This window comes from Haplochromis burtoni, unplaced genomic scaffold (assembly GCF_018398535.1).
Source record: "Haplochromis burtoni strain Fernald_Lab_line unplaced genomic scaffold, NCSU_Asbu1 Contig_509, whole genome shotgun sequence".
NCBI classification, from domain to species: Eukaryota; Metazoa; Chordata; class Actinopteri; order Cichliformes; family Cichlidae; genus Haplochromis; species Haplochromis burtoni.
In genome coordinates this window covers 101,083-173,171 of record NW_024582870.1, presented here as the reverse complement: position 1 = coordinate 173,171, position 72,089 = coordinate 101,083, and the positions used below count along the sequence as shown (strand labels likewise).

The following is a 72,089-nucleotide window of genomic DNA, read 5'->3' as shown; positions in this document are numbered from 1 at the left end:
CGTTCTTTCACGGTAACAAGGAATCAGAGCAGTGAAAACAAGGTCACTGCACACAACAACAACAAGTATGTGATTTTTTTATAATAACAAAACTCATCCTATTATTACACCCTTCAAACTTCAGTCACAAATTATATAATAAATAATTAAAATCAGTGACAGTAACTCCCCTGTGTGAAGAATCAGCTCTGCATAGATGTCACCATCTGTGCGTCACATGCTCCACCGTTCTGACCCCAAAATTCAAATTAATGACTTTTTTTTTCAGCCAAAATTACAAAACAAGTTTGAGGCCTGTGACTGTTGGGTTAAACGTTTGTTTGTAATCTGACCAACACCACTTGTGTCAATAAAATAATCTGCCATCAGTTTGTTTGCACGCGCTTCAACCGTGATCAAAATAAGAGCGTTTTTTTTTTTTAAGAAAATAAAATGTTCACAGCGAGTGCCGACTGCTGTTACCTTTCTGGGATTCGTGCCTCTCTGTTTTGCCTTGATACTCGAAGCCCACGGCACTCTTGTCCACCTTGTCCATCTCAACGCCAAACTTGCCTCCAAAGCCCTTGGCATAATCTGCCAAAGGCCCAGGGGAGAGGAGAAAACAAAGTTCAAACAGAAAAACTAATTTTGCTTATGCATCAAGTACGTTTAGTTTATTCAACATATGATGTTGTCTTCTGTGTCAAGTGGAAATGTGCTTATTGAGAATGTAGACAAAAAACAAAACCCCCCTACAGATGCTGACTACCTGATGGATGTTAAGGTGTTAAACAAAAACAGCAGTCCAAATTGAAACAGCCTCCCAGCCCCAAAAAATAAAAAAAATAAACTGGAGCCATGGAATGAAAACATCGTATGTACAAAACACCATGTAAGATAACTTATAGTCTTTAATTAGAATGCATTTTGATCCAGGGCAAAAAAACAAAAACAAACATGCAGCTCAAAGCAGTTAAGTTATTGTTGTGCAATCTCAAATAAGCAGGCTGAGGAATGATGGAATGAAGAAAAGCAAAAACAAACATGATCTGCCAGGACCTGCAGGCTGCTGCGCAATTACAGCTCTAGTGTCTGTCTGTCTTCACTTTTGCCATCTTTCTGCAGATTAATGAGAATGCCATACGGCAGGAAACCTCGACAAACCTTTCTGGGACTCGTGTTTCTCGGTTTTGCCTTGGTAATCGAAGCCCACGGCACTCTGGTCGACTCGATCAGCCTGCACTCCGTATCGCCCCCCAAACCCTGTGGTGTAGTCTACACAGCAGAGCAAGGAGGAGGGAAGGGGCAAGGTTCAGAGATCAGGGTGAAGCAGTATGGGAGCAGTGATCGTGGAGCAGCCCAATTCCAAACTCCCTATTGACACTTCCGGGTGCTAGCCTCTGGGTCATTCCATCCAAAAAATAAAAACTTTATAAAACTTAAAATTTGGAAAAGTTTCCACTTGATCTCTGCAGAATCAGCTGAGATATTGACTTTAACAATAACTTGAGTCTATTTAATGAAACAGTCATATTACAGACTTCAAGTACATGGGAAGGTGGGCTGAAATTTGGCACCTTTGAATTTGAATATAAAAAAATAAAATATTAGAAACAAAAACAAGATTTTGGCTTCAGAGAGAGAGTTGGTGTAGAATTGATTTAGTTGCTTTTTAAAAAAATAAATAAATTTAAGCAGAGCTTGAATATGCTCTGCTCATTAGTGCTGAACCCTTCGCGTAGATCGCTCCTGCATGCTGAAATGCATTGAATGCCTTCATTCAATCTACTCAAGTTATTTTGCAAAAATCAGACCAATTCTGACAAGCTCAGGTGGCTACACACTGACATTTCATGGGATGATTCAACAGCTAAGACAGAATCACAACAGCAATGACAAACTAACAAGATTATCACACAATCATATCATGCTTTTTTAATTACTCATTGAGGGCCATGTACATCTTATGTACACCTACTGTAGCAACAAGGGACAGCAATAAGGAAGCATTGGAATTGGGCAGATATTCAGGACTGTGGTTCAAAGCACTGTTGAGGGAATGAGAGCAACAAAGGTTGACAGCCTGGGTAAGCAGCCTCAGCACTGAGGGCCACGAAGCCTTCCTGAGTACCAGGATCACTGCAGTCTGTAACTGTAGTTTGTTTTGACTCTATCCCAGCACACTGGGTCTAACAAAAACGCCATTATTATGTCTCAAATTCTAGCTTTAACCTGATTTTTTCTTTTTTTATCCATCTAATCTATTACTAATGTGTCCACTGAGTAAAGCCTTAGTTCCATGTCCAGAACACTTTTGCATATCTAAAGAAGTCAAAACCAGCAGTTTTGCAAAGACATAACAAATAAGGACATCACCTTTCTGTGACGCGTGCTTCTCCGTCTTTCCAGCATACTCAAACCCAACAGCTGACTGGAAGGAGACAGGAAGAAGCAAAGCAGTTATTCTACTGATTAGACGCATTTAAAAGGTTTGCATTCGTAGCGTGCAATGTTGTCGAAGTTGTGTAAATGACATGCAAATAAGGCTGCCATGGCTGATTAAACTCAAATCTTAGTTTTTGTCATTTATGGAGAAGGTTTTGTGACACAGCATGCTTCCTTCTGAAACCTTAGGTCTGTAGTTTTACTTCCAGCCTAATGTGCATGAACACTGCTGTGCAGTAGAGCAATTACTCTTGATGTGGAGGAGATACGTTCTTTAGCAAACTTAAAAACAAAACATGACACATACAATACAATGCATCATTTCATTTTTGTAAAAAGAAGGTGTTGGGGGGGCGGGGCTTCATTTTACACAGCAGGAACATTACTAATAAAAAGTGTCTAAGAAAGTGTTGTGCTACTGTTCGAATGAGGTCAGCAACAGGAAATACCTGGTCAACACGGTCAGCCTGCACTCCAAACTTCCCCCCAAAGCCCTTAGAGGTGTCAACCTGGGAGCAGTGCTTGGACAGTTTGCTCTGGTAGTCGTGTCCAACAGCAGACTGTCAAGGCACAAAGACGCAAACGTAAATGCATGTAGATATTTAAAATGCTGCATAAAGCAGAAGACTGACAACGCTAATGAAAGATGGCAGAAAACATGAAAATAGAAGGAAAACTAGGCACAGCCAGCAGGAGGTGTATCGACTGTGGAACACCAACTACTGACTTAGCGCGCACACACGCACGCAGACACACACCTGCAAAAGCACGTAGCAAGCTGGCTGGTTTCAGCTACATGAAAAACCACAACTACAGGAACTACTAGTTTCAACCCTCCAAACAAAGAAACAAAATAAAACATTAACACTGCAGTACAGCTGTGCACACAAACAATGTGTTACACTTATTTTAACAAATCAGTCAGACTACTAGGAAATTGTTTCCATATTTTCATTGAATGTAACTACACGTGGTTTTCATCTTTTCATCAAATTCTACAATTTTGTCAAGTTGGAGTTGTAAAGTGAAGAAGCTCTGCAGCCTCAGACTACAGCACACTCCCTCACCTTGCCAGACGTGTAATTAGAATTGGTCTGTGCGACATCAACCCTTACTAGGGCTGCTCGATTATGGCAAAAATGATAATCACGATTATTTTCACTGAAATTGAGATCACGATTATTTGACGATATTTATTTAACCCTTTAAGACCTACTATAGAACCAAGTCCACCAGAGCTTATATTATTTTTTTACATGTTGTAGTGCCATTTGTGGGAGCATTTCAAGTTGCTATACATCAATACAACTGTTATAGCCCATATTTTAATAATATGTATGCATTAAGTCCATAGTAATTACATAAATTGCAAAAAAGTGCAATAAACTACAAAAAAAATTGAAAATCGCTTTTGTTTTGTTTACATATATTTCTACTTGGAGAAATTTAAGAGGTTTATCCCTCAAAACTTTAAATACAATAAAGTTGCAAAAAATAGTTTCCACACAGGAAATTTATTTTGAGTGTCTTCATAGTTTTATTTTGGAGATACAGCAATTTTTATATACTGCAGGAAAAACAAAAAACAATCCTATGATGCAAATTTGCAAAGAAAACAGCAGGTGCATCATTTCACTGTGGGAAGTGTTACGAACAGCTGATGGACGGCAAAGCGTGTTTCTGGAATATTATGTTTTTGTTCCTGCAAGCGCTTTTTATGCAATTTTTGCAAAGCTATATGTGGAACGAAACCGTGACCGAGGACAAGCTGATGGCATACAGATGTAAGTACAACTCCTCCGGTTTCATATGCAAAACAAATTATTGCGCTAGCTTACACGGTTCAGGTTCTACAGGGATTTAAAAATAGTTACGCAAAACGGAGCGTGCTGCTCTGACCGGCTTTAAAGGGTTAACAATGACTTTAAAAAATAATATAAAATAGTGTGCAACACCACTGAAGTTTTTTTTTTTTAAACCTCTTTTCAACCAACGGCAGTCACTCTCCAAATAACTTCTGCTTAGCTTTCCGAGCTTCCCTCGGGTCCTCTTAATCAGCGGTCTCCAACCTTTTTTGCGCCACGGACCGGTTTATGCCCGACAATATTTTCACGGACCGGCCTTTAAGGTGTCGCGGATAAATGAGGGAGGGGCTAATAATCGGCTCAGTCATTTTTAATGATCGTTGAAAGCCCAGATCGTAATCGTGATTAAAATTCGATTAATTGAGCAGCCCTACCTTAAACCCTTAACAACAACAATAATCTTTGGATGTCATGTGAAAGCAGACAGACCTGTTATGCAACAGGTAGGGTCATTCCCTGCAGTAGAATTTGCCATCTTTGTTTTCCATTTATGCACAATTTTAAGCAAGACCTATTAGAATTTGCAGTTGGGGAACACTGATCCCTACTCTTTACAATGAAAAGCAATTTCAAATGTCTTCAATGATTCACAGACAGACAAGTTCCTACAATACAAACTGTAAAGGACAGTTCATGTAATTCTTACCAATCTATAAGAAGAAAAACAAAACGACAACAAACAGAATTTGTGTGTCTTTGATCGACTGCACAGGTCTTACTGCCTCCCTCACCTTGTCCATTCGATCTTGCTGCACTCCAAATTTTCCTCCATAGCCATGCGAGGCTTTGGGCATGTTCTCCAACTCCTTCTGCTTCAGGTTGGTATGCTCTGTAGAAACAGTCTCACGCAGACGGTGTATACTACACCAAAGACAACACGGTTAGGACACACAATTTGTAGATTTCCCACAGTGCATTTATTCCCAAAAGAAGGAAAAAAAACCTAAAACATTCGCATCCTTACTCTATGTGCTCCTGATGGCCTGAGCCAGCCACCGTCTTGGCTCCCCAGCGCTGCTCCTTCTCAGACACATCATTCTAGTTTTTTTAAAAACAGAGTAATAATGTCAAAGCCAAGAACACTAGTGAGCAAAATAAGATTTTATTTAAGTGAACCAAGAGGAACTAGAAACAGGAGAAAATACAGGTACCTCAAAGTCGGGGTCAGTCTCCCAGTCGTCGCCTCCATCGTCTACAGACACATTGACTGACTGTCCAGCTGCTGCCTTCCACATGTTTGTGAACCGTATGCCACACACACTGAAATAAATTAAAGACAAATATTTTACACAAGTTGAAGAGGTAGAGGCGTCTGAGGACAGGCTCAAATTTGAAGCGACCTGATGGCTAAAGTTCAGGAAACAACGAAACTTAAAAATATACAGATCAACATTTCAGTCGCATCTGAGCCCACTGACATTCTGAGGCACAACTAGAGTATTATTTCAGTATCACCATTTTATTATTGTTTCCCCCACTTTTCTTCCAGAGAACATTAGTTCTATTAAGGAGCGCAAAACCTATTCCACAAAAGCTCAGTCCCAGCATACACCACCTTATTATCAGATATGCAGATATCAGTCTGCAGGGCATCACTGATGCACATTTATCTCTGCATGCTCTGCAGAAAGTAAATTTATAACTTGCAAGTATTTTCTAACACCTTTCTGCAGTAAAAGGTTTAGGATTTAAGCTTTTTTTACTTCTACATTGAAAATACGCTAACGTCAAAAGAGCTTGATGTGGCGAATCCAGAAATCTGGATCCTCACATGAGCTTAAGTTGGACTTGTGAATAAATGTTAGTAATAAATTAGGACTGTGGCCTTTACCATACATGTTGTCATTTTACTTGACAATTACTTTTCATCTGATTCAATCAAATTCTTTTATCACTTAGCTGTAAATTCAGGTAAATGCCCTTTCCATAATTCCATAAGGATATTTAATTTAAGTGGGTGGATGTGCCAAATTTTCTTGTCGGAGTAACTGAAACAAACCACCAAGCAACAACTGAAAAGCAGTAAAACAAACAAAACAAAAAAATTCTTATAAACTTGCTTTTCTTTGGAACTTGAACAGTATGTTTGCTCTGCAATTCAATTTTTCTGTGTTTACCCAAAAAGACATAACAGCGGAATTTATGTTGTTTTTATCCAATGATGACAAAAAAAGGATTTGTATTTAAATCAAACTAAAGAAAAGCCCAAGTATGCAATCAATGCTGTTTTTTGGAGGTTTTGTGTAAGTTCTGAGTTAATAAATGATCAAATCGATCGACTAGTCTGACAAAAGCTGCATTGATTACTTATAACTACGTAAAAGTAGCTGCACATAAGATCCATGTTAAGCTTAAATGCATTTCTCTATTTCAGCATTGACTGAATACAAATTAATGACTGCTGGTACAACGAAGCAAGACACCCGACTACACCAAGTCCTCTACGCTTATATAAAGTGGACGATTAACTATCTGTAAATTCGCTTATGACATGCGGCCTGTGATCGCGCATCTGTTAGGAACAAACGCTTTCTGTGGCAGTCCCCACTCCTGACTCAGCACCATGTGGGCAATCAGCATCTGTGTTCAATCAGAGGCTGCGGGAGACGTGGCTCCATTCATCTCAGTACAGAGAACAGAGGGAAGGCATCGGGACCAGGAAACTGTAACCTGGCAAGTCCCTACACCAAATGTGTGATTTGTGTCCCACAACACAACCACACCCATCTGCTGCTCACACCGAGCTGCTACTCTCCTTGACCAGGCCTGAGACACGAAAGTCCACTTAGGTGTGACTGTGGTGCAAATAAAATGCAGATAACAGGGAGCAGTTGGCACAGTTGACTATTCCAGTCCACGTAGGAAATTTCCCTGAAGCTCTCTGTGACATTGACCTTAATGGTTTTCCTTGCCTCAGTAAAGTAGGCCAGACTTCATTTGCCAGGACTCAAACATGAACCCGTTTTTGCCATAAAAACGAGTAATGAAATTATGTGGCGTGTTTCTGCTGATGGTCTCAACGGGAACACTGACACAACTGTCAGTGATTCAGGCTTTAATTACGGTTTGAACCGGGACACAGGCTATGGAATAAGATGTACACCTCATCAATGCTTACTGACACACGACGAATCAAAGTTAGATGTCCAAGAGCGGTAAGAAAACTATAAATTACTTAAATAACTGGAAATTGTGTCAGTCTAGCTGTGGTATTTCCTGTTCCAGTTTCCAGCTAGCTGGCTGGCTAAAGCTAACATGCCTTCTGGAATGATGAAGCGCTTCGGCTCGCGCGGACACGTTAACGTGCTCCACCGAAATAATAGTTCATGCTCACCGTTTGCTACAAAGCTAGCTCCGAACAATTGAGTGTTAAAACTCCTCCGGTAGGATACGGTCCTGTCGCAGCTGTAGCTTCGACGGAGAAGCGTTTGTGGATCAGCTCGCGCTCCCTCTTATCTATCCGCGCGACTCTTCCGGCTCTCCCAGTATCCCGTCCTGTTCGCCACAGCGTCGACGTCACAAGAGGGCGTTGCGCGACCTGTTCGTGGTTTTCTAAATGGAGTTTAGTGGAAAAACAGATTTCTTCTAATGCTGCAGCTTAATAAAGCCGCAGGGAACTGGTGTTTTCATTTTGTTAACATGGGAACGTATCCAATAAAATCAGTGCTAGGATACGAAATTACGAAGAGCCTGCCTGGATTTGCCTCACATTTATACAGCACTTTAGACTTAAAGTCACATTTTAACTATACCTTCATCATTTGTGCCTACAGTCACCCCAAAGACGCATTTTAAGTCAGGAAAATCACTGTAAGCCTGCTTTGAGTCCCGCTGTTTGTCCAAAATTAATAAAACGACTGTGCTTTGATAACAAACAAACTTATAGCAACCGAGTAATTATTGCTGGTTCATTGCTCTCTTTGTCATGGATTTTCTCACACACATCTATAATATTCTGTAGTAGATGCTGTGTTTGTGCAGAAAATGTCTTCCCACGTTACTTTTCACGGTTTACTGATTTTTCTGATGGACATCGAGCACAGAGATGGGTTCAGGAGCCTCAGGTTGAACACCCTTGGACTAGAGGGAACCCAACCACAAACCTTTGGTCGTGGTTTACGTTTTTGAAACGAAAGTTAGCCCTTCTTCAGTAACTACGTTGATTTTCTACTGTTTGGTTATCACAACTTTCTCAACAATTTACTGAAATTATTTGTGCAAATTATTCGTTTTTATTCTTGTCACATCTATAAATAGATCTTATTTAGAGAGAAAAAATCCTTCCAAACAATTTTGAATTTGATTATGTCCTTTGATTTTTCTTTTTCTTTTTTCTTTTTTTTTGAATTTCTCTGAGCACTGCATGTTCTGACTTTGGAGTGCATTTGCTGGGATGTTCACTCCTGATGCATGAATGTTTTCCACTTTCTCATTTTAGAATGTTGGTTTTCAAGTTTTTTGGAAAACTTGAAAACCCCAGAGAATCCCCGGGGCGGCGGGGATTCTCTGGCTGGCTGGAGCAGCGTCTAATAACCAACTCGCAAAATGAAACAAAATAAAAACTTATAATTTGCACCGATGTTTTTTCGAAATTCTATACATGAAAAGTGAGCGCGAGAGCTCTCTGTGCGCCTGCTCGCTGCTGAAGTCAAAGTAAAACTTTATTGTCACCAGTAAAGCTCAATAACAATTTAAAATGTATAATTTACAGTTTGATGATTTAAAGTCTCTCACACAACCAGGCTGCTTCCAAATAGAGCACATTTCATTCATAATGATGTAAATCCAAGCCCATTATGTATTCATGATTTGAATCCTGGGTTGTGCGAAATCCAAGAAATGCACCCTAGACAAAGCGAGTCTGTGAACTAAGGTGTAAGTCTGTTAGGTTATGTTGTGGTGATCCTCGATATGGGGGATTTGTGTTCATACTGGAGTGCAAAATTAAAACCAATGGAAGATGAACAAGAAAAGTTCAAAGCCATCAGGTGCTCAGTTTAGAAAAAATAGAAAAGAAGAGGAGGAGAAATGAGCAAAAGATGCAGGTAAGCAGATGTGTCATTGGATAATGGCAGGTCATCCTGAAACAATCAGAATCAGAATACTTTATTTAATACTTTATACTTTATTATCCCTAAGGAAATAATGTGGGTTACAGTTGCTCCAAAAAGAAATGGTAAAAATAGTGACAGTAACAGACTAAACTCCAGAGGGAGTGTTCGCCCAGGGCGCCAAACAGGCTAGGACCGCCACTGCTCCACATGAACAGCATTCGACATCTACTAGTAGCTCTTGTGACCCCAGTTGTTCATTCATCTGAGGAGGATCTTATTCCATTCCTTGAAATGGATGAGGACTTTCTTTTGTGTTCATGTTGAAAGTGTTTTAGTGCAATGGAGATGAGTGGAAGCTGTTGACTGACTGCTCAAACAAAAGCCTAAAATGTGTCCTATGGTGTAATAGCAATTGGCATCTGGGACAACTGGTCATTCTGTCCAGTTAAAAGAAACCGGTGAAAATATGCTAACTGTGCTGGAGAAGCTGAAATACACTGAGCATAAATTCACCATATCTGAAAACCCCCCACCAATTTGCATTTTTTGATAAAACTGAATAAACTTTGAACTCACTGTCAACCTTTCCTCTAAGCTGCGCGCGTGCGCAATTGCGCACTGCTGGCACGGTCTCTGCGCACAGAAAATCTGCGTTGCGCACAAAAAAAAAATCGAACCTGAATTGAAATTAAAATGAAAACTTAACAATCCTGTTTTGCTGAGTCAGTAAGTGACTGGCTGCTCCCGTATGGGATCAGAACGATGCCACCTTATCCCATAGTCCAGCCAATGATGCGATTCACATTCGCATATACGCAGCTAATCAGCTTCATTGTCAGGCTATGACAGCGTCCTTATGTGCCGACACCGGTGTTTAGCGAGCAAAGCAGCGTGGCTGATGTGGAGTGAAGCCAAGTTAATGACAAGGTGGACAACGTGGACAACCATTGGAGATGTGAGCAGGACCGACGGAACAATTGACATAAAAAGTGTGGACTTTATACCAGTTTTTAAATTGTGTTGATCGGCCACGTAAAACCAGAGTTATGATAAAAATATCTGTAATGTTTGTTTTTCTTCCTGAATACTGTCGTTGTTTATATTTACTGCAGGAAGAAACGGTAAAAACGGCGTTTTACAAGGAAAACCTCCAAAGCCTGTGAGCAAAAACAAAAACAAAAAAACTCCACCCTTTCCTATTGGTCGAAAAATGTACCATGTGGACCAATCAAAAAATGATATGGCAACATGGCATTTAGTCATTTAGGAAGGGGGAAGTTTTAGGAGTGACGGCGTGTTTTGAGATGTGAGAGACTTGCCACGTTTAGCGCAAATCTTGTGTAGTTAGTGTGTAGTCAGTGTGTAGTTAGTGTGTAGTGTAGTCAATAGTGTTGTTGTGTGTCAGAACAATGAGGCGACTGCTGAGTGTTACAGGTGTTACAGCAGTGATACATCTGCTGCTGTCAGGCCTGCAGGTATCAGGCTGGTGTTCTCCTTCATCTCATAGTTGACAGAAATTATTTTTTGGAGCGGCACAAATAATTTGTGTGGCATCAGATTTGATGCAGAACAGCTGATTGTTCTGTAAATAGTTTGAAATGTTTATTTAAAAAAATGCCTTGGCTGCATTTTTAGGTAAACAGCTGCAAAAAACTTTGTTGTTTGCAAAACTCAGTAACTTTTTTGAAGAAGTAACTATATAATTAATTGCCCAACGTTGGTCATTATTTACTGTATTTTGCAGACAGAGTTACAGACTCTCTCCCAGACCACAGACTCATAATACAGTCAGAGCTTTATGAAAACAAAACAAAAGAAACTTGAACTCCAATTTTGAAAACACAAGTTATTTTTACTTCCAATAGTGTTAACATACTACACAGGTCATGAACAAGTTTTTTTTGTTTGTTTTTTTTTTTTAAATTTTCATTGTAAGTGGGCTAAAATAGTTAATTAAAAGTAGTCTAACATAAATGTAAATGCTGTAATTTGATTATTTTAATAAACATGTAACTTGCATGGATTGGATGCTGGCGTCACCACAGTGCACACGTCTGCTGTTGCTCACAGTGGTCCAAGGGACGCTCAGGGAGTTTGTGCGTTTGCTCAGACACATGAAAAATTAGAGGGAACATTGCTCACCGTTGAATTAGGTAATAACTATTTTCTGGAAAACAGCAGAACCTTTATTTTTTGATGTAGGGTGGTGTAATATACGATGCAGCAACTACTTCCATTGTAGTTAGGTGAAATTATTTTGGTAAACCTCCATTTTTATTAGAATTTGTGTTTTGGGCAGAAAGGTCTTGGTGTTGGTAGCCAGGGATTAGTCCACCAGGGCTTCCACTCTTAGCCCCCACCTGGCACACAATGCACCCGACCTCTACAGTGCCTAATGCGGGTGGTGGGCCTCCAGGAGGATGGACCCATGTCCCTTTTTTGGGCTGTGTCCAGCCAGGGCCCATGGACTAAGGCCCAGCCACCAGACCAGAGGAGGGTCGGGGGCAGATCCAGGACATACTGGAGAGATTGTATCTCTCAGCTGGCCTGGAAACACCTTGGTGTTCACCCGGACAAGCTGGAAGTGGTGGCCGGGGAGAAAGTGTTATGGGCTGTTAAGGCTGCTGCTCTCGCAGCCTGGCCCCAGAAATGTGGAAGAAGATGGATGGCAGAAAGGTTTTGGAAATGTATCAATCTAATAATAATAATAAAAAAGACATTACTAAGTCTCGTGGATACTTAAATATCCAGGAAAACTCGCACTGCTTTTTGTTAAAGGACACCGTCTGTCCACCGCAGGAGGAGCAGAAAAGACAACTCGTCAGTCTTTTATTTGCAGTGGAAAATAGGTTTCAGTATTTTATTGAAAGTAAGCAATAAATAATACTGTGATAAAAATAGTTTATAAGTACTCAGACTGTACATCATTGTTACAAGATCAGAAGATTCATCAGGAAGAGCAGGAATAAAAACAGCAACATGATTTGCATTGTGCATAAATGGCTAAATCACAAACAAAAAACATTTCTAATGTCAGCTTCAACTACATGTAGAGTGAAAAGAAAAGTCTCCGGTTCCGACTCATTTGCCACAAAGGCTTATGCTGGAACCCGTGTTGTGAGTGTAGACGGAAAAACATAAGTAGCACTGCAACATTCAGACGTAGCTCTGGAAGCATTACTGACGCCACAAAACACGAATGAGTAATAATAAATAAGAAGAGACGACAGAGAGGAGTTAAACAGTAAGGCTTGATATAAAATCTTTGTACAGAGTGTTTTTAAAAAAGGGTTGCTGGTGGACTGCACCACCATCAGGGGCTTCTGGTGACAGTGGGGATCGACTGAGGCCTCAGTGAAGTTGGTCCGTTGAAGGAGTTTCCACACTTTGGAGTCATCCACACATTTGTTTAAAGTTCTTCTGCACGAGTGAGCATTTCTCCAGAGGTGAGGAAGATTTTGTTAAAGGGATAAATTGGGTGGCAAGCGTGCATATAAGCGGAGTGGATTCTGCATGCAAGGTAAACTGCAGAGAACCTGGAAATCTGTTGTTTTTTACTTGCATCCAAATGTAGCCCTCTGTAGTTTTTATCCTTGCTACAATTATATGGCTTTAATTCTTTAAGAGTTTCATTTTGGTATCACAGGTATGGAAAATAAACAGACAAGAGAGAAATATATTGCGTTTCACATGATATGTGTTGTCACCATCGCCTGGGCTTGCCAGCAGTTATTTTAATACCGATGGAGGACTCACAGTGTTGAGCAGTTTGTGAAACGGTTTGACGACTCCAGCAATTTCTCTGATATTCACACATCCACTGACCTAAGAGCTGCATTTACACTAAATCACAAGTAATAAGCTACTAATATTACAACAGTTAAAAAGGGCAAAGATATGAATTAAGTTATATCACGTATCCAAGTCACTTGAGAATTAATTCATTGATTAGAATTCAAATCAAATATGAGAGACAAAAACATACATCTGTTCAACTGAATCAGAATTATAAAAAAAGATTAGATGAAATGTCTGTTGGTAGAAATATACAAACTCCAGATTGTTGAAATATTCAGTTACATACATCTGAGAGTTGAGCTTAATGCGGGCACAGTGGAGAAATGTTGCTTTTATTAAAATAAAATTAAAAAAAGGTGTGGGGGGGTGATTAAGAGCAGAGAGGCAAAAAGGGGTTACATAGAAATTCTAAAATCAACAATCCCATTGGTTTACATAAATATATAATAACAAATGTAGGTAAATCTAGAAAAGCTCTTCTAGGGATACTGAAATTAGTGAGTAAAGTCTTTCTCTGTGATGTCAGCAAGAAGCAAAATATCTTTGTAGGGTCCTTGCAAGTTATTTCAGTTCATCATCCTGGTCTTGAATGCAGGGAATTCCCCTTCATCGTCTGACCAGCGGTTACCTATAGAAATAATGAGGATAAACTGAGAAGGGAATGCGAGAGATCACCGGACGTGAGAGGGAAGCAGGACAGAAGCCGAGAGGTGGGTGGATGGGTTGAGATGAGGGAGAAACAGGAAAGAGATGCGTAAAACGTGCGTTAGAGCAGAGACCTCCAGTACGAGAAAGCTACTTCTGCTTGCATAGAGGAGCAGTTCAGCAGTGAAGAAATAGCCATACACGTCTCTGATTTGAGGATTTCATCATTTTTGACATGTGCGGTCTTACCGTTGTGTGTTAACAAGAGTAGGTCCTGACTGTGGCAGTGTCCAGCCTCTGTATAGACTGACTTCCTGTATTTCCACGTAGGCAGAAATCACATGCAAAGACATGCCGTTAGTCACAGCATCATCACAAAGCCAACCAAAAAGAAGCGACTGCACGTGAGGAGATGTTAAGCATCGACAGAGCGTCTCACACACACCATGCGCACACTGACACCGCTCTCTCTGCTTACCATCCATCGGGCTCCTCTTTGGCTGAGTCGAGGGAGATGCCGCACTACTGCTGGTAACTCGGAAGTTGGCAGGCAGGGTATCTGATGCACCCAAGGACATCCCCCTCATGTCTTTGGGCCTGAACTTCTTTCTCCATGAGGGAGCACGGCGGAAGTTCTTATCATCATCCTAGAATATGATGAGGTAAAGAAAAAAGGGGGGAAAGACAGGAGACGTTTTTAGTCCACAGATATTCTTATTGTTACTTAGCGGCGTCAACAAGTCAGCAAATGTCTGTGTTTGTCACCTCTTCCATTCTCCTGTCTGTGCCCATCGCCAGCAGACTGCTGTATTCACGCTCAAGAGTCGCCCGGGCCTATAGAGGAAGGAAAAGAAGAAGAATGAGATTAACAGAAGACCTTGGCGCTGACCTGCACTGTCCTCATCCTCCTGTCTGCTGAGCAGCTGATCTGAAATGAACTTCGGTCCTCACTAAATCTCTCGTTTCTGTCATCAAAACCCATTTCGTGCAGTTCCCGTTCTCATGCAACTTCCTATATAATTATGCGCTTTCAGATGTAAACCTCAGGTCACTCATGTCAGGCTGACACCAGCACTGCAGTTACACATGGAGCACAGTGCCACTTATCTCAATGGCTTGACAAAAAAACCCCAAAAAAACAAAAACCCCATCTTGCAAGTAAAATTTAAATGTATATAAATGTACATCAATTTCCTTTGTATGTCCCGGGCACTGCACCAAACTCAAAGCTTAAGGTCTTTGGGAGGAGCCCATTGGCCCAAGCAAGCAATGAGTAACTAACAGGTATCTTTAAGCACCTGATGGATCTCAGTTATTTTATAGGAGGTGGTTGCAGAAATTCTATTTTTATATGGATCGGGACTTTTATTTAAACTGGTCTGTACAATTGCACATCTGGAAACATTTAGACAAGAACAAACGTGTGTGATGCAGTCTAATTACACTTTTTAACATGCCAGCTGTGAAAATAGACCACACAGGCAACCGAATAAACAGTAGTGAGAATGCACTTGCAGTTCTAACAAAGGATTTTTTGGACAGAGTTGGGACTAACTGATTCTCATGTGAGAAAAGTGACCATGTTTGGGCCTTCAAATATGAGAAGCAACAGCTGGATGGTGAAACATCATAAACATTTGGTTTTGTGCACCTGTGTGTTCTGAGTGGGGATCTGCAGCAGCAGGGCCAGGGCGTTGTGATCAAAGGTATCATCCAAGGCGAGCAGTGCACCATGGACGCCACTCTCACAAAGGTTGCTGCTGTACTCTTTGAGACCAATGGCCTGAACCCAACTGATGACACGCTCATTACTCCACACCAGCACATCTGAAAGCACAAAACAGAGATGAGTGACGCACGATAACACCAAGTTGTTTTAATGAGGAAAGAAAAAAGCATGTATTACCTTTAAACTCCAGCATGGACTCCTCCCTCCTCCTCTCCAGCTCCTTTCTGTCATAGTTGAGCCTCCGCAGACACATCACACCGCACTGAAAGCTGTTCCTGTAGCACAAACACACACACTCATTCACTGTGGAGCCTCTTAGTTGTTAATCTGCCACGATGTGCTCGTCTTTTTCCCCAAAGTAAGCTGTTTTATTTCTTTTTGACTAGTGGCAGAAAGGACAAAGTTGCATGTATGCGTGGCATGATTGTAGTAGGCTGTGGTTTCTTCAAGATATTCACTGCTGCTAATAAAAATGAATCTATGTCTCACCTGTGGAAGCTGTCCACCATCTTGAGCTGTCCCCTAAGATCCTTCTTGGTTAGATGGTCAAGCATGCGGGCATCCACCAGCGACTCCATGAAGTAGGAGCGGTACTGTGGCAAACCCAGGCTGGGCAGCCACTCGTTACCGATCCACTCGTGGTTCATGTCTCCGTACGCCAAAGTCTACAGTCAGAGAAGAGGAGACTTAGCTGGTGTTTGAGAGAGAGGGCTAAAAAGATGGAGGCGTGGTAGAGGCTAATTACAGCAGGTGTATATTAACCGTTTTAACAGCAAACTGATTAAAAATGTATATATTAAAAAAAAGAAAATATTCGAATGATAATCAACAATGTTTCCACCTGTTTAATGACTAGTTTATAGAAAATATCGAAGAAAGTCTAAGAACGTAAAAGGTGGGAGACAAATCTCTGCAACTCAGCAACTAGATGAACCCAGTGAGTCGCCCGGCAACAGTGAATAAGTCCAGGAAGGGATGTTTTACATTTTTTTCTTTATTGTGTAGAGACAAAGGAAGACAAAACCAAAGTGTGTGTATGCACTGAGGATGTAAATAATCAGGTCGACTAATCCTGATTCACAAAGCAAAATGAAGCAAGTTATCTGTGAAAAGACTCCACACATCAGTGGCAGTGCACCGGTTTCTATCAGGAAAGCTGACATAGTGTGAAGGAAGCGAACACATACACCCACAGCTTTTCTTCGTATTAATTTTTGACTTGGCTGCAAACTGTGGTCAACTGAAAAGCTCCAACATTGCTTTGACTGTTGGCTCTTTCGTCACGTGTCACATTGGTTGGTAAACTTTAAGTGGACTTCATTTTTTTGACTTGACCCGTCTCCTCTCAGACACGTTTAAAAACCTAAACAAAAACCAATCTTGCCCCTTGTCATTACTTATTTTACTAACAAACCGCTCATTCCATCTCAAATCGACTGTCCTGCTCAGCTGTCCAGCTGAATGAACATTTAATGAAGAAACATGAAATTCATATTTAATTTACAATTAATGAAATGCTTTGTTCTTTCACCTTTCATGAGGCAACTGCTGAACATGAATATTTCAAAAACTATAACATAAAACCCTGAAAGTTTCGTTTCTTACCACTAAAATGAATTAGGATCTGTCTAAGTTTTGGTTTATACTAAATATTAATTAAGCATATTCTTGGATGATTTATTTGCATTGAACATGAGGAAAGTAACGATTAAGTCGTGCCTGATGTTGAAGTACAGCTTATTAGTTTAACGCATCAGATCTGATTTGGCAGATAATCAAAGCCATTTATTCATGTTTATAGATTTATCTTTGAAAGTTGTTTAAAATAATTAAATAGATATATTTTTACTTTAATTTGATGAACTCACTACAGATTTAAAAGAGGCTCTTTAGTATGCATGAAATCATTGTGTAAGGTTACTCTGTTTCATTTTACTGTTCTTTTCCTTTGAACTACAGCACCGCCTCTCAGCAGCTGTTGTGCAGATAGTGTACTGTTTCATTATTATATTATCATGTATTTGCTCATCTAAACTGGATACGTAAAAATTCAGCTGGAGTTTTTTGGAGCAGTTTGCTTTCGCTCTAAGAGCAAACCTCTGTAGTAGCAACTGTATGCAGACAAGCTCCAAATTAAACTGTGCTAGAATGTGCTTGTTGTGAATAAAGGAGTACAAGGCAATCATAACAGAATTAAAAAAACAAAACAAACAAACAAACAAACAACCACAGGTGAGAATAGGTGGGTTTTGGAGAACGTATGCAAACCTGGGCCCAGCTACCCTCGTCATCCTCCTGGTGTTAGCATGGTTAGAGTGAGCATGGTGAGAAGAACAGAAAGGTGAGGGGTTAGTGTGCAGTGCTGGGGTTAGAGAAGCTTCAAGTGGAAAGTATAAAGCAATAAACAAAATAACAAGTCAGTAAAAATAGCAGGAAAATAACAGACAAACAAATGGTAAGGCATCAAACAGGAAATACAAATGCTGGGTGATCCGAGGTATATATAAATATGAAAATAAATAAATGAATAAAACATTAACCTATAAACCTTTTGAGGACATATTAAATTGTCCTCAAAAGGTTTAACCCAACCACATCTATTAAAGAGAAGCTATTACAGTTTCTTCAGAAGCATTTGGCTATACATCACCCACTAATGAGTGGCAATGTTTCATAAACAGCCCAATCTAACTTTGGTAGTGGGAGGTAGTTCTTCATGTGTATTCCATCTATGTCCATGTAAGGTGAAAGCTATATAAAAGGTGAAACATACATATACTGTACAAAGACTAAAGAAGAGCATGAGCCCAATCCAAGAACAACAAAGAAGTCGCCCACTAGGGGAACGAAAAAGGCTTTGTTTCAAGACACTCAGTGATCGTGCACGCAGCCAAATTCATACTGGACGTATCCAATGTAATAAGTGAAGTCTGGCAATACTGAAGACAACTTGAAACAAAGCTCAACCACAACCATAGATGTGAGAAGCCACCAGTGCCCAGCCAATCAGGGTAGACTAACCGTGGGAGGCGTGGCTGCCAAACTTTCCATTTCTTCATGTGTGACCCAAACGTTTCCTGTGGTCTGATCATTTGACACCAACCAATCAGAAATGCGCCAAGCGGGAAGAGTGGTGAAGGCCAGAAAGAGAGCCAAATGGAGAAAAAACTATGAAGCATTTGTTTCATTCATTGTTAGCAACTGAACTCAGATGAAACCAGTAGAAATTGGATTCAAGCATTAGTACATGTTAAGTATGTAGGCAGTCAAAAGTGTCATGCTAATGAGATGATATGAATGTGACAGTGCTTAAAAGTATCATCAAGACTTTGAAAGTGTAAGCAATGTGATCAGTGTTAAATATGCACAGTGGTCCAGCTGCAGGTATGAATGCACTGACGGGTACCGTTCTGGAGGTCGGTGGGGCTGAAGGGCTGGTGAGAGACATGATTTCCTGGATGGCCAAACGAAGCTTCAGACGATGCAGTGGGTTGCTGATTCCAATCTCCCGCTGGATCTCTGTGTCTGATAGTGCTGACATGATGGCTCCACTCTTCACATTGGCACGGCATGCAGCCACGTACCAGGCTGGCATGCCCACCCACAGCTGGCCAGAAGGGGACAGATTAGCAACAGTTAAACAGGATTAATGATTTAGACATGCTACTGAGTTTACTGCTTTTAAAATGAATTGTGTTGGTCTTGTACCTCCAGCCAAACCACAACAGTTGGTCCGTCCCACTGGGCAAACGGGAGGCCTTGTCTGCGAGCCTCTTCTAGTAATTCATGCCTGGAAGACGCAATACATGTGAAAGCCAACTTGGTGGTTCACTTGCTCAAGGACCAAAATATTCACAGCCACAGATCCAAATGTTCGTCACAAAATCCCAATATGCACACACAAACCCCAAGACATTAGCTGACATGCATACTGAGTGAAAGAGAGAGAAAGGGGAAAGAGGGAGGGGACAAACACAGGACCTGAACCCAAGAAAGACTCAGTGCTCCACTAGATGTAGCTGTGTGCCACACCATCAACAAGCTCACCATCTGTTAAGCAGATCCATTTTAAAGAGTTGGCAGAAATGTCCAAAAGCACGTTATTAAGTAACAATTCAGTTTTACGTAAATAAAGGAGTGTAGGAACAAAAAAAATTTAACTATGCTAATGTTTATTTTATGGACAAGAACACACACAAAGAGCCAACTTCCATTTTTCCTATGGCTGTAGTGCATAACGTCATGCTCCAAAAGGAAAACTGCGATAGGAAAATCCTGCACTCACTACAATCAGCGCACACACATTCCTGTTAGTTATGCTCCACTATGGAAAGCAGGATAAAAAGCAGCATGGAAAATCTATCAGACATTCAAAGAGATACTTGGTCGGGGTCTGCAGGGTTACTGGTGAGGTCAATGTGAAGCCAAATGCGAGAAGATCGGGCAAGGCAAAAAGCAACATGAGCCAACTTACCCAGTCTTTGGACTACAGATGGAATGAGAGAGAGTGGGGGTGGTACAAAATGTGAAAAAGGAGGAAAAAAAATAAAGAGAAAGAATGAACTGATGATTATTGAAGGGCCATGTGACAGCAAAACATTTATGGTGTTTGCAATTTGCTTGAACAAAACTAAGAATGAAAGTGTCAAAAATCCCCAAAACAAAACAGGAGATGTGAGAGATGATTGCGATGGAAATGCCGCGGGGTGGAATGAAAGGCTGTGCACGTGAGCCAGAAAGAGCTTGTGAGGCAGCCCTGGACTGCAGCACGACAACACAGACTGATATCTGCACAATTACAAGAGCCTTTTATCCTCTATATTCGCTTTCTTACTCTGCATAAACATTGGAAGGGATGGGACTGTCATACAGACACTTACTTCTTCTGTAGCTTCCTGTTTTTCTCTGCAGGACCACCAAGAGTGCCCACACCCAAGCCATCCTTCGGAGAGCTCTCTGCCTCGGGAGTGCCAGCTAGAACATAACATTGAGCTCAGAGATCTAACACAGATCATAAACTCATCACTATTAGTAGCATACATGTCCAGAACATCGGCTCAGCACTGCTGCTAGTGTCTGACCTTGGCTGGCAGGATCCTTGCCAGGAATGCTGGGCCGACCTTTCTCCTTCTTCCCAAACAGGCGTCCAATGGATGACTTGATACTTTTCTTCTTGGCTGCTTTGTTGAGAGAGTCTTGGCTGCTGTTGCTACTGCTTGGGTTACTGCCCTGTCCATCCTGCAGGCTGCTCAGCCTACGCAAACAAGGGTTAAGTTATTAGATAGAGAAAGAAGAAACAAATGTTTAAATCCCAGAAACACTAAAACAATTTTTCCTGGATAAAAATGCACGTCTTACCCTCGGATGTCTCGGATGTCCTCGTGACTAGCGGCGTGGCCCACCTCCCTATTCAGTCGGATGGAACGTGGAGTAGTGGGGGGTGATGTCTCACAATGAATAGTAGCCTTATCATCTTGAGCAGACTGCATGACACAGACAGAGAAACATTAATGGAACAAAAAAACAACAATGAAAAAACCCTACTGTACATAATACACACCAAGAGGCTACACTGTATGTGGACTATGAACAATCCATACAGACTGGATATTGGTAACAGATACAGTACTGTGAACAATCAATTATTTAGTGGGAATACTGTGTGTAGTGTAATTTCACAAAGGCAAAAAGGAGAATGAAACTCAGTCTCCCAAAAGAGAACGAACTTCGAAGTGATGAACACTGCAAAACAAACAAAAAAGAAACCAAAGTTGCTACGAGTGTTTTTAACGTGGAGGGAAAATGAAGAATGATTGACAGATCCTGGCTTCTAATTACGGTATTAACCAGTCACTGATGTAACATATAGGAGGGATCCGTGGGAAAAGTCCTGCCTCAAAATTAAACCTGGAACCTGCTATTAGCACTTCTTAAACAGTTCACCAGGTAAGTAAATATTTCTTTAGTGTATTTTGTACAATGTAAACTAAAAGCTAACCAAGACCTCCTGTTATATGTCTGAAGTTCCTTCAGATTTGATGGTCTTGACCTGGAGCCAAATATTTTTGTTGTATTGGAAGACACTGGAAGACAGAGCCACAACCCAGACTACTTGAGGGTTTTGTTCAAAATCGTCACATCTTTCCGTAATGATTTCTCCCACTTTGACGAGATTCCCAGTTCTAGACACACTCAAGCATCCTCACAGCATAATATTCCCATTATCGTGTTTCACTACTGGGGTGGTGTTCTTTGGGTCACACGCCTCGCCCTTCTTTCTCAAATCATAAGCAAAGAGCTCATCTGACCAAAAGAGGCCCTTCCAGCATACATAATCGTTCTCCAGGTTGTTTTCAGCATCCTTCAATTTGGCTCAAAGGTATCTCTTCTGTAGAAAATCAAGTTTTCCTTAGTCTTCAACCTCTGTCCATTCCCATGCGGCGTTCTAGTCATCATTTGATTTGAGACTACAATTTCCTACTTGGCTAAGTCACTCACTAATGTCTTGGTAGTTGTTCTAGGTCTCTGATTGTTGATGATACTTCTCACACCAGTTCTTGAAACTTGAAAATACTGTAATAATTTTGTATTTTCATCCTCTGTAAGCATCAACAATTCTTTTTCTCAAATTAACGGATTTATTTTGTTTTTTGTCATGATCCTTTCTCAAGTGACAGCTCAAACCCTTGTAGAAGTTTTTATATTGTGTGTAAGTTAGAGGGTAACACTAATTTACACACATTAGAGACTACTTGCTGGAAAATTATCCCTTCACCGTTTTTCACACAGACAGTAAAAGTCAAAGGAGAACAAGTTAAAACTCTAGCTGTTTTGATGCAAACAAACTTGCTTTGTACACCACCATCTTTTTGTAAACTTTGCTGCAGGTTGGCAGGAGCCTCCATCCTTGTCTGTTGCTGTGATGGCTGCAATATGCAGGGGTGATTTTATTTTAAAGTCAGAGATAGAATGCGTCTAGTGGAATAAATGCTAAAGAATGAGTCCCTTACATACTAATAAATTATGATTGATTATTACAGGCACCACAGCAGTGTTAAAATAAGTAAAAGAAATGACACTAAAGTGCAATAAAAGTCTGAGGTGCTGGCCTGGAGGCCCAGTAATGCAACAATGTTATGCTGGAGATTGCCTGCAACAGACGTGTGTTTGATTTGATAATAGAAAATACATTACTTAAAACTCACTATGAAGAAAGGAAACGTATTATTTGCAGCACTGTTACACCCCCCCCCAAAAAAACAATCGAGGCATTCAAAAACAGGACTGCATATTTCCAACGGATGGAGGATTTAAGGATGGGATGGGGAAACTGAAAGTAAACATTAGGGATTAAACTTGGGGGTGGGAGATGTTACATAGCAAACAGGTCCCTCACAAAGCTCGGGAAAGCAGGTCTCTAGTTTACCTTCCTGCGGTGCTTGCGCAGGTCACTAGGCTGAAGTGTGGCAAAAAGGGAGAGAGGAGAGAAGCAGTTAGTAATACACAACAGATCAGCGGTGGAATCAAGCCATGCACAAAGAGACAAGAGCAGAAAATCACATGAAGATACACAGAACAGTTATCCGTGTGCGCACACACAGGCAGAGACACACACGCAGACTCAGAGAAGCTGTTGTTTTTATTGTGCAATTAAGAAAGGTAGTTCTTGGGAAATTAAAGTCTGCAGGAGTACCACCACACCCAAGGGAGGAGACACTGCAAAAACCAAGCTCAAGGTTGGGTCAAGGTAGGCTGGGTGCAGTCTAGCTCACAATTACACCACCACCAATATTTGAGTGGGATAAAAGCTTTTATAACATTTGTTTGCATTGATAAATCAATTAAGATGCCAAGCAGCTACTCATGCTAAACAGCATTTGAAATCACAGGTGATACTATTGTGTGTGTGTGTGTGTGTGTGTGTGTGTGTGTGTGTGTGTGTGTGTGTGTGTGCGTGCGTGCGTGAGAGAGACAATAACTGTACGGCACCTGAATTTATGAGCACAGCTGTTCTCGTCATATTTTCCACTCTGCACCAATAGTGGTGGAGGACAGATCCCCCCCACCCCACCCCTCTGCATTCCACATAGACCTGGCATTAGCAGAGCAAATAAACCATCACTGTGCCACATTTCTGCAGGAATTTTCCTGCCCCAGGAAGAAAGTATCTAATCACTCATTTCCTTTGCTCAGCTGACACTGTAGGGGCCAAAGCAGGGAAGAGCGTATGCTATAAAAGGAAAACGGGAAGAGGAAATTGATGGGTGAGCAGAAAATTAATTTAATTACCCAAATTGTTTTCTTTCCTCTTGGAGTGTCTATTTATGTGTCTACTTATGCATGAATGATAATTTTGTGATTTTTTTAACCCAAGTAAGACTTCTAAATGTAAAACTGACGACATGATCTGCCAGACTCAAAGACAAAGACTCCCTTCATGTCTAATGTATTACAGCATTACTTCAATAAACTGCTTGAATTGTTTAAATGCCTGATTTTAAGCAGGGCAGATGTAAATTGCTGCTCTGCAATCAAGCAACTTCATTAGTATAAGTAACTTCAACACACACTGAACAAACAAACAAACGTTAAAGGGACACTCAGCTCAAACATCTGGAACAACCAAACAAATGCAAGTACTGCTAGAGTAACTCCAGCTGCAGGGTTAACAGGGTAACCAGTGGTTTTACAGTTCCACAGAACCAATACAAAACTGAATGCAGGGAGAGAAGCCAAAAACAAACAGATGTGCACCTCTTGTCATATCAGCTGGCACACAGAGTCAGTTGTCTGTGTCTTTAATGTAATCAGGATCTTGAATTTGGGATGCCCTTGTTTCTTAAGTTAAAAAATAACCAAAGAGATATTAAGTGGCAGCCTAAACAGACGCTTTGCCAAAAATAAAGCAAACTTTGAAAAAGAGTACTAGCTGGTTCCTGGTGATGTTTTAAATATGTGGAATTCAGCTTAGCATTTCAGGTGTGCTTGTTATGATTTTCCTATTGAGGAATACTGAATACTGACAGGAGACCTGGACAAGCCTGAACATCCACACTCACAGCTTTGTGTCTTTTGTTACTCTGCGTTTACACAAGTCAATGAATCAGATGTGTAAGTGAGAATAAAAGAAAAAAATAAGCCTGGCTTCAAGTCCGACCTGCCCCCGCCCCTTACTGCTCTAGTGTCAAATAAAGACTAAAATGCCCAAATAATAATCTAAAAAGAGGCTAACTGAGGTTTTGACGCAACATAATAACCTAATCCTTGGCTTTCACAAAATATTACAAGCATGTCTACATTTGATGACTTTTATAAGCAGTCAAAAAAAACAAACCCCAGAGCCACGATTTGGATTTAACACAGAGAAAAAGTTTCCTGTTTGCACTGAAGTTGGCAAAAGGATCAGAAGAGACAGGAAGTGGCAGACTGCACCCACCCAAGAAGGGAATGAAGGAGCTGTGGGGAGATGGGCAGGTACCTGGAAGTATGGTGCAAAGTTATTGGCTTGAAGTGGGGCACTGAAGCCAGTTGTACCATAAGGCAGATAAGTTACTGTCTGATGGGAGAGGGAGCTCTGGGTGACGTAGGGGTCATAGCAATACTGCTACAGGCAGGGCGCAGTTATATATGTAAACTGTTACAAAGTCATGCATACAAATAGAAGCAGACGATCACACTGATAAAACATAAAAGCAACATTGAAGGCCGGTCTTGTTTTAATTATATAATAATCCTAAAAAACAAAGACAGCAAATTAAGACAACAGCTTTAAAATATCAGGAATTGTAATCAGAGAAATTAATATTAGTCTTACAGTGATGTATATCTCAAAGGGGCTTTTTAAAAAAAATGTATGTTTAGGAAATTGTGATACTCATTACAGGAAGGTAAAAGAAAAGTTACCAAGGTCATGACACCCATTCGATCCAGTTCTCTGTTGGGGCTGCGGGGAATGCGCCTCGGAGTGGAGTGGCCAGAGCCGGGTGGAGAACCGCCCAATGACGAGCCAGCATATAGCGACGGAGGGATGGAGCTCATGGAGCGGAAATGTCCTCCAAGGCTATCACCACTGCCTACCCGGCACTCTATCTCCTCTGCCCGGATAGCGGTGCTCTCCTTCTCCTCTTGGATCATTCTGCAAGTGAAAGAAAGGTGAAAATATGGCAACATTTACATGGAAATGGGGTTACATGAGACAAGTGTGTGCTTGTTATAGTGGTACCTGATTTCATTGTTGATAGCATCCAGCTGCTCCTGCAACATCAGGGCAAGGGTCTGTGCATCAGCCTGGCCAGCGGGGGACAGCAGGTCCACCGAGCTGAAAACTGTCTCTCGATCCTCCTCCAGGTCTGAGGCGTCCATGTCGCTCTCAAAGGCCTGTGCCACATTTGCCAGCACATTAGCCTGTTGCATGCGCTCCCACTCCTGCTCATTTAAAGTCTGCACCTACATTTATACACATAGGTATAAAACAGGGAATGAGAATGGAGAGAAGGAAAGAAAGATACCAGGAAAGAAGACAGTATGGAGAAAATAATCAAAGGGTTGGAGAAAGCAGGCAGCAGGCATGTGAGAGGATGTCAGGCAACAGAGCAATACATAGTTAGATCCTAGGATGTTTGTCATTGATGCAGCACACAGACACCGTCACTGTTATCTCAGGCACACTGACTTACATGTCGCTGATTGTCCGTAATAGTAGCAAACAAAGAAGCGGGGGAGAAGAAGAAAAGCATCAGAGAACTCAAACATTAGACTGAAACAGGAAAGAAAGAAAAAGCCGTACAAGGCAAACAGCTAAGAGATGTTCTCAAATAGTGGATTAATTAAACATGAATAACCAGATCTGTCGTTTAACTGCTTTATGTCTGCAGGTGTGAGCTTACTTTGGAAGGTTCATCCCGTAGCGCTGCCACGCGTCCCTTCTGAGGCCGTCTCAGGACGAGAGCGCTGCCATAATGGTCCGAGTTACTGTCCATCATCGAAGAGGCCGACACTGGATATCTGAAATCTGGGGTGCTGCCCAGCTGAGACCGCCTTGAAAAACACAGTCACACCAATGAAAGTCATTCATGAATCAATAGAAAACTAAGAGGTTACATCAGGTGTATATTTTCAGTCAATGACTGAATGATTTCAGTCACATCTGTAGGCCATCTGACATTTTGACAAATTGGACGGGAAAACAACAGTTCCTGCAGCGTCTGTGGTCGGTCTGTTAATATCAACACTGTACTGTATTGATTTTGGAGAACATTAGGTTGCAGTCGTGCAGCTGCAACTTGGTGCAGAACGAAATGGCCATTACGTGAAATGCCTATGGTTGTTATATTAGCCTCGATAGAAATTACCTGCTTTATGCGACGTTCAGTTCAAGAGGCTACACCATCGTCATAAGCAAAGCATGTATTTTATGCTACATAAAAAATAAACATTTAAGTAAATAAAATTAAGCTTTATGGTAGAAATACAATTACTGGCCACTTTGTTAGTTACACATGTCTAGAACCAGGTTGGAGCACATTTTACCTCCAGAACTTTTTACAACAGCATGCTGGAAACTGTCCCCTGATACTTTATTGACATAACAGCATTACACACTGCTGGATTGAGCTCTGGTGACCGTTAACGCCACTGGAGGCCAGTGACGTTTTTGAGCTTTGTGACATGATGTGTTTTGTGCTGAAGTTGGCTACACTGTGGTTATAAAGGGGATATGGTCACCAACAATACTCAGGTAGGCTGTGTTGTTTACACAATGTTCAACTGGTACTAAGAAGTCCAAACTATGCCCAAAAAATACTCCCAACATCATTAGGCCACCATCAGTCTGAACAGGATAGCTCTAAGGCCGGATGGATCCATGCTTTCATGTTTTTTAAGCTACTTTGTGACCCTACTATCTGAATGCAGCAGAAATCTGCAGCAGCCTGGCGGGGCGAAGGACACCGTCTCAGCTGAACTATGGACACGAACACACACACACTGATATGCACACACTCATCCCCCCTCCCTTTCCAAACGCCTTCGATGCTTGTGCCCTACCGGGGAAGATGGCAGTCGACTGGACCAGCGCAGACATGCTGCAGGACCGGATGCGCTGTCTACACCGGCTCTCTCTTACCCTTTACCCGCCCCTGTTGCTTGTCTTGTGTTTCTATGGTGTATTGATAGTCATGTGCTTTTTGTGCTGAGGTGTTTTTTCTGTTATCAAACTGTTCTCCCACTAGGAGCTCAGTCTGAGTGGAGTTTTTTTCCTCCTCCTCTTACCTCATGTAGTGTATTTTCGTTGTTTTTTTCCCTATCAGCCTACCTCTCTGACATGTCTGCCCAATGTGATGTTTGTGTAAAGTTGGTCAGAAGGTTCCTTTGTAAGTGCGCATGCGCCATTAGCGTGCTGCCTGCTGTAACCCTAATTTCCTTCAGGATTAATAAAGTATTCTGATTCTGTGTGTTCTTGATGTTCTTCTCTGTAACTTGGTTGTGTTACTCTTTTCTTTCTATCATTTTAAAGCAAACTGTTCTTTCTCCTCTGACCTCAATGAGGCATTTTCAAACAGCATGTCTTTAGATCGGATACTCTGGTTTTCTCACACAAAGACAACCCAAACAGGTGGATTTGAACCCAAGACCTTGCTGTGAAAACAGTGCTAACCACCGTGTCACTGTGCCGTCTTCTGGAGAAAGGTTTTATAGTCGCATGTAGGGCTGAGCTATATCATACCATTCACGGTAATACTGGTATAATGTTGGGCAACGATAAGAAAAGGAAATATAGCGATAGAATATGGGTGAAACGCGCATGCGCAGTGCCTGTGTTTACATACGCACATGGCGGCGATGCAGAAAGAGAAGAGCGAAAGCGAATCGTTGAATGAAACGGATGAACCAGAACTGGTTTGTAAAAATGCTGCAGCTTCACTGGTGTGGAACTGGTTTAGCTTTCGTCCGTCAGATACACAACAAAGCACAATTTTTGGTAGCGCATGCTAGCGGGCCGTCGTTATTACCGTGTTGTTTGGAAAATACGGCACACTTAAAATCAATCCTTTGATTTTTCTGAAAGTCGACAGAGCCCCTTATAACCCCGTTTTGCACTAATAAAGTTGTGGAGTTGTAAAGTATTTTGTCTAGTCAATTATATCGTCAGTTATATCGTTATCGCAAATTTTCAATTGTATATCGTGATAAATATTTTTGGTCTTTTCGCCCTGCTCTAGTCAGATGAGAAAGATTGATATTTGTGCACAATAACATGAAAAACATGTGGAGAATTAAAGGCACCAACTCTCAAGCATGGTGGCGATAGCATTGTGCTTCAAAGCTGGTTTACTGTCAGTGGTACTGGCACATTGAACAAACTAAATGGAATAGTGAAGACGACACAGTACCTCTAAATTCTTCTACTTTAAATCAACAGCTGGACAATTGAAATTTGGACACAGTTAGGATGACTATGTGTTTGGGACAGTGATACCAAAACACATACTCAAACTTGTTTTGGATGGATAAGGCAGGCAAACAATAAGCTTCTGGAATAGATTTCCCAAACACCCGACCTTAACCCTGCGGAAAATTTATGGACTCTGCTTAAAAGGTCTGTGGTAGGAAACCAAACAATTAAAATCAACTCTAGTGGTTAAATATGAATCCACAGTTATGCTACAAGTCTGTTGATGGATGCCAAAGGTGTCTGGCTGGGGTGAAACCTCATCACGTTATCCAGAATAAGTGTATGTACATTTCTGACCTTAACACTAGATATCGCCCAATAAAGTGGCCATTAAATGTATAGCATACTGCCATCACCAATGACATGTGAAACTTTTTTGGGTCAGTATCTTGACCACGGACGTTTTGACATAACACTGGACAAAGTGTTAAGCAACCACCTGAGTTCCTCATAGTTTCCCAGCGAGATATAAAAGTCAAATCATTTCACTAGCTTACCCATGCAGTAGCGAGTTGCTCCTGCTCCTTCCCTGCTCATTCTCTGCCCTCATAGTCTCAATTTGGATTAAGAGCTGCTCCTATGAGAGAGAGCATGTTACAGATATTCTTGTTACCTACTGTAGCCATGAAGAGAAAAAACCACCACTGCTATAGAACAATTTAGAAAAAACAACCCAAAATATAAAAACACACAAACAGGAGAAATTCTTTATTTTCATTTCCTTACTTTCTCATGGTGGGACTCCTCAATTAATTTTTTGGTGTGCTCGAGTTCTCGAATCAGGGCATTCTGAGAAACAGGAATGATAAGAAATGCTTAACATGACACATGACTAGCCATGCGACACAGATTTAACAGGAACAACAAATATTTATTTAGTTAGTTAGCTATGAATACTGTGTTCTCAGGTTGCCGATGTCTTTGTTCATCAGCCTAAGTTTAGAATTTGGCACTAGAGAAGTGCTCTACCTTATCCTCCAAGGCAGACATCCTCTCTTTGAGGTGAAGCTGAAGTCTTTCATTGGACTCTGAGAGGAGCTTATCCACCGTCTCGGACAGACGCTTGTTGTGCTCCTCATTCATCTTCTCCCGTTGCCGTGCCTACGAAAATAGCAACATTTTTATACAACGCACAGCTGTAGCAATGCAATGAGAATCAAGCTTCCAGTAAGAACATTTCCCCTCGTTCTCACCCTGAGCAGCTCCTGGTTTTTTTCCTCGAGCTGGGCCTCCAGCTGCCTCAGTCTCTCTTCAACATTGCCATGGCGTTCCTCTGCCTGAAAACAAAGGTTAATGAGAAAAAACTACAAATCTGTACAAATATGTTTCTCTGATTTCATGTATTTAATCCACGCAGGGCTGAAAATCTCTAAAGCCAGACCTTACTATCCCAAACCCTCTACCATCCATCCTGGAGAAGGACCTTGCTAAAAGTCTTTTTATTGTACTGCTTCAAGGTTCAACATACTTTTTTTTCCTGTGTTTGACATGATGAGAACAGGTCCTTCGAAAGGATGAAGTCACCAACATTTACATATTTTAAAAGGAGCAAAAAGCCAAAAACATGCATTGTAACACAACCCAAAAATAATAAAGCAGCTCATGCGTCCCATAATGCAGATCTACCGTATGGCAGCCTTATCAAAGTTTCACCACTGACTACACACCTGGGTTATGAGGGTTACCGGTTCCTAAAACATTTAGATTTATGCAAAAGCCAACAGGCAACACAGCCTGATCTAGTTTTCTTGTAGCTCTTATAGGTGGGGTCTCCATAAGTCTTTGAGAAAATCAGCTGGAACTTCCTGTTTGTGTCAAGACACCAAAAACTAGGTGCCTTGTGTTTCAGAGGAGAGGAGACGAAGGGTATCACCACGAACTATCAACACCGCTTACTAGCACATGAAGCACAAACACAGAAGCTGTACAGATAAAGCCAGATCACAGCTACGATTCAGGTTTGACAGAGTATTTTGATCAAGTTTGAAACTGCACTTAACCAGGAATGTATTCTTTGTTTCACAGACTTCAGGTACATTTGATTATTTTGACTTGATTTCATCTGAAAATCTAAACACACTAGATTTGCTATTGGTCTGGTTAAATTCAGCAACAAGGGATAGTGAACCTCCCAGTAAGCAAAAAAGGATTGGTTTAGCCGTCTGGATAAAGCTGGTCTACCTTTTTCAATATCTTAGTGCCTTTAGAGCCACACAGAACACACTAAAGACGGAGGTGGTAGGAACAGCATGAAGAACACACAAAGACAGCATGACAGACACAAATGAGAACAGGATAATAATGCAAACATTTCAAGAGACTGAGCACAATTTCAATTAGTTGCTGAAGGGAGAAAGCCTGTGTTGCAAGTTGCACAAATGAAATAACATAAGAAACCAGGGCAGTCATTTCTAAGTGTGTCTGTGTCTCTGCTGTATTCTGTATATTAAGTGTGCGGTTTAAGCACCACTCAAAGAGGAAATAAAATGCAAATTAAAAATGCAGGGATGAGACACGGCAGTCTGCTTCTTTTCTCTGTTTGTTTCTGAGTCTTTAAACAGGCGTAAATAAATGAAATGAATGGCACTAATTAAATTAACAAAGAAACAGAAGGGGCGGACAGACTAGAGAAAGAGATGACTTTGTAGATTCTACTCACTTTCTGATAAACATTAAAAGGTTCAGATGAGTAGACCAATGAAAAACACTACATTCAAAAATGTGCAGAGAGCCAGACAAAATACTAATAAGGTGATATGATGCTGTTGCAGTGCAGTTATGCAGCAGGATGTTTTGTCCAAAATAAAGATTCTAACTATAAATGGATAAGAACAGGAGCTGGGTTTCTAAAAATAGGTCACTGTGAATATTTGGAGGAACATAAATAATGGCTTCCTCAGCAGCTTCCATGCAGAGTTGCTGTAAAGGAACCTCTTTAACATATCTGGTGACGTTACGCAAACTTGTACCTTTATTCAGGTATTATGAGGTGATGCAATTTTGAGTCAGCTCCATTTAAAATAAATACATATATACACAGAAATGCAATTACAAATGAACAGTAGTTTTAAAAAGGTGCAGATGCTGATACCTTTGTGAGAGCAGCGACCCTCTGGGCTAACTCGGCTTCCACCTCTGGCAGCGTCTCTGCCTTCCGGATGGTCTGCTGCAGCTTCTGCTCAGCCAGTTCCAGCTTTTCCTGAAGTTGCCGGTTTCTCTCTTCAGTCTACGACAAACAAATCAAACCCAAACAGTCATGAGCAAATACGTTTAAGACTGTTTTCTCCCTTCATTCCAGTCTCAAAGATGGCTTTCAGATCCACAAGGAGCAGAGAGTACCAGAAAACACACTTCAGCACAGGGGCAGAAAAAGAAAGACAAAAGGGAGATGGGGTCAAGGGATGCACGAGGGTGGGAAGAGCAGGAAGCGAGTGACAGAACAATCAAAATGACACAGAGACAAACAAAAACCAAGAGAGGAGGAGAAAGACATCTCCATCTCCACTGAGTACTTGTAAAGAAACAAGCCAGGGTCTTCAAGGCTTCCCATTAAGAGCCTGCTGCGCTGCTCAGTGTGTGAATACAGCAAGAATTCCTCAATAGGAGTCTGACAACTGCAGGCAATTCCTGCTGGCAGCCAACTCTGAGACTCAAACAATAAATTCCTCACTTGTCTGCATACCAGATTAAAGTGTGTGGGCGCTTGCAGACAATAGCAATATGATGAAATGACTGCAAATTACAAACAAACTGATCCAATTTTCTCTAATGCCAAACACACAATTAACTGATTATCTGAGTTGTGGTGGCTTTATAAAGTCTTAAACAAACAGCACGGGACCTACTTGTCTGTAGAGGGAGTCTTTATTGGCCACTTCATTCTCCAGCTTGTCGTTGAGGTCGTGGACAGAGGTAGCCTCTCGCTGAGCTGCCAGGTAGCGCTTCTCTAGAGTGGTAATCCTCTCCTCCATGTCTTCCTTCTGAGCCATAGACTGTATGCATAAACATATTGCTTTAGAGTTCTCAGCCTTTGTGACAGGAATCCTTCTGACTGGGCATCTTTACACAATATGAGAAGAAGACAAGGCACTAAAAGAATCCTGGTACTCCTTTTGGAGAGTTCTGCAGCAAACACGTTAACGCTGCTTATACTGTCCTGCTGTGCAATGTTTAATGTCATGTTATCATGTTTATAGAGCACTGGATCTTTTGAAGCACTCAGCTGTTAAAATCTATAAAAACTGTGCTAAAAACATTGACAGATATGTGTGAACAATGCACAAATGTAAAAAAAGTCGCAACCTCATATTTCAACACATCTCTTCGTTACAAACAGATCGTGTCCTCTTTACCTCTCTGAGGTCTCTCTGTAGTCTTGTGTTCATGTCTTCAGACTTAATAAGGTCCTTTCGGGCTGTGTCCAGGTCCTCCTCCAGCTCAGTGATGCGTGATGCCATAGCAGCCATGCGCTCCTTCATTTGGCCCAAATCGGCCATCTGACGGTCCATTACCTCCTGGAGCTCGCCAACCTTACCGAATCCAGGTGCAGACTCATCTTCCTGGCTCGACGAACCGTCTGATGACCGCTGTGGGCAGATTGACATCGACTTTAAGATGTATATACAGGATATTGTGTTTTTTTCCTGGATGAGCGTTGTGCTGTTATTGTTGGCTATTTGATAATCAAGAAGTTTGAGTAAATTAAAGACTTGTGATGAGAAAAATGTAAACATCTTGCACTGAAAATTCAAATGATCACTGCCTGCAAGACAGGACTTGGAATGGATTTGAACTCCTGAGAGTTGATTGTCCTCAGACAATGAGAAGCTGATAAAGATTATTAATTGAAGTACAAAGAAAACTGCAGGATACCCGCTTTTACCTGCTTTCTAATTTTTGTAATTTGTTTGTTTGTATGACACAGTGTAGCACATTCTATTTCATCATTTTAATCAATTAAAGGGGATGAAAATGTAAAATTAAAATAACACATGTATTTTGAAACTGTAACACGCAGGATTATTTGTATACTTGTAATTGTTCTCATTCTTAAAGCTGATAAGAACAGAACAATTCTACCTGATCATGTTCACTACAATACATTACAATATCACAGCTAATTAAACTATTTAATCCTCTAGACATTTGTAAAACATGAGCAACTTTGTTGCCCTTTGGTTCTCACAAACATGCCACTTCTTATACGCTGTTGAGTAAGCTCACCTTGCCATTAGTGCTTGGTGTGTTTTCAGAGTTGTGGTTAACTTCGCTGGTTCCATCGGCCAACCCTCTCTTCTGACTGTTCTGTTCCCTGAGGTAAGCCAGCTAAGGAAAAGACCAGTTTGTTAGCACCCTGCCAAGTCATTCATTGATTTGTTGAACTAAACAACTATAACGTTAACCAATAAACAAAGTGCACAATTCTTTAAGACTTCCTTTCATCCTGTAACATATTTTAAGCACGTGCATATTTAAATGTTCACACAAACGCCTCACAGGTCTTGTTTTAGGAAGTTACGTTTCTTATCGAATGAGGCAGGTGTTTGATTTTATGTGCAATGGCATGCAGGCATGTGTGTGGTCCCAGTTTGACTTCCAGGAACAAAAGATGACTGCAGCACTGTAGCGTGAAGCAGAGAGGAAATCTAGGACACCTCCCTGAGATCCTCTGGGCCTTTAGTCAATTTTAATCCCATTCAGTACACAGAAGACTCCGGATTCTTCGTACCTCATACACATGAGCTTTGAATATAAATTTCTTTTTCAGACTCAGCAGCACAGATAGACAGGATACTATAATTATTAACATTATTATTCTGATAAAAAAATATTAAGCAATGTTTTACTGATGCTTGTAGCTTACAGGCAGCAGCATTTATAAGTCTAAATCAACGAGTCTTTTCATCAGCTGTCACCGAGGACACTTTGCCATTTGAAGTGTGAACCTATTGAAACATGGTCTTCTCGTGTCAAGATGGCGCCAGTGTGTACGGCCTGCCGTCTGACTGTTTGTACTAGTGTTTTATTTTTACTTTGTTTTAAAACATGCTAACTCTCTGCTTGTATATGATCGCCAAATGCTGCTGGCTTTAAGATCCTCTCAGTTAAAAACTCTTTATTGCAATCGTGGATATCAGGGAACCTTCTCCCCACCGCTCCTGTCAGGAGTTCCAGCTTGTCTCCATTGTGTTCCGGCGCTACCTCAACTGAGAGGGCGCCACAGACGCCGTGGGAAACGCAGTGGCTTATTGGTGAGAATGAAGGCTACCTGCACACGATTTCGGAAAATACCTCACCCTATCCCGACTGGATTTGACCGCGTCAACTACTGGCACTCTCTGGACATGGCTTACACTTGCCTGACACCTGTTGTCGGGCTTACGACAATAACCCCGCGCCAGCATCTCCCCCGTCTTCGCTCAGGTGGAGTAAACCCTCAGAACCTACGGCCGATAGGTCGGGCACCCACATCGGCCGCTGAGCCACCGATACCACTAAGATTAAGTCTTGTTAATGCTCGATCGCTAGCAAACAAAACTTTTATTCTTAAGGACTTCTTTACTGATCGGGATCTGGATTTAACGCTTTTAACGGAAACTTGGCAGAGTCGGTGAGTCCAGCTGTTTTACTGAACTTTTACTGCTTGACTGTGAATATCTTAATGTGCCGAGGATGACTGGGCGTGGTGGTGGAGTGGCGGCTGTTTTCAGGAAGAAGCTCTCTTGCAAACAACTCTTAACCGACTCGTATTCTAGTTTTGAACTGGTGACGTTTGAATTGGGGCATCCCCGCCCGACACTCGTTGCAGCTGTATACAGACCTCCAAAATACCACAAGGATTTTACCCAAGACTTTTCAAACTTCTTAGCTGGAACTGTGCCAAACTACGATCGAATCTTAATCGTTGGAGATTTTAATATTCATGTGTGTTGTCCCTCCAATTCACTGACCAGAGACTTTTTAAGTTTGATAGACTCTTTCAGTCTTGCTCAACTTGTGTCCGGGCCAACCCAGAAACAGGGTCATACATTGGATCGTGTGCTGTCTTTAGGGTTACCGGTCCTAAACATGGAAATATGTGATGCTGTTTTTTCTGATCACTGTCCTGTTGTGTTTGACATACTTTTATCTCTCTGCCATTTTACACCTCTTATTTCAACACGTCGTTGTCGTGTTTTTAACCAATCTGCAACAGAACAATTTTCTACTGCTTTTAAAAAAGTTTTAAGATCTCCCCTTGGCTTTGGTACCGAGGAAATGACAGTTAATTTCTATGATAAATGCAAAACTGTCCTTGATGAGGTCGCTCCTTTTAAAACTATAAGTTCGAAACAACGACCAGACCCATGGATAAATAAGGCCACTCGTTCAGCCAGACGAGAGTGCAGGAAGGCTGAACGCAAGTGGAAAAAAGATGGGCTGCAGGTGTCCTTTCTCAAGTTGAGAGACAGTCTGTACAGGTACCTAGAAAAGTCTAGGTTTTTTTCTAATGTTATTGAGAATAGCTCCAATAATTCTCGGGTTCTTTTTTCAATTATTGACTCTGCCCTGAATATTTCCCCAGCTTCTTGTATTAATAGTTCCTCAGACACCTGTGAAAGGTTCTTGAAGTTTTTTATCATTAAGATAAAACTGCTTCGATCTATGATCGCCCTGCCTTCACATGACGTTTCTAAAATATCCACCTGCTCTGCTGTTTTTGATCAGTTTGAGCCTGTGTGTCTTGATCGGGTGGAGGAAGTATGTAGTGGCACAAAGACATCATCGTGTCCAAATGACATTATTCCAACACATCTTGTCAGTTCTGACATTTTAGCTATTTTTAATAGCAGCCTTAGCTCGGGTGTTTTGCCAGCATGTTTTAAACATGCTGTTGTACAGCCTGTACTTAATCTTGCCTCCTCTGTCCTCACTAACTTCAGGCCTATTTCAAAGCTCCCCTTCCTGTCAAAAATTTTGAAAAAGATTGTGTTTGTTCAGCTGCAATCTTTTGTAGATGGACACAATGTTCTTGAGAGGTTTCAGTCTGGTTTTAAAACTCTTCATAGCACAGAAACTGCACTTTTAAAAGTTCTTAATGATCTTTTATTAGCCACTGACTCAGGTGACTCAGCTGTGCTTCTGCTTTTAGATCTGACCGCTGCCTTCGATACTGTTGACCACAGCATCTTAATCTCACGGTTGGAGCATTGTGGCGTAAAGGGCACCCCATTAGAGTGGTTCAGGTCATACCTGTCTGACAGGACCTTCTCTGTGAGCTTTGGCGATTTTATCTCTTTCCCTTACTTGTGGTGTTCCCCAGGGATCTATACTGGGGCCAATATTGTTCTCCATTTATATGCTGCCTCTAGGTCTAATTTTTAGAAAATATAACATTTGTTTTCATTCATATGCCGATGACACTCAGATCTATCTTCAACTGAAGGGAAACAGTCCTGCCTCACTAGAACCCTTACTTCAGTGTCTCGGTGAAGTTAAATCTTGGATGGCCTCTAACTTCAATGAAAACAAAACCAAAGTGATAATTTTTGGACCAAGCGGCTATCCCAGCACCTAGCCAGACCAGCCTGGCAAGGCTGCAGTTAGTCCAGAATGCTGCAGCTCGTCTTCTGACACGTACTAAAAGATGTGAACACATTTCCCCGGTACTTGCCTCTCTTCATTGGCTCCCTGTCCGCTTCAGAATTAATTTTAAAATTTTATTGTTGACTTACAAAGCCCTGAATGGACAGGCTCCCGGGTATTTGTCTGACCTCTTGCAGACTTATACCCCCCTTAGATCTCTTAGATCAAGTGATCTTTTGCTTTTAGCTGTACCAAGGTCGAGGCTGGTTCATAGAGGTGATCGAGCATTTGCAGTCGTAGCGCCTAAGCTGTGGAATAATTTACCCCTACACATCAGACAGGCTCCTACTGTCAATCTTTTTAAATCTTATCTTAAAACGCATTTTTATTTACTGGCTTTTAATACAGCATGAGAGTTATTTGTTAATTCATATTTGGTGTTTGCTATCAATACTCTAAGTTATTTTATTAGGTATGTTGTATTCTTGTACAGCACTTTGGTCAACACCCCTGTTGTAATTGCTACAACAGGGGCGTTGCTATATAAATAATTAAACTATTAAACTATTAAGGTGGCAGCAGCAGCAGAATCCCAATACAAGTTTAGTGAGAGCATAAACCAAATATAAAGATAAAAGTAGAGTAGATGGGTAGTTAACACTTCCATTTTAAATACAACACACATAACTTTACCTGCTAACTCACCACTACCATTCACACCTATGGGCAATTTAGAATTATCAGTTAACCTAACCCCAGAAACTGCACGTCTTTGGACTGTGGGAGGAAGTCAGAGCATCTGGAGAGAACCCATGGAGGAGAACATGCAAACTGCACACACAAAACAAACCTAAGTAAACTTCTATGTAGTAATTCTTAATATATTGTGTTTTCTTACTTCTTTGTGTGAAAAGGTGAGCTGTTCCTCCAATGCGCTGCATCGTTCCAAAGCAACACGAAGTCGCTCCCTAACCTTGAAAATATGAAATGGACATAAAGCAACATGTAACTCCAAAAATGATGAACAATGGTTCACATGTCGACATGCACCAATACTGCAAGAAAAACGGTTTAACAGAATTGTACCTTTTCGTCGAGGGCTTTATGGTGTTCAAAAAGTGACTTCAGGGCTTTGAGGACCTCCACTTCACTTGAGACGCCTGCTGGAGATTGAGCCTGCCGCTTCACCACAGTCATCCTCAGACTGCGCTCATGGCGAGACACCAGGCACTCCAAGTGTTCTAGCAGGAGCTGGATACACAGAGAGTTACAAAAAAAAAGTCCAAATCATTTCTCATCATCGACTCGCATCTGAAAAACTTTTTAAGTAAACAAATGCAAAACCAGTCAAAATAAGAAAGATAAAAGTCAGCACTAACTGCTGCTGCAAAGTGCTTTATCATTTGTAGCTGAAATATTGTGATGACTAAGCAATTTGCAATGCCCTAAGCTGTGACAACAGACACTGTCTGTTCTGTCGGTGCTATGACAACCATCTTTTCTCATAATAGAAAAAGACGGAAATCTGACAAGTATTTCCAGGTAGTGTGTGCAGGCCCAACTAAATGCTTCTTATTGACAGCTGATCCTCTGTGAATGTGTGTGCAGGACGATCTACTAACCCGTGTGTTGTTTCTCTCGGCCTTTAGTTCTGCAATCTCCTCCTCCTTTTCCAGAAGCTGCTCTCGGCACACGTTCAGCTCCTTTGTTAGTGCAGCAAATTCCTAAAATAGGAATGGATAAATTCAGTAACATGTAACAACTACTTACGAGGCCTTTTTTTGGGGGGGGGGGGCTTGGGAAGGAGGGAAATTGCACATTCAAAGTTAAAACTTTGATCATGGGTAAAATAAAGTGTCGCTGCAGCAATTTCATATCATTTTCTAAAAGTAGGTGGAGGTTTTTAGATCAACTTTTTTATTCATGTTTTTATGCTACACATCATAATCTGATAATACGCAGTCTGTCATGACCTGCTCTCTGTCATGACCTGCTCTCTGTCACTCTCCCCATCACTTGGATCAAAGTGTTCACATACAGTAGCATGATTAATAATATTATAATTAAAAATAAACAAACTAAAAACACCTTCATATTCAAAAAGTACAACACAGTTAATATAGGTAAATTATTACCATGTATGTGTTTGTACTTCACATATACAAACACACGTATAAACACAAACACATTCATATGTGTAGAATAGTCAACATCTTATAATGGCAGCTAGTTTCTAAGAGATGCACGGAACATCTCTTAGCTTTTTTTAGTTTCAACACTGACATCACCTCGGTATTTCAGACACACGTTCATTTGACCCAGTAACAACCTGGACCATACATCACACATATAAGATGAGATAAGACTTTAATGATCCCACGGCAGGGAAATTCTTGCATTACCTCAGCTCAGGTACAGATAGAAGGAAAATACAAAAAATACAAATAAACACATAGAAAATAAGTAAGATAATACACTATATACAACGGTTGCATACACAGTATGTGATTATGGATATGGTTGTGGAAATATGCAAGACATAAATTTAGCTATTCTACCACTACTATTCCTATGTAAGTAATAGATATCTATTTATGCTATATACCTAATCAAATCCTGTCCATTTACAGCAAATTAATATGTCATTGTATATCGTTAGCTTCATAGCATAAGTGCCTAAGTCATTTTTTTGTGTTTTTTTTTGTGACGGACAGGATGATGCAGCAGTGGTAGGGGAGTAAAGTTAGGCAAAAATCTCAATTTGACCAAAAAATGACTTAGGCACTTATGCTATGAAGCTAACGATATGTTCCACAACAGATTATCAGACTCTGAAACTAATACTGCTCCTCTCTGGTGTATTTGTTCATTGCTAGTGTTAAGATGTCAGTTTAACACACTGTCTTCTGCGATGACGGTTTGTTTTGAAGCCAGCGCCATGACTGCATACCAAGCGCATTCCTTTCTTTCCTTGCCGGTGCCGACAAGCAGACAGCCATGTTTACGGCTTTAAAAACCCCCTAGTTTCCACAAGTTATCTTAACGGCTTCACACTTATTTTTTAAATCTGCGGCAAAGTTTTATTAGAAACCTCTGCCCGCTGACAAGAGTATCTATCCTTTATAGATCTTTCTGGTATGAGAAGAAAATGAATGGCAGTCAAACGCCTCAGTATATGTAATTGCAGAATGCAGAATGGAGCTTTTTTTAATCTTCCATCTTTCTGTGGTTCTCTTCCAACAAATATCCACTCACACAGACACAGCCACAGATACACACAAACACACAGAGCTTGTAAGGATTACATGCATGGTTGGACCGCTAAAGAATTTGCCATCCTAATTTTTTGCCCTGTAGCACAAGCACCCTGAGTAGTAAGACCTTCTTGCAATGCTTCTGAGGGTAGGAAGGTGGGGGGTGGGGGGTAGGAGGGCTGCTGGAACTGATGGTTCTTTTCAGTCACTACCACAACTATTCTCCCTTCCCTTCATTCCAGCCTCTGAGCTTTTCCAGCACTTGGCACAGATTTTGCTCAAAGGGTTAGTTTCCTATTGGCTAGAACAAGGGTCTTCACTTTCTGCTGGCCAATAAGAGACTGAAAGGCAGGCTCAGGGGTAATTACAGAGTTGCTTATTTCCTACATTCCACAGCAGAGGCTGAAGTTAGAGAAATATCAAGGTTGCGTATAACCTATGTCTTAATTTATCATGCATTACCCCTTACCCATAACATTCTTTAACTCATTTATACACAACATAAATAAATAAACAACATATTGACTCTGATACATGACAGACTGACAGAGTCACAGTGTAACTCACTAAGGTACAGGGAGCCTGAACCTATCATGCAACAAAACAAAAAACAAAAAATATCCAAACACCCTGAAATCTGACCTAGGCTGGAACCTTTAAAACACACACATATAAATAAATAAACAAAACAAATAGTATATAGGTAAGTTTTATGTTGCTTCTCAACAAGCACATCAATCTGAGCATATCAGTTGATTTCAACACCACCCTAGATCAGCTTTGACTCTGATGCTCTTGCGTACATCCTATTGGCAAATCTAATCTGATTTTTATCTTGCCCCTTCTGCAAATTACTCTGCAACTCATCATTTTTGCTATTCATGCCATTTCTCACCAATGTCACGTCTACTGTCACTAATGTATTCTCTGTTCTTCAAGGTGTTTTTGTTGCTTCCTGTATTTTGGCTGGCCATTTATGCATGTGGGCAGGGATGTGAGCCCTTCCTGTGTTAGGCTTTCCATGCATGTGCTTGAAGGGGCAGGGATGTCCCCAAACAGGCTTGACGATAACTATAAATATACTCAGGTTTAAGCATGGTGCATTTTCTTCAATTTAGAAATAGTGTACCTAACAAGCTTTTCAGGGAAAACCATACTCTGCACCACTGTTCCCTCTAAGCTGAGCACGTGAGCAATCGCGCACTGCTAACACAGTCTCCGCGCACAGAAAATCAGCAAAATAAAATAAATACATGTATTTACTTTAATTCCAATTCAGACTGGATTTTTTTTTTGTGCGCAGCGCAGAATTTCTGTGTGGGGAGACCATGTGAGCAGTGCGCGATTGCTCACGCGCTCAGCTTAGAGGGAACATTGCTCTGCACCACACTCTCCACTTAAACGCCATTGTGAGAAAGAGTCATGTTTGGATTATAATACAATTAAAGATTTGGTTGATTCAGACACAGCGATAGGGCTGCTCAATTAATCGAATTTTAATCACGATTACGATCTGGGCTTTTAACCATCATTAAAAATGACTGAGCCAATTATTAGCCCCTCCCTCGTGCTTTACTCTCGCGCTGCTCCGTGTGGAAAATCGAGCGCACCTCTCTGCATTTCGAACACTTGTCACAACAATTAAGAGCAGCGGTCCCCAACCTTTTTTGCGCCACGGACCGGTTTATGCCCGACAATATTTTCACAGACCGGTCTTTAAGGTGTCGCGGATAAATACAACAAAATAAAACTAGTACCGGTACCGAAAAAAGAAAATTTATTCATAACACACGTGAAAAGACCCAGGAAAACCGAGTCAACGATAAAAACGATAACAAAATAACGCTGAAAACCGATAAAACCCTGAAAATCAGACATTTCACACCTGAGCCTCCGGTACCGGTCCGAGGCCCGGGGGTTGGGGACCGCTGATTAAGAGGACCCGAGGGAAGCTCGGAAAGCTAAGCAGAAGTTTTCATTTATTTTTTATATTGCAAACATTTGCACTGTTATCAGTATTTGCACACTATTTTATATTATTTTTTGACAGTCTTTAAAGTCATTATCCAACACATTGTTATTGTTAAATAAATATCGTCAAATAATCGAGATCAATTTCAGTGAAAATAATCCTGATTATCATTTTTGCCATAATCGAGCAGCCCTACACAGAGATTTAAAAAAATGATTTGAGAAACTAATGTTTTTTTTAAGAAAAAAAAAACATAATTTTCAGCATTAACATTATGCATTTATGTTTATCCCTTTTATTTGGATTGTCTGTTTCATTTAGTATTTCATTATTCTTAGTAAGCTCTCCCACAGAAAAATTCCACCAACAGTATATAGTAAATATTCTTTTTGTGTGGCTTAGTGACATAAAATTTAAGATACTAAAAAAAACATTATAGCGGACCAAAATGTGTCCAAGGTGTCAAAACTTGGAGAATATAAAGTATATTTTTAACATTAAATCTTTTAATTTCTCAGTGTTCATGCTCTCTAACTGCGAATGTAGCTCTGGCATCACTGCACAAAGGAAGAAGATCAGGAAACAGTGAGACACAGTTATGTCAATACCAAAGACAAGAATGCACAGCACACTATGTGACAGAACACATGAATTTTGTGGGCACTATGTTTCATGCTATACTAGAATGATACTGCAATAACCTGCCACTGAAAATAGTACCATAACACCTTGGTAGTGTTTCCCCACACACAGACTTCACCTAGGCGGACTGCCTAGCTGTCATAATGGCAGTCCCACCAGTTAGCAAAGGCCCTTCATGTCAAGTCAAGTACAAGTGTCCTAGCTGACCGTCCACAGCTTGTTGACAAAGCAGACACACGTATAATACATAACCAAAAGTCAGGGCATTGCAACTGCAAGCCAGCAAGTTTCTACAACGGTGTAGGAAACCAATTTTGTACTACATGTTAACATAAGTAAATAATAAACACACTAAATAGGAAATTTAAATTTTTATTTAAAAAGTCAGTAAAACTCAACTGCAGTATCCCAGACCTGTCAGACTGCCGTTCACCTCAGCTGTTAACATGGCTGCTGCAAAGAATCCTGAAGGAAGCTGTGTAACTTTGTGCTCCAACATTGGTTAGTGAAGCTTCTGTCCAATGACATGAGGATTTTCTGTTTGGTGACAGAAAATTGTTTTTATACACTGACTGTACAGAATCGAGCATTTGGATAGCGCTATTTCCGGTCTTTAATGTTACTTTGTGTAAAATTTCACCACTAGAGGTCAATAGATTCACGACTGCAGTCAACTAAATGTTATTGTCTTACATCTCTCAATGCAAGTGTATAACCCTAGCAACTATAGAACCGGCATGTTTTAAAATTTAAAATAAATGTCACTAATTTTTAGCTACAGTCAGTACTACACTAATAAAAATTGTATTAGCATATACATGAGAGGCATTGACAGTGGACAAGTTTAACCTTGCACATAATTTTGACAAACCATAGGAAATGCAGCAATGTTCCAAGAGCAACAGGTTAGCAAATGTGATGATAACGTAATCCATCAAGCCATCCATGCTTCATTTTGTGAAATGAAAACTGGGGGTGAATGAACGAATGGGTCAATAAGACATGCCGTATAAAGCGCTTTGATCGCTCAAGTAGAACAAAAGGGTACTATATAAGAAATAGTACATCGGGTGCCTAAAGTATAATGACAATGCAAGTTGTAAGTAGGGCTGGGCACTGAGGATTGTTTTAAACTGGTACCAGTTGCAAACGGTTCAGCACAAATAGGAACCTAGACAACCAGTGTTGCTACCATTAGGTATCTAAAGATGATCACTCCACCAAACTTAAAGCTCAGTATAGGTCCGCTCCTCCGATACATTTAACAGTTCACTCCTAGATATAATTTACCCATTAAATGTTTATGCAGCTAGAATACATCACTCCTTTAAGTCACCAGCAAGATGTAATTATGTTATCTATCACACTTGTTAACTTTTTGCTCTTGGAAGAGGTCAGTACTTCCATTAGAAACAAATAAAATAGATTTGTGTAAATTGTAGGGGCAAGTGAACTAACAGTCTGTGGTAAGCTGCAGCCAGTGCTCTTTTTAAGGCTAACATATATACACCAGACAAGAAATAAGAGACCCCATGTTGGAGATAGTCAATGTAAAGTGAAAAGATAACGTAATAACAATGACTCCTGTTATTTTCAGCACAATCAAAACATTTGCATTAAAGGACAAAAACAGTTTATCAGACCACCTGTTCAACTAGCTTTAACATGTAGAAAATCAACCTTTCACCTACTCCCATCCGCCGATGCCATGTTTCATACAATAACAGTACACTTTCGAGGCTGACATGAATTGTTAAAAACTAGCTTAAACTATTTGATTTGTGTCTTCAAATGTGGTGTATTCTTGTATAGGCTGTGATAGGAACCGCTATCCTCTGTCTAGTACTTGGAGACAGCCCATGTTTTTTTTATTGCTCTCTTCAACTGGACAAAGCATGGAGACAAGGCCATGTCTAAATTGTGAAGCCTTCTATCATCCCTAGAGGCTGTTTTATACAACAAAAAGACAGTCTAACTGCAGCTATTCTAAGCTACACACGGGTACTCATTTTAAACTTTCATAACAACCTTACACTTTTTAAGAGCCCACAGTGCATGGCAATAATTGCTACATTTTTTTCCTGTACAGTCAGCAGACTGATGCTCTTGAGACTGATCAGAACAAGCCTGCCTTCTACATAATGACTTTAGCTGCTCTTAAAAGCTTATAGGTGCTGAAATGTGACACTGTGCACCGGGCATCTGTTCTCCTAAACGGGGACCCACCATCAAACCTAATTAGACACCACAATAGCTCTGTACAGAGTTGCTAAGCCTGCTACCAAAAAACAAAACAAACAGACAAAAAACCCCCACATCAATAGAGAAGAACTCAATTGATTAAAAGAAGGAGAAATTTTTCATTTTTACTCTTCTTTTATGTTACATTTGTGATACAAGTGCATGCAAAGATTCTTGAACAATTATAGATTTATTTAATAAAGGTATATTAATAAAATTGTGAATGCATTATTTAAATGTGCTATATTTTTCCTGCTTCCTTCTAATGCATTTTAAGTGAAAACATTTTTTTTGTTTGTCTGTTTTTTTAAATGCTTCCACTGCCCACCCAACTGCCAAAATTACATGTACTGGTGCTGCACTGCACCATTTTATGGCTTTTTCCTAAAAATTGCTATGGCACCTATTATTGATGTCAGCCATTGCTCAGTTGTTGCTTCAACAGGTCTATAGGAAAAGACTCAGCTATACATTCTTCACAGGAGAACTACAAAATGAACTAGATCTATAGAATAGAAGTGCTAGCAGCAGTTTGGAAAAGCACTTAAACAATACTTGTGTGCAATAGGTGTAGATACTGCAGTTGTTCTGGCTTTTTGAAATACAGGGGCTGGAATGATTAATAACAAAATAAAGTGCTGTCTGCTCAGTTATAAAGGTACCATCCATTTCTTTCTTTTTTGTGTGATTTATTAATAAACCATAATAAAATATTCAAAAGAAGGGAAAAATACCCAGGTTTTTCTGAATGAACTGCTCATTGGTTTCCTTTTTCAAAACTGAAATGCTTTAAAGTTTAACTGCAGACAACGTCTGTTAAAATGATGAGAAAAAACAAAAAAACAAAACAGAAAAAAAACCCCAAACCATTTGAATGTATTTGTGCGCCATATTAAATGCAAATATATACAAACACTCAATACTTTGGGACAGTATTTTATCTCCTGGATGATGAAGGTTTGGTGTGTTTTCGTTTGTATGTGTTTGTTTCTGCGAGTTTAAGTGTACCATGATTGCTTGTATTTTACTTTCAATCTGAAAAATGTTAGGTAAGCCTTGAAATAAAAAGCAACAACAAGCCTTGGTAGCAACAACAGCAATCAAGCATTTGCGATAACTGGCAATGGGTCTTTTATAGTGCTGTGGAGGAATTCTGGCCCACTCATCTTTGCAGAACTGTTGTAATTCAGCCACATTGGAGGGTTTCCAAGCCAGCGTTTATCTTCACTGATGCTGATGTATTATCAATCTTTTTGTTGAAAAACTGGGGCTGCGTCAGTTAATGCTCCCAAAATTTTTTATTCACACACCGCACCAAAGTACCTTTCTATTACAGTTCTGTGTCGTAAACGAGGGTGAAACTCTTGAGTGTCCATGGTAACAGTGGCGCATTGTAGAGACTTGTTTAAAACGAAGCAAAAAAATTTGTGTCAACAATTTTCTACAATTGAATTCCTCAAGGAATCAGTTCAGCCCTAGTGAACACCATGGGTGAAAAGTCATTTTATTAAATTTACACATTCCATGTGTTTGCAAATAGATTTAAACAAAAAGATGCGCTAAAGAACAGGTTTACTCACATGACGCTGTAGAGAAGTGCATCTCATTTAAAATCTTCTTAACACATTTAAAAAAAAAAAAACACTAAAAATGGAGCATAAACCAAATGTTTATAATAAATTCCTTTAGGGTTGTCCAATATCACAAAACATAAGGAATGACAATATTAAAATGTCTATCAAATTATATTGTAGTCTATTGCTTATTTCGTGGTGCGCAAAATACACTTCTTATTGAAATATTCTTTCATTGCTATTTGCAGTAGTCACCATGGCAACCCAGAAGGACCAGCTAAAACAACTTGAGGCATTTGCTCCAAAATGAGGAGCTACACCTCTGTAACAAAGTCTGATATGGACCAGAAAACTACTGTCCAAATGATCCTGCAAACTGGGCACCAGCACAACAAACCACCTCTGCAACCTACAGAAGAATCGCATGAAAGAGTTTCAAGAGAGTTTAAGAATGTGAAGCAAAAAAGAAGCCATCTATTCAACAGTTGAATATTAACCAGAGTTGGACCTTTCAACAGGAAAATGATCTTAAGCACACTGAGAAATGGCTGAAAAAGAAAAAATGGAATGAAATATTTGAATCCATTTAAATGTAGAGGAATTTGAAACCAGTATTGCCTACAAAAACCTACAAAACATACCAAATGTATGCATGTATGTAAAGCAATATCCATTTAAAACAACAACAACAAAAAACCATTCTAGATAATTAATATAAATAGGCTGGTAAAGCTTTAAGAATAAAGCAACTGGCCTTTAAAACTAAACTACATAAAAAATTTTTTTTAAAAAAAGCACTCTTCTCCATTCGTGTCAGTTTCCTTTTAATCTATTAATTCAGCTCACATTTGGCCAAAAGCAACACTTGCACTCTGTCACTTTCTTGTCACTATGTGTAACAAGCCAGCCTTTGTCTCTGTGTCTTACTACTGAGCACTCTCAATTCATGCCTTTGTAGCACTGACCAGAACAGAAAATCTGGTCACTGGTCTTTTAAAAACAGGAAGCACAATATCACCATGGGTGTTATGATTTCAAAGAGATGGATGAAGCCTAACAATAAGGACAAAATTTGACATGTGCTAAGTGAAAATATTATTTATTTTTTTTAAACCATCCATCCATTTTCTCCCGCTTATCCTTATCAGAGTAGCCTGGGGCTGGAGCTTATTCCAGCTACCATAGGGCGAGAGTTGGGCTACACCCTGGGCAGGTTCATCAGTCTGTTACTAACAGTAGCTTGTAGTCTGGGTGTAATCAGGCCTGAGTGTGGTTAGGGAAATTAAGGTCATCTTTTTGGAAACGTTTGGCTAGGTTTCTTCCCCCTTAATAGACAAAATCATCATTTCAAAATACTGGTGGATGCCAGTGCTACCCCTCAGCCTCCTAGCAAACACACCTATGGTATACATTTGAAATTGTGTTCACAAGATTTTCAGAAAACTTTACCTCTGACCTTGAGGTCGAGGTCACTGAGATTCAAACTTGTTTGAGACTTTTAGTAGATGCACCTGTGGTATCACAATCCTACATCGCCTCGTTCTCATGTTCACAAATTTGGACGTCCACACTGCCCGACATTCAACCGACATTCGTCAGTCCAACAAACGACAATAGGCGATATATATTTGCGCAGGCGACTTTTTGAAGGGCGGAGCAATGTAATCATGCAAGGACTGATTTGCACATTTTGATTTTATAAGTTTTGTTTGGAGAGAATATTTTACCTTCTCTTCTTGTTTGTTTCAGTATTAATATAGCTACTTTTTGGATTACTCATTCATTTATTTGAGATGCGCCAAATCACACAAAAGACTTAACATTACGTCTGAGATTTTTTTTAATGTTCAGTGGAAGAAACATTTTGATGTTTAACTTACTTCTTGTTTAATTTTGCATTTGTTGTTTGGAACAGCCTATAAACACGGTTATAGTGGAAAAAAGAAGCCAGTTTCTCTTTGTTTCCCTCCCTACCATTGCGGGTTTTTCAATTAAAATAAAATGTTTTTGTTTTTTTCTGAACATAGGCAATAAAACAGCGCTATTATGTTTTTTCCCGCCGACTGCTTTTTTTTAAGCTTTAACCAACATTATTACAAAACTTACTGATGGGCAAATAAACAGATAAATCACTCAGTAAAAACAATCGGTGAGAGGCTCAGCCTATCGTCGATAGTCAATATATTCGTCCAGTCACCCAACCTTAATTTCCGCCCGCGGATTGACGACACTTCCACATCAATCTTTTCTGCCTGAGGGGCAAAGACTCAATTTTTTATATAAAAGGATCATCGTTGACTGATATTAAAATTTGTTTGATGACCTGAATAAGAATGGGTATCGTTTAGGTTTTATCCGATACCGGTGCCAAACCGGTACTTTTGAAACGGTGCCGGTGCTTAAACGGTGCTCGAACCAGTGCTTAAAGAATGGAGAACACAAACTTTGTCCAAAAACCTCTCATGTTTTTATTTTTAGCACTCTTTTTTTCTGCAAAATAATAACCAAGTTAGCCTTTTCTGTTAATACAACATACCTCCTTTGGTTGGAACCGGTGCTTAAACAATGGAAAACACAAACTTTGTCCAAAAACCAAAACGATTTTTTGCTAGCTGGGATGCTAACGGAGAGGGATACAAGTTAGTTGGTTTGCTAGTCTCGGCCGAAGGAGAGTGGTGTTAGCTGGTGTGCTAAATCGTGCAGACAAGACCGCCTTACCGGAGGTAAGTGGTATGACGTCCAATCTACGGTGAAGATCTGGGTTCAGGAGAGACGAGCGAAGGTAGCTAGCGCCCGTTGGGGGGAAAAAAGCTAACACTCCTGTCTGTGGACAGTTAAGCTAGCCAGCCTACGAAGGTTTAGATATGCAGAGATATCGCTGCGAGAAGAGGTTTTTGAATAACGACTATGTAAAAGTGCAAGGGTGGGCGGCTCTACACGACATGGTTGTCATGATCATCATTCAATCAGGATTGGCGGAATGAGATAAATGCTTCTGAGGAACATGCAAGGAGGGGTATCCCATAGTGACATCGAAACGAATGTTAGGAATGAGAACTGCATGCACCACAGAGCCACGGCTCAGTGTCTGAGTGTCTAAATGAGTCTCACAGGCCTAAATGTGCACTTGAGCCCATTTATAATTCTTAACATTTGTTTATCTTGCTTACCTTGTTTATCTTGGACTTTTTACTGTATTTTCACAAGTTTTATAGTTTTTTCCTACTGCTTAAAATACTCCCTTATGACCATTTATACTACAAAGTAATTAAGCAATAAACAATTAAATGATAGAAATGTTTCCATTTTTCACTTTCTACTATAACAATGGGTTGTTTGTTTTTTACAACTACAGTAACAAAACAAAACAAAAAACACAACTGGACAGTGGAAAATAAGCTTCCAGAACCTTTCTATAATTTTACACATTTCAGTCCAAAGAGTCATACTAACAGATTTCTTTCTTTGTCAAAGCAGCTTTTACTTTATCATGTAGTGAACAGTTAAACATGTCACTTCTTTACACTGACAGAAAGGGCGTTTCACTGGTCTGGCCCCCTTAAGATCAAAGTGGGCTGTATGTGTCCCAAATTGTAAAATGAGTTTGAGACCTCTGTTCTCTACTGTCCGTGTGTGGAAAAAAATACACCTGGCATCAGGAAAGAAGGCAAGCTGTTGGAGGCAGTGTGACGCTTTAAGGAAGAGAAAAAAAAGCTGTATAGGTCAACAGGACAATAATAACTACAATCAAATAAATATATTCTTGCTGTCCGCCCAATTTGTTTGCACTCAGTTTGAGTTATTAGGACGCTGTGCAGTAAGACCACTAGTTTGTCCTTTTTACCCTCTCAATCCTAGGCGTCACAGACAGACAGCTGAAAACTGCACAGCCAAACGATCATTCCTGTTATACTTCTTTGAAGTCCAATTGACACCTATTGTCTGGAGCGCATGTGTAGTTGGTGCATTATAATGTAAATTCACTGTGAACAAGACTACCTGGTCTCAAAATACAGGTAGGCACATGGACATCCACACGGACCCTATTAGACTTGTGGATGCTGAAACATGTTAGGCTGTAGTAAAATCTTCCAAAGTAGTAATACACCGAACATAACAGTGAGAGCAAGAGAGAAAGAGAGCAACTTTGTCAGCTTTTCAGTTGTGTCTTCTTACTTGACTATTTGTGGTTACATTATGAACTACTGAAAAAAAATAAAAACTATTCGATTCCTCTACACAATGTAAGTTCCTCCTCTAGCAACCTGCCTTCTGCTGCCAAAGTGGTTTAGTAAGCGGCATACACCTGAGCTGAATTAACTGGCCATAGGCTCATTGTTATTGATATCCAATCCAGCTTTTCGAGTTACCATCTGGCAGAAAGCCAATCCAAATATTGGTGCATTGCTAGTTCAAATCTCATTGTAACATACAATCCAGAAGCCATACAATTCCCCAAACCAAACCACTCTCTCTACTATTTCTTCCAGTAAAGGCTTAGTCTCAGGCAAAAACTGTAGAACGGCAAACACTGAATTTCTTTAAGAATTAATCTACCTGGACTAAGAATAGGATTTTCCTTTAAGAAAAAAGGTCCCTCTCACTTACCTGTGGCAAAGCAGTGTTCAGCTGTCTCTGTAGTGAGTCCCTTTCATGGCTAACTTCATGCAGTTTGCTCTGGGTCAGGCCCAGATTCTCTTGAGTCTCTCTCAGGGTCTCAAGAAGACGATCTCGCTCTTCCAGCATAGACACCATCAACGACTCAAAGTGACCCTCTGAGTCAGATTGAAGTGGTGAACCGGAACCTCGACGGCCTCCGCCATTTCCACCACCAGGGCCTTCGGCCTCACTGATGGTGGGCATCACCTCGCACATCATCTGCAACAATAAAGAACAGGAGAAAACAGGAGAAACAAGGACCTCCGTCACTGTCACGTCAATAAAGCAAAAAAGTCAAAAAGCATTTTATTGTGTTAAAACAGAATACCAAAACTACTTTGAAGAACACCAAAGAAAAAAAACAAAAAAAAAAAAAAAAAAACACACACACACACACACACACACACAGAGATCCTATATTAACAAAATTATTAACAAACTGAGATATAAGATTAGACAGTGGGCAAGTCTGAAAGTCCTCATGAGGGGTAATTTAATCTCCACAGTTTAAATTAACCCTCACAGTAGCTTTTTGACTAACAAAAGGGACAACAAAGACCAAAATCAGTTGAATCTAGTTGACTTACTGTAATGGTTAACTAGTTTGTGCTGATAGTAGTCTATAGAAAAACAATTACGTTAACCCATTCTAGTTAAATTTACTAAAAAGCTGAGAAGGTCTGGGTAATAAGGCCGCTCTCCATATCAAGCGGCTCAAGTCCTGTAGACAGGCTCCTGGACAGAAAACCAGGAATCATGTGAGTTGGATTTAACCAACCTAAAAGGAACAACAACTTCCAATAGGGAACAAGTAGCAGCTAGGTACACCAAAATCTCAAAAACAGTCAACTGCACTTTCCTATAACTGAGGGAAACCATTCTTGATACGTGCCAATTATTTAGAACAAATCTACCTACTAGACCCTTGCAAAGCGAAACGCAAAATCCAAACTAAGGCTTTTTATTGAGGTCAAGCCCCTCTGGATAAACCATGTTGAAGAGGGGGATGGTCACATTGAGGATCTTTGTAAAGGTAGTGACAGATGGCGGGGGGGCACTACCGATACCTACTGCACCATGCATCAAAAACTACAGGATGACAAGTGGAAGTAGAGGACTTTGGCTGACTTACAGAGGAGCCATTCTCGATGCTTTTTCTTTTTTGCAGAGGTGAAGATAAGGGCTAGCTGGGTAGTAAATGAGGTATAGCAAACGATTAAGGGGGCCACCAATTGTCAAAGTAATTACAAATCTATTCAACGTATTTTTGTATTTTGCATTTTGTAAATTATTATTTTTAATGAAGAACTAGGTCCCCATCAAGAGGATGGCTGGAAGCCGAAATGCATCGACAGTATAGTGCTTGCCCATTGTAATGCTATCAGATACGTCTGGGAGTTAGGTTAAACCCTACAATTGTTTTCTCAAGTATTTTCGTGTTAAAGTTCTTTCTCACCTTCAAAGAATATTATTACTCCAAGTTCCTTCGTAAATCCAGGTTATGTTATGACGAAGTAAACGTCAACAAGTCCAGCTAACTCCAACTGTGGATTAGTGCCTTGTCAAGCTTTACAAGTATCCAGAGTCATTCAAAACAGAAATTCCATTCAGAGGCAGGGATGCATTAAGGCAGTGAAAGGGTCCTCTTGGTGGAAAAAAAAGAAAAAAAAAGAGATCATTTCAGAAAAGGCCTCAAAGCGACACTCGCATAAAGTGAGCAGGGGGCAGTATTCCAAGTTTGACTGGCTAACTCTGCGCTAGCCACCAAGCACTAAGTAAGCTGGTGATTCGGTGATTGCATATCTGGATTCTGGAACGAAGCGTTCATTTTTGCATCTCAAAACGAACGACCATCCTCAGATATAAAGTTTGACTCATATATAACTAGTGAACATTAACTGATACAGTTAAGTGACGTGAAAAAAATAAGCAGCCGTAGTCGGTTTAGCTCATTTGAAACAGGATTCTTTGGCTTAAAGACAGTTTAAAGTCGACAACTAGCCAATGTTAGCTACTAGCCAGCTAGGAAGCTAATGTTTGCTGCTCTATTTTAGCTTAAAAACGTCAGGCAGTCATTGAAGCATTAACATAAAAGTACACAACATGATAAAATCTATCACAAAAGTTTCTTACACTATCTAAAATGCTAAAATCCTGAAATGAGTCTTAAAAGCTCTGTTAAAAATTATTCATTTATCAAGTAGCGTTAGCATCAGCTAACGTTAGCCTCCCGTCGATTCCGTGGAGTCGCGTCACCACATCACGGCACCAGCTAGGAAACTTCCAGCTAACATTCAACGTTAGCAGCGTTTCAGTCTGTTTAGGAAATCCAGACCATTTATAAAAACATATATTCCCTTTGTTTCCGCCCGATTTCCCGGCGTTATGTCAGTATTTCCACCAAAAAGGTCCGTTGGTCTGGTCCTTCCCTGTCGCCACTGCCTGCCAGCTTCGGCAGTCGGGACAGCCAATGGTGGGCTAAGTGTCGCTTGCACTTAGCCTGCCAGTCTACGGGAAGAGAGCGCTTCCCAGGTTGGCAACAGGAGGAAGTGGAGAAGTAGCAGTACGTTCAGTTCCTGTAGGGATATAAGCTTACACTTGTGTATTGAAAAGACAGAGACAAAGCACGACTTTTCCATCAACAATACCCGTTATTTCTTTAAATTTACAGGTTACAATATCTCGGATGTATGTCTGTGAAGGTTCTCGGATGTCTCACCGTTCGGCTAATATCAAACAGGCTATTTTACCATAGTTTGTATTCTGATATGTTTTAAATACACATGTAACTTACATTTAACATTTTATATTGTATTTTGTCTATGTTTTGCTTGTAGAACCAATAATAATAACAATAATAACAATAATAAAACTTAACTATGATTAAGAGGAACATTTAACAGTTTGATTTAAAAGGCCCGAGGTAATCTTAACCGAATTCAGCCATTATAATTTATAATGTAACTTGTGGAAGAAGGTATCGAAGAGCCAAACGTTTTTGTTTTTTTTTTCCAAATAATTTCTTTAGTTCACTCTTTGGCCCACATTCAGTTGTCACTGGTAAACCAAGCTCTCGCAATAAAGAGAACATTTACGCCCTCTTGTGACGGATCAACACAAGTTTTGTATTCATTTATTTTGTAAATTGTGATGTGATATTTTGAGAATTTATTTTTTTACAGAAGTTCACTAGAAAATGTTTGAGGTATAACTTTAATGCATTTTAATAAATAATGGTCTGAGTTCTGAGGTTTAAAACATGGCAGTGAGTCCTTTTGTGATGAATAGTTTGGCAGGTAAATGCAAGACAGAATATGTGTGTGAATAAGAAGGAGACAGGTGCAACTGACAAAAAGACATGAGGCTTAATTGGAGTTGGCAGAGCTGGAGATGTAGAGATTTTCATTGCACACCACAGAATCAATCTGTTCCATTCCAGGCCTGTACAAGGTTGGAATGGGGTACAAGAACATCAGTAAGGTGTTCTTGGTGAGGTGACAATTCAAGACCCTCGGTTTCCCGGTTGTAATTGCTTCATTATCAGTATCTCTTCTTCAAGATGTATTAGCTCCAGTTGGCGTAGTATGACATGCCTTGTCGTCACTATTATTTAAAATAAACACAGGAAGTACAAATAAGAAGTACAGATTGGCCAACAGTGCTATATACTCCCTACCTCCACCTAGTGTTTTGGTGGCAGTATTGCAGAGCCTCTTGGGCATTAGAGTCAGAAACATGTTAGAAACAGGGTGGCTGTGTATTGGAGGATCATGGCTGAGGGGGAGAGGCACTGGAAATGAACTGGGAGTGTGAAGACGTGCTGAGGTGGAGATGGGGTAGTGGTGGCTGTAGCAGTAGCAGCAACTTGGGAGGGGGGCAGATAATGAATCAAACCCAATTAAAAACGTGATGCAGTTCATTTGATCACTTGTGTCCCTTATAGGCTGAGAACAAAGATGGTTCAGAGACCCCACCAGTCTCTGCTGACACTGTATAGGTAAAGCTGGTTCCCAAATCTTCCTTCTGTCGGTGTTGTAGATGTTTTCAAAGTGTGGGTGACTGCTGGTTCCTTGTGTACTAAAAGTATATATGGGAAAAAGTATACCAGGGACACCAAAAACCATAGCATACTATTCCCAAACAAAGAAAATGGATGGATGGATGGACATTTAAATTCAAATAGTTGAACTGATCATCTGCAGAGGAATGGCTTATTTGAAGAGTTTCAGTCAGGTTTCAGAGCTCATCACAGCACAGAAACAGCTTTAGTGAAGGTTACAAATGATCTTCTTATGGCCTCTGACAGTGGACTCATCTCTGTGCTTGTCCTGCTAGACCTCAGTGCAGCATTCGATACTGTTGACCATAATATCCTATTAGAGCGATTAGAACATGCTGTAGGTATTACAGGTACTGGCTGCAGTGGTTTGTATCATATCTATCTAATAGACTCCAATTTGTGCATGTAAATGGAGAGTCCTCTTCACACACTGAGGTTAATTATGGAGTTCCACAGGGTTCAGTGCTAGGACCAATTCTGTTTACATTATACATGCTTCCCTTAGGCAGCATCATTAGAAGACATAGCATACATTTTCACTGCTATGCAGATGACACCCAGTTACTTCCTGACCAATCCACACCATGAGTAACTCAGAATGTAAGCAAAAGACCTGGATGGTAACTCCTTTAATTCTAAACGAGGTGTACCCCCGAAACTAAATTCAGTTCTATTGGAGGAACCTTGGCCTCCAGTAACACTGTGAGGAACCTTGGAGTCATTTTTGACCAGGACATGTCCTTCAACGCACATATTAAACAAATATGTAAGACTGCTTTCTTCCATTTGGCAACATCTCTAAATTAGAAATATCCTGTCTCAGAGTGACGCTGAAAAACTAGTTCATGCATTTATTACTTCCAGGCTGGACGACTGTAATTCATTATTATCAGGATGTCCAAAAACTCACTGAAAAGCCTTCAGCTGATCCAAAATGCTGCAGCAAGAGTCCTGACAGGGACTAGAAAGAGAGAGCAGATTTCTCCTGTTTGTGGCTTCCTGTTAAATCCAGAATTGAATCAAAATCCTGCTCCTCACATACAAGGTCTTAAATAATCAGGCCCCATCTTATCTTAATGACCTTGTAGTACCATATCACCCTATTAGAGCACTTCGCTCTCGCTCTGCAGGCCTACTTGTTGTTCCTAGAGTATTTAAAAGTAGAATGGGAGGCAGAGCCTTCAGTTTTCAGGCCCCTCTTCTGTGGAACCAGCTTCCAGTTTGGATTCAGGAGACAGACACTATCTCTACTTTTAAGATTAGGCTTAAACTTTCCTTTTTGCTAAAGCATATAGTTAGGGCTGGACCAGGTGACCCTGAATCCTCCCTTAGTTATGCTGCAATAGACGTAGGCTGCCGGGGGATTCCCATGATGCATTGAGTTTTTCCTTTCCAGTCACCTTTCTCACTCACTATGTATTAACAGACCTCTCTGCATTAAATCATATCTGTTATTAACCTCTGTCTCTCTTCCACAGCATGTCTTTATCCTGTCTTCCTTCTCTCACCCCAACCGGTCGCAGCAGATGGCCCGCCCCTCCCTGAGCCTGGTTCTGCCGGAGGTTTCTTCCTGTTAAAAGGGAGTTTTTCCTTCCCACTGTCGCCAAAGTGCTTGCTCATAGGGGGTCATATGATTGTTGGGTTTTTCTCTGTATCTATGAAGCGCCTTGAGGCGACTTTTGTTGTGATTTGGCGCTATATAAATAAAATTGAATTGAATTGAATTGAACCAGCAGGAGCAACTTAATCAGCTCACCCAGAGCATTGCTCGATTGCAGGGCCCCCATCAAATGTCTCGCTCAGGACAGAGCGATTCCATTATATGCAAACGTTGTCAGCAACCTGGACATTTTGCTCGGGAGTGTGATGGGGAATGTGTTCCTCGCTCCCGGCCTCCTTTGCAGGCCCCTCCGCATAATCGCAGGCACTCTCCTTTAAATACGGCTTCGGAAAACTAGCACCCTCCGTACTGCCGAGCCACAGTTCAGGTGGGGTGTCTAATGGCTCAAGGGTTGTTTCTAATGGTCCAGAGACAGTCTCAAATTAATTTCATCCTGTCCGCATATAGATGTGGACATGGGCGGCATAAAAGTACCTTGTTTGGTTGATACGGGGTCCATGGTGCCCACCATAACTGAAAGCTTTTTCCGCCAGCATTTGGAGTCCTGGGGTCAAGAGCGTCTCCAAGCTTGTCATTGGTTGCAGCTTAAAGCAGCTAATGGTTTGTCTATTCCCTACCTTGGCTATATAGAGCTAGGTGTAGAGCTCTGTGGTAAGTTTATTTCACAGAGTGGTGTGTTGATCGTTAAAGATTCTCCAGGTGCAGGACCTTCTACGGTTCCGGGTGTATTAGGGATGAATGTGATTCGGAAGTGTTACCACAAGCTTTTTGGGCAATATGGTGAAGCATTATTTAGTTTGGGCTCTGTCACAGAGGCCCCTAAACCCCTTGTGCATGCGCTGCAAAAGTGCCATGATGTTAGTACAAGAGCCCCACTGGATTTGTCTGGCCATGTGAGAGTGAGAGGTAAGCGAGCATGTTGCATTCCAGGTGGTGTAATGAAAATAGTGGCCGCCACCTGTTCTGAGCAATATTCAGGTGCCACAGTGTTATTTGAACCTAATGATGTTAATTTCCCTGCTGGACTTTTAGCGTCCCCTGCATTGGTTCGAGTGGTTAGAGGTACTGCATACATACCAGTTGTTAATGTAGGGACCATGGCGGTTTTGCTTCATCCCAGAACCGTTATGAGGACCCTGGAGGATGTTTACGTGGTCAGTTTGCCTGCTGGTGTGACAGAAATACCCCCGAACGTTGCAACAATGGCATCTCACACCGCCACTCCTACTGTGCAGGATCAGATGAAAGGAATTGATTTGTCTAAACTGTCAGCAGAGGAACAGGGACAGGTGAGGTCTCTCCTTAAGAAATACAGCTCGGTATTTTCTGCTCATGACACTGATTTGGGTTGCACTAACTTGATCTCCCATGACATTCCGCTCTTAGATGATATTCCCGTGCGGCAGCGTTATAGGTGCATCCCCCCTTCAGAGTATGAGGTTGTGAAAGAGCATATTAACCAGTTACTAGGGGCCAAGGTGATTAGAGAGAGTAGCAGCCCCTACGCTTCTCCCATTGTGCTCGTTAAGAAAAAGGATGGCAGCCCACCTGTGTTGATTATCGGCAATTGAACAACAAGACAAGGAAAGATGCATTCCCCCTGCCGCGCATTGAAGAATCTTTAGATGCGCTGACTGGTGCCCGTTGGTTTTCCACCATGGATTTAGCAAGTGGCTATAATCAGGTCCCAGTTACGGAAGAGGATAGGCCCAAGACTGCCTTCTGTACCCCTTTCGGCCTATTTGAGTGGAACCGAATGCCATTTGGGCTCTGTAATGCCCCTAGCACCTTCCAGAGACTAATGCAACGCCTTTTCGGTGATCAACAGTGCCAGTCTCTGCTTCTCTATCTTGATGACATTGTAATCTTTTCATCAACAGTACAGCAACATCTGGAGCGGCTGGATGTGGTGCTAGGTCGGCTTCAGCAGGAAGGTTTAAAAGCAAAGCTTGCCAAATGTGCCTTTTTCCAGCGGGAGGTTCGCTACTTAGGCCATGTCATCTCCGATCAAGGTGTTTCCACGGACCCTAGTAAGGTGGAAGTGGTGGCTAACTGGCAGCCTCCTAAGACTGTCTCGGAACTACGCTCCTTTCTTGGGTTTGCCAGCTATTATCGCCGTTTTGTAGAGGGTTTTGCCAAGTTGGCGCACCTCTGCATAGACTGGTGGCAGAGTGGGGAGGCAGAAAATCAAAGAAGAGGTCAGAGCATGGTGTCGCGGAGAACTGGACTGCAGAGTGTGCTCAAAGTTTTGAGGCATTAAAGACTAAGCTGACGACAGCACCAGTGCTGGCTTATGCAGATTTCCTTTGCCTTTTATTTTAGAAGTGGATGCCAGCCATGCCGGCCTAGGGGCAGTGCTTTCCCAGGAGCAGGGAGGTAAGGTGAGGCCAATAGCCTATGCCAGTCGGGGTTTGAGGCCCACTGAGCGCAATATGCTAAATTATAGCTCAATGAAGCTGGAGTTTTTGGCACTTAAGTGGGCCATGACTGAGAAGTTTAGAGAGTACTTGTTGGGCCACAAGTGTATTGTTTACACCGACAACAATCCTCTTAGTCATTTGTCTTCTGCTAAACTTGGGGCTACTGAACAGCGCTGGGCAGCTCAGCTCGCGTCGTATGACTTCGACTTAAAGTACAGGTCAGGAAGGAAGTACAGGTCAGGAAGGAGTAATAAGAATGCAGACGCTTTATCTCGCCAGCATCCACCTGATCCTCAGGAAATTAAAGCCATGGTTCCTGGTACAGCCTTCCCTGAACCTCTTCAACAAGCCTTGCAGCTGGGACCAGCTGAGGTATCCCAAGCTGCCATTACAGTTTTGCCCCATGTCACTACTCCTGATCTTCATGCCCTCCAACAGGTCGATCCAGTGATAAAAGAGATCCTGGTGTTCTCGAGACGGAAGCAGCGACCTAGCTTCAAGGAGCGGCAGCAACTTGCCCCACCTGTTCTGGTGCTGCTACGACAATGGAATCGTCTGATTGAAAGGGAAGGAGTTCTGTATCGTCAGGTTCATCGCCCTGACGGTGCCGAGGTTGTACTTCAGCTTGTGCTGCCTACTGCACTAATTGAGCAGGTGCTGACTCATTTTCATCAGGAGCACGGCCATCAAGGTGTGGAAAGGACCCTAGCGCTTCTCCGCTCACGGTGCTACTGGCCAGGTATGTCTGCTGAGGTGGCTCACTGGTGTTAGAGATGTGAACGTTGCCAAGTTGCAAAAGACACCCAACAAGCAGCTCAAAGTTTTATGGGACATTTGTTGGCTTCTCGACCAAATGAAATCTTGGCCATTGATTACACCCTGCTTGAAGCTTCCCGGAATGGACTGGAGAACGTCTTGGTGATGACTGATGATTTTAGCAAGTATACATTGGCTGTCCCCACTTTTGACCAATGTGCTGCTACAGTGGCCCAGGTTCTCGTAACTGAGTGGTTCTCAAAGTTTGGTGTACCTGCACGTATTCATTCTGATCAGGGTCGTAACTTTGAAAGCTCCCTGATCCAGCAGCTCTACAAGTTTTATGGTATTGAGAAGTCCCATACTACTCTTTATCATCCGGCTGGAAATGGTCAGTGTGAACGTTTTAATAGGACTTTGCACAATTTGTTGCGGACCCTGCCAGTATCCAGGAAAAGAGACTGGAATGCAAGAACCCAGGTTGCCAGTGGACTTTCTGTTGGGCAGAGTACCGGACCTCATCAGTGGAGATGTGCACGAGTGGATTCAGGAGCATAAAGCCCGGATACAGGTTGTACATGAAGGAGCCAAGGAACGACTGCAACTGGCTGCCGACCGCAGAAAGAGGCACCATGATAAAATGTGAAGGAGGCACCATTGAACTACGGGCAGTTGGTGTTCCTGCACGATTTGAGTGGAAGAGGGAGATGCAAAATCCATGATCGATGGAAACCCGCGGTATATAGGATCCTGAAGGCACCTAAAGGAGGTGGGGCAGTATATACCATTGCACCTGCAGATGATCCTAGCAGCGTAAAGCATGTTCATCGTACTTTATTGAAGGCTGTGGTAATAGCAGCTACACCATCAGAAGGGCCTGCTCCGAGCAGTAGCCCACATGGCCCAGAAATATCATCCCCAGAACCAGAACACGACTCATCAAGTGACAGTGACCTGCTATTCTCGAGCGTAGGAGCTCCTCAAGTAAATGTTTTACCATCTTATAGCCCAGTGGCAGTGATTCCAAGTATCTCTGAGTTGTTGCTGTCACCAGAAGACCGGCCTTCCGCCATTCCAGCCACTTGTACAGCTACTCTGAGTGCAGCACCAGTTCCATCTTTCTCTCTTCCTGTTCCCACTATGAGCTCTGATACAAGAAATATGGTGGTGCGAAGAACAACCCGGTCCATGGCTGGCCAGCATTCAAACATCCATCATCTCCCAAGACCAACAGGGGAGGTGGCACAAGGGGCTGCAAACTCTATTTCTGAGTTAGGGTACATGCTGTCTCTGCATTTTTAGGCCTTGGGACTAATCTGGGTGTCTTTGTAATTCATCGTCGGGGCGACGATGCAAGAAGGAGGGGTAGAATGTGGCAGGATGAATGTTATCCCTCGGTCCAACCCACTTTCAGCCTGGCCCATTAGGGGGCGCTGGTATAAATAGTGGCCATTTGAGCATTCCTGGACTGCTTACCTATAGTAAATACTTATTATGCTTTGCAGGAAGTGTGGGCCTTAGTTTTACAGAATGCTACGCTAACTGAAGAGCTGCTGCTTTGCACTATCTTTATTCAAAGCTCCTTTAGCCAATCGATCCACTTTTTCATTTCCACTGATTCCTACATGAGCTGGCACCCAAAGAAAGTGAATATTGCTGCCACTACACCTTATTCTACTTATAGATTCCAGAATATTAGATATTACAGAATACCCTGCCTTGTCTTTGAACAAAATTATTGTAAACTTGAAAGAACAGATGCCGAGTCAGAACATACTACCACTTGTCTGATTTTTGAATACTCTATCCATTTCAATGATACCAAAATTGCTGCCATCTCAACTGCGTACACTGCCAGTCCATCCGAAGTGTGTCTGTTCATTCCAATATTTTTTGATGGGACCGCTATTCCAAACCCCGTAATTTCATTGTCCGGATTTTTAGCACCATCTGTGAACACATGAATACACTCAGAGTATTCATTCAACCTGTGAACATGGAATGCTGAAACAGGATCCACTCTTCCTTTCAATTTTCTCTTCAGATCCAGCAAGTACCAGTCCACAGAAGGGGTCTCCAATAACCATGGAGGAACCACAGGGAACACTACTGCAGGACATATTTTAAGGTCATACACATGACACTCCTTAGCCCACTGATTCCCCACCTTTCCAAAATGATCCTTCTGACTTCTTCCATACTCCCAGCATTCCAAAAGTACCTCCTTTGTGGGATGTGCATCACCATGACCACCGAGATGAACCCAGTAATTCACAGATATTTGCTTCCTCCTAAGATCTAGGGGCATTTCTCCCATCTCCACCTGTAGGGCACTGACTGGAGACGTTTTAAAAGCTCCACAGCACACTCCAAGGGCTTCCAATGCAGAACATCCAAACATCTCAACACAGAAGGAGCTGCCAATCCATACGCCACACACCCATAATCAAAGACCGATCAAAGATTAGTCCCACGTGTGGGACTAATAAAGGTTATCTTATCTTATCTTATCTTATCTTATCTTATCTTATCTTATCTTATCTTATCTTATCTTATCTTATCTTATCTTATCTTATCTTAAATTAATGCCTGGTAAAGTCTTTCCAAAGCAGAAGAGCTTGCTCCCCAATCCCTCCCAGCTACACACCTCATAACATTAATAACCTGATTAATTAATAATGATTCTCGTTTGGCTCTCAGCGAAGGCAGTCACACTTTTCTCCTCCTCCTCCTTCCCCGTATCTTCCCTGCTTAGCCTCTTGTGTCCTTGTCTTGTCTCGTGTGTATTACTTTCCCTGGAACACTCTCTCACAGTCTGTTCTCTAAAATCTAAAAGAGGAACTATGGATTTGATCAACTGGTCTCTGAATGCTATTGACACCCTTTTCTCAACGAGAAGTCTGGGCTCGGGAGAGCCCGAGTGCCCTGGAGGGACTTTCCCTGCCGGATACATGATGGACGGGTGGCAGCAATGGAGAATCGTGTGCCTGGCAGGACTGTCAATTGAAGACGCTGAAGATATCTACCTATTCAGAACCATGGTAACAGGGTTCTTGCTGATCGGAGCTGGCTTGGCCCTGACTTATCGGAGAATTAAGAAAGTGGAACCGGCTGTTCAGACCCCACCAAGGCTGCCCGCTGGGATTGAAACGATGGAACAAGGCGCGACTTCTCAGAATGGGCTCACTGAGTGCAGCATGGTTAAGATCTTGGAGAAGCTTACGGCTGCCGTGAATACTCAGAATAACACCTCTGAGCGTATATTGGATTACATCAAGGAGAAGTCCGCTCAGAATAACATCTCTGAGCGAAAGTTGGATTACATCGTGGAACAGCTCACCGCAGTCGTGAGTTCTCAGAATCGGCTCTCTGAGCACAAGAATGACAAGACCACGGAGCGCAAGTTTGATAACATCATGGAGAAGCTCGCGGTTCTCCAACGGGAGATTGAGAGACCGGTGTCGGAGTGTTAAAGAACAGCTTTGTAATACTCATGAGCTGCTCGCATAAAAGAAAAATCAACAACATCAACATCATAATGTGGATACCCCCTCGGCGCCAGCTGTGGGCTCAAGGCTGGAGCCGAACAAAAACTCCCTGATAACGCCTGTGTGTTGACTGTTCTTCCCACTCTATGCAAGGCCACCTGTGTTGGCTTGTAGACTGTTTACTTAGCCTGATAGGGCGGAGGACACTGTCTCAGCTAAACTATGGACACGCACACACATACACTTACACTGATAAGCACTCACACATCCCCCCTCCCCTTCCAATGCCTTCGATGCTTGTTGCCTCCTGGGAACACGAGGCGGGTCTGGGCCCGCCCTGGAGAGTCGGCGCAGTGGCAGGATGGCTGCTGTGTTGCCTGGGATTACTCCTCATCCCCTACCCAACCCTGTTGCTGGTCATGTGCTCTATAATGTTGTACTGTGGACATTTATGTGCTTTCTGTGCAGAGGAGTTTTTTTGTTTCCTGTCCTCTATAGCCCAGCATGAGTAGAGGTCTCTTTTTTTCCTCTTGTACTTTCCCATTGTAGTGTACATTTCAGTGTTTTTTCTGTAATGCAACCGTTCTCTGACTTGTATCCCCATGTGATGTCTGTGTTGTGTGTGTAAGGTCGGGGGGCGGGATCATTCCACTGCAGGGCAACCTGCCACTGCATGTGGCGAATAAAATTTGAACTTGAACTTGAACTTAACCTTTTTGCATTTGGTTTCAATCCAGTCAATATGCTCCCTCCATGTCAGTCTCAAATCCAACACCACACCTAAATACTTAAAAGAGCTCACTTTTTCAATTTCCTTATCATGCAGTGTCAATTTCAAAGTCTCACTCACTTTTCTTTTGGTAAAGAACATCGTTTTTGTTTTTTCCACCGAAAACCTGAATCCCCAGTCAAATCCCCACTCAACCACAATATTTATAGCCTCCTGAACCTTGCCCACTAGGTGCTCAATATTTCTTCCTTTTTTCCATAACACACCATCATCAGCAAACAAAGACCTTCCAATTCCCTCAGATACACCAGAAAAAACATCATTGATCATTATAACAAAAAGAAGGGGACTAATCGCACTGCCCTGTGGCGTTCCATTCACAACCGTGTACTGACTAGAAATTGTAGACCCAATTCGCACTTCGATCTTCCTACCAGATAGAAAGTCTTGGATCCATTTGAATGTCCGGCCACCAATACCCAATCTATGCAACTTGATTAAAATCCCATCCCTCCACAACATGTCATATGCCTTTTCTATATCAAAAAACACTGCCAAAACAGAGTCTTTGTTGGCCTGCGCTTTTCTAACGACATTTTCAAGTCTAATAATAGCATCAGTTGTGTTTCGAGCTGTCTTGAAACCACTTTGATAATTGGCCAAAGCACCTTGTCTCTCCAGTTCAAAGGACAGTCTTAACATTATCATACGTTCCATCAACTTGCACACATTTGACGTAAGAGCGATTGGTCTTTAGCTATTTGGTTTAGATGGATCCTTCCCGGGCTTTCTTATTGGCACAATAAAAGCCTCCTTCCAAGTACTTGGGAGCTCTCCCGTAATCTAAACTGTATTAACGAAACGCAGCAGTTTTTTAAGTGCTCTCATACCAGGGTTCTTCAACATTAAATAACAAATTTGTTCTTTTCCGGGGATTGTGGGCTTTGTTTTCTTAATTACTCTCACCATTTCCTCCTGCAAAAACAACACATCCAAACTACTGTCTATATCCGCCTTTCTTACTAGAGCCTCCGAATACCTTGTTTTAGTCTGGCACATACTGTCTTTTCCCAACACTGATATGTTATCAGAGCTATGAATCTTAGCAAACATTTTTACCATAACCTCTACTTTTTCCTGATCTGTTACAATTTTGTTGGCATAAAGTTAGAACTGGGTAATCCCATTCCCGCCGGTCACCTCCCATTCTTCTGATCATGCCCCAGACCTCCCCCACTGGAGTGGTCCTTCCTATTGTAGAGCAGAACAATCTCCAACTGCTCCGCTTTGCTTGTCTCACTGTTCTCCTGACCGCCGCCACTGCTTTTCTGTATGCAATAAGAGCTTGCATATTAAGGGTTCTTTGGAAAAATGTAAACACCTTGTTCCTTTCCTTTACAGCAGTTTGACATTCCTCTGTCCACCACGGCACCAAAGATCTACTTTCTTTGCCTTTACGTGTCGGGATTAAGGCCTTGGCAGCTACCAAAATTACTTCAATAAACTGATTATTCATTTGATCAATGCTACCAGACTCATAATAATAATGGATTGGATTTATATAGCGCTTTTCAAGGCACCCAAAGCACTTTACAATACCACTATTCGTTCACGTTCACATTCATACACTGGTGGAGGCAGCTGCAGTTGTAGCCACAGCTGCCCGGGGGCAGACTGACAGAAGCGAGCCTGCCATATCGCGCCATCGGCCCCTCTGGCCAACACCAGTAGGGAAGTAGGGTAAAGTGTCTTGCCCAGGGACACAACGACCAGGACAGAGAGCCCAGGGATCGAACCGGCGACCTTCCGGTTACAGATGCGATTCCCAACCCCCTGAGCCACGGTTGCCCATCAACCTTGTCAATCGTTTCCTCACATAATTTTTGGAACTTTGTCCAGTCAGCCCTATGAAAACACCACTTCTTATGCACCTCTCTTAGAGTAACCTGTATCTTACCTCCAACATCACAGAAAACAGGATAATGGTCACTGCCTATGGTAGTGTCTGTTCTGATGGTCCACTGACTTATTCCTGCAAGGACATTTGAGACCAGAGTTAAATCCAATACCGACTCCGTTCCATTAACAACATTACATCTGGTTCCCTTACCATCATTCAGACACACCAATTTGTATGTTTCCATCAATTCCTCAATTACATTACCATTAGGATCTGTGTGTCCACCTCCCCACATTCTGCTATGGGCATTAAAATCCCTGCACCAAATAACTCTACGACAATCACTGCCTTCAATTGAACGAAGACGCGGCTCCAATCTGGTGCAAGGATTGTAGAAATTCACAATAACATTTGGTTCATTCCTGTCCCAAACCTCAATAGCAACATACTCCAATTCATTGCCTTTACCCAGGAGTCTGTATGGGATGTCGTGTGTGACAAATGTTGCACATCCTCCCCCTCCACCACGGTCCCTGTGATTTCTTATTACATTATACCCATACAACACAAAATCCAAAGATGATTTAAGCAAAGATTCCTGTATACAAATGACATCTGGTTTAACATTATGTCGTGTGATGAAATGCTTAAACTCCTGGCCATTGGCCAACAGACTCCTTGCATTCCATTGAAGGATAAGTACCATGAGTACATAAAATAATATCATGTTTCCTGACTCGACTGAAGTGGTTAATTGCTGGTTTAACAATAAGCTCCTGCTTAGGTTTCACATCAGCTGTGTTGTTTATCACTCCTGCAATGAACGTAACTAAAGCCATCTTATCACTAACCGTACCATTTGTGTTGATCTGGGGAACTCCTTGACCCCGAGATGTACCCTGAGTAGTGTTATTGTCATGGATTCACAGCAGCCATTAACTGGTCGTGACAGTCAACCCCCTGCCCTACCTACAACAGTATGAGGTTTAGTATCCTGGAGCTAGAAGTGCTAGATATGAGACAGGGTGTCAAACTGAATGCCAGCATATTGACATAGACACACATGGGCTGCAGGATCCTGGCGGACAGGCAGAAATCCAGGCAGAGACACGCCCTGCTCCTTTACCCACCAATCAAGATGAGGGAACTCCTGACGACAATGAGGGAGATTAGGCGATTCATTTACAATCTCCAACCTCCACTGAGCCTTCCTTCAAAACAGAGGATTTAAATACACAGAAGGCTAATGAGGGAAGTGGAAACACCTGGGGGAAAACAGCTGACACAAATTAACACAACGCCACAGTGGAGGCAAAACTAAACACACTAAACATGGAAACATGAGACTCTCCAAAATAAAACTACCAATCCAGGATGACGGCAGTGCACGTACAAAGCCGTAAAAGAAAAAATAACCCATTAAAAAACATTATGCTGTGTTGTTAGTGATGTACGAATGGCCTTTCTAAGTACAAAAAGGAAAAGAAAAAGACAAAGTCTGGGATGGCGCGTGATCTGTCCTCCTCAGATTAAACTCAGTGCAAAAAAAACAAAAACAAAAAATCCAGATTCCCCAGCATCCATCAGATAATACCAAGAAATTAGACTGTAATTGATGATATTTATGAGTGACACACATCACTGTAAGATAACGTCAACACAAGATAATATAAGATGAGAGAAGGAGTAGCTTACAAGCAATGTATTTATTTCCTTTGTTCCTATGTGAAAATGAGGGCCATTGTGTAGTTTTGAACATAGAAATCATTTTCACTTGCTCATGCTGTTTTGCTATAGGAGTCAGAAGTTTTGTGAATATAGTTTTGAAAATTGTGTTTTCATCTTTACATTTTTGAAACGAGGGTGAAAGGTCACAAAAATAAATAAATCTTTGCAATTGTAAAAATTTATAAAAGGTAATGTTTAAAACGTTACTACTTAATTCTCAGTCGTTCAAACGTTTCTCCAAACAGCGACCCTAATCAGACCGGTTTATACACTGCCATTGGCTGCTGGGTATCAAACATCAGAAGCTCAATGGCATCCTGGAGAATGACTGCACAAATGGATCTTGGAATATGATCTGACACTGGTGAGTGAAACCAATCTCCCATTACTACTATGCTACCTCTTCTCAGGTATCAAAAGCATTTTGTTGTTTTCATTTTTGTTAGGGTGCCTGGGTCGTCGACCCAGAGTTTTCAGTTTTGCATTATTATTGAACTTTCTCAATGTTAAATACACGTAGACATTGAGGGCTAGCAGGAGGGACTATGCGCTTACCTGCTGCTCTCTGGCAGGTAGCTCCATGCCCTCCTGGGTTTTAAATGCACCTTAGAACACACATGCATCAACACTACAAGGTTTGGAGTCTTCTCTCACCCCCATTCTCTGCGGCCTGCTGGAGCGGGGGGGCTAGGAGGAGGAGTTGGCCGTCCGACTGCGGTCTGGAGTGTGGGGCCTCCCTGCTGCTGCGGAGTCGGGGCGGTCTGCCTCCCCCCACCGCAGGGAAAAGGGTAACACCACCTGGGTCTGGGTGCAGTTCCCCCCCTCCAGGGGCAAGGGTACCTAGACCCGGGGCTTAGAGTACGCTTGGGGAGTGTGATCGTGTGTACAGCGTCTCTTTATGTCTGTCTCCACGTTGGTTGAGTGTGGAGTAAGTGCATATGAGAGCATGAGGGTGGGAATGGATGTTTGTATCTGTGTGTGCCTGTATGTCTGTGTCTATATGTCAGGTTGGGTGTCAGGCGCCACCTCTCTGGGGACATCTCAGGCCCTCCAAGGTTTGGAGGCCTATCTCCCCCTACCACCACTTCCCCTGCCAGTGGCGGACTCCCTCAGGTGTCGGTGCGTTGGTGGTTCTTTGTGTCCGGGGATGGGCGTCCAGGTACACACCGGCTCACTCCTTGGCGGCCGCTTATCGGGGCCTGGAGCCTGGGGCTCGGTCACTCAGGCACAGCTGGCTTCCGGTGGAGCTCACTGCAACTCCCCCTGGCTTCTGCTCCACGGCTGCTGAGTGAGCCCTCATCTGGGACTCTCCTCAGCTCTTTCTGGGACAGTGGCGCGGCTGCCCCTCTGTTGGTCTTCCTTGGTCTCTTGTGTTCTGGGGGCCTCTGGATGTCTGGAGTTTTGATCTCCTCCATACCTGCTTCATACCCTGGAGGACGGGGCTGTGGCCCCCCACACTCCCTAGCAGATCGTTACATGGAGAAACCTTTGGAATGCAAGCATGCTGATCCACACAGGTATGCACACAGGTGTACACACGGGTATTCACAGACGCGGACTACAGCTTTCTTGGCTGCTGCCTCAAAGCACATTGTGCGCTGTCTATCTTGCGTGCTGCACAATATCGTTTATTATTTAGTATCTACTGATATCTACTGCTAGCTAGTTTATTGTGATGGTGCCGTTTTTTTTATTATGTTGCTCTTTGTTGTTTGCTTTCTCTTCTGTTTTTTTTCTCCATACAGGTGACCCAGGTGTTTTGTTTGTTTGTTTTTTCTTTCTTCCCCCCCTTCTCACCGTCTCTTCTCCCCTTTGGTTTTCTCTCTCTCCCTCTCTTTCTTTCATTCTTTCTCCCTGTCCTATCCCCCAGTCATGTCTGTCCCGTTTGTAGCAACTGAAAATAAAATAAATTCATAATTATAATAAAGGTCAATCAAATGGACCAATATGGCAAGGCCATGATGATCCACTTGGTAAAATAAATCCGCTTGGCATCTTTCTTGGCCTTAAGACAACAATTCTGATGGCTAAAGATCCAAACGGGACACAAAAAAAAAAAAAAGAAAAGAACTTTGATTTTAATATTTTTTATCATTTCTAGTCTTTCAGTTTCTTTGTTAGTGTTCTGTTTTCTGTCTGTGTTCCTTAGTTGCTCTGTCTCCCCTGTCTGCTGTATCCCCTTGTCAAGTCCGCGTCTCTGTGTTATGTTTCCTGTTTTACTTTATAAAACATCCATGTCTCAGATTATTGTATCAGGTTTTGCTTCCCTTGTATCGTTAGCCCTGATTTGCCCCAGCCGTGTTCCCCTCCTGTTTCCCATTTCCTGATTGCTCCCTTTGTGTATTTAAGTCCTGTGTTTTCCTTTGTCTGGGTTGTGATTGCCATCATCCCACACTGTGTGTTCAGCCAGCCAGCCAGCCAGCCAGCCAGCCAGCCAGCCAGCCGTATTTCCAGTTTAGCCAGTTTTCTGTTTTTTGCCATCCACCATTAAAGTTGCATTTGAGTTCACCTTTTTGCTCCGTGTGTCTGCACTTTGGGTCCACCACTCCTGCCTGCACACAGCCTTCACATGACAGAAGATCGCGACCGGAACATGGACCCCGCAGACCTTTTCATTTTGGAGTTAGATGCTGAGATGGAAAGGCTGGTTAAATTGCTGTACTGCATATGTAAGTGGTCACCAGGTGTTACTCTAAGGAGGGAAATCCCCCCCCAAAAAAACAGACAGAGCAGTGGAGCAGCCAAAGGAATAGAACAGTATAAAACTGTATTTCTAAAATATAATTTATTACACAAAACGGTTTAAAAGCAATTAAAACAGCCGTGGAGAACACACAGTAAAAACCAATAAAACATAAACACTAAAAGTCAGGTGGCATCAGCCACAGCATTAACATCCAGTAAAATTAGAGCAGGCAAGGAAAACCCGGCGGCGCACAGTCTTCACGTGAAACTTTTTGGTTGTTGGAGAGTTTGTTGCAGGGCTCCACTGTCAGGTGGAGGCACTGGAACCAAGTACACGGACAGACATTTGCAGCACCATAAATCACACTTTAGGAAGTTCAGTGGCTGTTGAGAAAAATATTCAGAAGATCTCTTTAACCACACTATTTAATTTGTCTATTTCATTTATAAAATACCAAACTTTTGTACGGAACTTTTTAAAAATTATTTTAACAAATTGTTTTTAGCCATATGTATTTTTCCACAACAGTGAACACTGAAGTAGGAATAATAGATTTTTTTCCTGAGATTATTTCTGATGCAGTTGAATCTCATGTTATAGGGTTCGAAATAACTGCCCACCATCACTCAGCGGGATAGTGTTTGATCCTGATGGTAATCAAGTGAGATGCAGAGTAGTTCAAGTACAAATGACTGCCAGTCTCCACAGTGGTTTCTCTTTTGATCAGGTGAACATATACACATTTTTTTCCTTACTTTAAAACAAATCCTTCCTTTGCCTGCTAGGCCTCCTCTAATCTTACTCTCACTCTTCGTCTTCTTCTGT

At 41.6% G+C, this 72,089-nt stretch overlaps 2 protein-coding genes across 17 annotated transcripts in view; both read right to left on the bottom strand.

Moving 5' to 3' along the window:
* LOC106632348 (src substrate cortactin) overlaps positions 1–7,791 on the bottom strand; it is a 16,897-nt gene extending 9,106 nt beyond the window's left edge. Inside the window, exons 1-8 of one of the 3 annotated variants that reach the window (XM_014329144.2) lie at positions 7,624–7,790; positions 5,441–5,549; positions 5,254–5,327; positions 5,021–5,150; positions 2,874–2,984; positions 2,356–2,410; positions 1,144–1,254; positions 463–573 (exon numbers count right to left, since the gene is read on the bottom strand). In XM_014329144.2, coding sequence (XP_014184630.1) covers positions 463–573; positions 1,144–1,254; positions 2,356–2,410; positions 2,874–2,984; positions 5,021–5,150; positions 5,254–5,327; positions 5,441–5,524 — 676 coding nt within the window. In that variant the 5' untranslated portion in view covers positions 5,525–5,549; positions 7,624–7,790. Of the gene's footprint in view, positions 1–462; positions 574–1,143; positions 1,255–2,355; positions 2,411–2,873; positions 2,985–5,020; positions 5,151–5,253; positions 5,328–5,440; positions 5,550–7,623 lie in introns of all 3 variants that reach the window. The other 2 variants (XM_014329145.2, XM_042213998.1) reach the window with 2 other exon arrangements.
* Positions 7,792–12,175: 4,384 nt separating this feature from the next.
* Positions 12,176–54,432, bottom strand: ppfia1 (PTPRF interacting protein alpha 1). Of its 14 annotated transcripts, none has more exons than XM_014329131.2 (33): positions 53,332–54,432; positions 51,825–52,094; positions 39,156–39,257; positions 38,620–38,784; positions 38,432–38,506; positions 34,192–34,293; positions 33,321–33,554; positions 32,814–32,960; positions 32,060–32,194; positions 30,162–30,245; positions 29,938–30,069; positions 29,695–29,757; positions 29,466–29,545; positions 26,402–26,552; positions 26,192–26,197; positions 25,738–25,961; positions 25,419–25,650; positions 22,942–22,971; positions 20,874–20,998; positions 20,597–20,769; positions 20,396–20,489; positions 19,990–20,001; positions 19,224–19,305; positions 18,922–19,122; positions 18,537–18,599; positions 17,784–17,810; positions 16,005–16,180; positions 15,693–15,790; positions 15,438–15,613; positions 14,552–14,620; positions 14,265–14,433; positions 14,036–14,100; positions 12,176–13,769 (listed from the first exon to the last, which is right to left on the bottom strand). In XM_014329131.2, the coding sequence occupies exons 2-32, from the start codon at positions 52,092–52,094 to the stop codon at positions 14,045–14,047; spliced, it is 3,753 nt and encodes a 1,250-aa protein (XP_014184617.1). In that variant the 5' UTR covers positions 53,332–54,432; the 3' UTR covers positions 12,176–13,769; positions 14,036–14,044. The 14 variants fall into 14 exon arrangements, with proteins under 14 accessions (XP_014184617.1, XP_014184614.1, XP_014184619.1 ...); XM_014329130.2 differs by having other exon boundaries at positions 13,644–13,791; XM_014329128.2 differs by lacking the exon at positions 14,036–14,100.
* Between the last annotated feature and the right edge of the window lie 17,657 nt (positions 54,433–72,089).

Excerpts from the sequence above, each read along its gene's own strand:
- ppfia1 (XM_014329128.2), bottom strand. The coding sequence starts at position 52,094 with ATGATGTGCGAGGTGATGCCCACCATCAGTGAGGCCGAAGGCCCTGGT. Across the intron at positions 29,546-29,694 it reads AGGAGTCCCACCATGAGAAA|GAGCAGCTCTTAATCCAAAT; the intron begins GTAAGGAAATGA and ends TCTCTCTCATAG. Across the intron at positions 26,553-29,465 it reads AGCAACTCGCTACTGCATGG|GCGGTCTCAGCTGGGCAGCA; the intron begins GTAAGCTAGTGA and ends GTGTTTTTCAAG.